General features: G+C 37.5%; 3 protein-coding genes across 4 annotated transcripts; 2 read left to right on the top strand and 1 right to left on the bottom strand.

The window, feature by feature from the left end:
* Window positions 1-13,497: 13,497 nt before the first annotated feature.
* LOC138897320 (uncharacterized) lies at window positions 13,498-14,235 on the bottom strand. Its single transcript, XM_070183284.1, has 2 exons — window positions 13,768-14,235; window positions 13,498-13,626 (listed from the first exon to the last, which is right to left on the bottom strand). The coding sequence occupies exons 1-2, from the start codon at window positions 14,233-14,235 to the stop codon at window positions 13,498-13,500; spliced, it is 597 nt and encodes a 198-aa protein (XP_070039385.1).
* A 12,466-nt stretch (window positions 14,236-26,701) lies between these two features.
* LOC104084728 (very-long-chain aldehyde decarbonylase CER1-like) lies at window positions 26,702-33,770 on the top strand. 2 transcript variants are annotated; one of them, XM_009588667.4, is made up of 10 exons: window positions 26,702-26,851; window positions 27,666-27,889; window positions 28,354-28,586; window positions 28,670-28,889; window positions 29,435-29,810; window positions 29,901-30,008; window positions 30,306-30,506; window positions 32,501-32,593; window positions 32,762-32,935; window positions 33,472-33,770. In XM_009588667.4, exons 1-10 carry the CDS (start codon window positions 26,792-26,794, stop codon window positions 33,634-33,636), a joined length of 1,854 nt encoding a protein of 617 aa, XP_009586962.1. In that variant the 5' UTR covers window positions 26,702-26,791; the 3' UTR covers window positions 33,637-33,770. The 2 variants fall into 2 exon arrangements, with proteins under 2 accessions (XP_009586962.1, XP_033508943.1); XM_033653052.2 differs by lacking the exon at window positions 32,762-32,935.
* A 7,893-nt stretch (window positions 33,771-41,663) lies between these two features.
* LOC138897319 (uncharacterized) lies at window positions 41,664-43,074 on the top strand. The gene is made up of 3 exons (XM_070183283.1): window positions 41,664-42,556; window positions 42,643-42,745; window positions 42,955-43,074. Exons 1-3 carry the CDS (start codon window positions 41,664-41,666, stop codon window positions 43,072-43,074), a joined length of 1,116 nt encoding a protein of 371 aa, XP_070039384.1.
* The last annotated feature ends 29,015 nt before the right edge of the window (window positions 43,075-72,089 follow it).

The following is a 72,089-nucleotide window of genomic DNA, read 5'->3' as shown; positions in this document are numbered from 1 at the left end:
AAGCCTTCAACAATGGAACTAAGTATTCCAATTCACTACCAAACCTCCCCGGAACCAAACCAACCATCCCCTCAAGTCATAAAATAATGAACAAGCGTACAATATATTTATATTAAAATAGGGAAACATGGCTCAAATACACAAAACAACCTGCCGGATCGTTACAATTTGGGGCTATACCCTTCCCTAGTGTAAGGTGGTTAATTTTACTTAATTGATCCAAGTTCGAATCCTATCATCCTATGATCTAGAATTTAAATTTATAGATTTTGAATTCTCGGACAGGCCAGTTTACTAGGAGTATAATAGATAATTTATATATATTAAGTGAATTATTGAATACAAATACGAGGTATAACTCAAAGCTATTGAACTGTAACTTGTACTGTAGATCCCCTACCTATAGTGAATGACTACAACTGCACAAGACTAATTTAAAGCAATACCATTTGTGACCTTTTAGATAAGTACACAATTCAGTCCCAAGAAAAGATAGGTCTTTACCATTAATAATCCAACTTGAGTACTTAAAAAAAAATCATGTCTTCGTTAGCTCTATTTTATTAGCTGTAGCACGGAATGCAGGCATGCATGTCGACCAAATTGGCCACAGTTGCACAAGAACAAACCCTTACTGCTCTTGCATGTGGACCACTACCACTAAGGCGGATGTAGCCGCAGTGTATCCATTTATCTATAAAAACCAACTAAAATCTTAATACATATTAGGTTTGAATTTATAATATTAACAGTACAATAAATTTAATATACAATTGATCCCATTAAATAATTTAAATCTTAGATTCACCTCTGCATTCAGTCCTATCAACAGAGATGAGACTTTCCCTTTTATTTGACATTTATTCTTATAGTTTCTTAAAGTGCAAAATAACTTTTATAATCAATATATTTTATAATAAAAAATATTCAAATAATTTAGTTGTTCATCCTACGTAACATTTTAAAGAATTTTAGTTTTGGAAAAAGAAAATCAACTGAGACAGCAAACTGCTAGAATTATTCCATAAGAAACTAAATATTTTAAAAAAGTATTAAGACTTTTTACATGATTAATTATGCCAATTAGTGTATTATATGTTACTCGTATAATGTTTCTTAGCACTTTTAATTCCGAAATTTAGTTGAACCATTAATATTATAGTGACTTTTATGCTTTAAGAAATAATTAAAGTTAAAATAGTATATTTTTTTAATTTTGATAATTTATAGTAATCTAATTAGTTTTAAAATGTCTATAAAGGCACTCAAAGAATTGAAGAAAAGATGGGAAATCCTCGCAAAATGCCCATTTGGGCCAAACTAATTACCCATTCGAAACTTTTTACATAGTACACCCATGCAGTCAAAAATATTTGCCCCGACTTTTCCCCGACCTTCCCTTTTTCCTATTAATTATGCTCTGCTGTGTGTCTTTTTTCCTATTTATCCTAATTTTTCCCCGACTTTTCCTTTCTGCTATTAATTACTTTCTATCTTTTGTGTTTTTCCCCTCCTGTTATTTTTTCTACATTGCACGTTATTCATCTCTTAATCATATGTGCTTTTGTTTGAAGGTTTCAAGAGCTTCTTTGTACTTTTTTCCTGCATGCATAAATCAAGATCTCCCGATCCAAAGCGTCTCGTTAATGAACTCCATGGATAAATTAACTCTTTAACCAAATATAGAGGTAGATCCACAATTCAAATTTAATTGATTTACCTTTTAAGATTTTAGCATTGAACTCATTATACTATTAAAATTATGGGTTCAAATCTAATACTTGTTGAGATTTTTATAGGTTTTTACATATAAATCCATACTCTATGTCGAAAGTTATGGGTTCAGTTGAACTCATATCTGAAAGGCTACATTCGCCCCTGACCACATACTGCGATTAACTAACTCTAAGGATTATTATTACTAGGACTTATTGCATGATACACAACTAATGATAAAGAAAAAATAAAATTATTTTTTTTTAAAAAAAAAAGAGCTAACAAAACGATATATTGTAATAATATGCAATGTTTCAGCTGAAATTTGAATAAAAACACATTTACCCAATAATATATCGTTACTGTATCAAAATATATTAAAAGAGTATACCGTTATACTGCAACAACAGTATATTATACTAGTATACATATATACCAAAATGATACTCTATAATAATATGCAAATTTTCAGCAGAAATTTAAATTAAAACACAGTTACCCAGTAATATACCGTTATTATATCACAATATACTGTAAGAGTATACTATAATAAAGTATATAGTTATATTGCAATAATATATTATAATAGTGTACATATATACCGAAACATTATAAGTAGGATCGCATAATTATTTTTTATGGGTAGAATCAGGGTAATTATTTTAGTTTATATGGGTAACCCTGTGTATATCCCAGAAAGATCCTACAAAGCCAAAAATCAAGAAAAGTAGGCCTAAACAGGAGCCCAATGTACAATCCTTACCGAATAGTTGGAATAAAACCTAATAGTTGATAACCGAAAAGTTGACTTAGAATAATTAATGACACCTTCAGAGTCTAGATTTTCTTATAGGTAGGAAAATAAGGCCACGATTCATCCTTATAAATGAATGTCTAAGAAGTGACGATGCTGATAACCTTAAAGTAAACGAAATATAGTTGATTTTCAAACCTGTTATGTCTGTTACGTGCTAAAACAATTCTCTCTTTTAATTTATATAACATTAGCTCATTACAAAAAACAATGACACATCTTTATATATAAAATGATTAACTTTAAATATTCCATTTTATCTTAATGAGAAAAAGATTTTATAGCCATACAAATATTATGAAATATTTAAGACCATGAGTTATAAATATCTTATAACCACACAAATTCTGTGTCGAGGTAAACTACGTTACATAAATTATACAAATTTATGTAACCAAGGACATTCGTTTCAAAAAACATTCGTATTTTTAAATTATATGTCGAGGTAAACTACATTACATAAATTAAAACAGTGGGAATAATACCCTACTCTTGAGAATTATGTCTCATATAGCAGATAGAGAAGAAGCAAGTGTCAAATTGTGGGGTTTTCTTCTATATACTCCACTAAGATATCATCTTGCAAAACTCCTAAGCGAGATTCTCAACAGCCAAACATATAAATATAAATTTAAGGACTTCTACATAAATATAAAAGGAATGAAGCTTTGTGGAACCAAAGGGTATCTCGACCGGCAACTGTATGTGCTTGTATACAGTCAAAACCAGTTAGTCCTTCGTACGAACTGATCGAGATAGAAATATAGTGGATCGAAGAGCGTCTTTATAATATCAGGAAGAGGTCCGAAGTAAGGTCATTGAGCTTCGAGTTCTAGGAACCGATCAAAGTCGAGCTCGAATCCAAATCGAACTATGATGCGAAGCGCAGTTATCGAGCTTATGAGCTAGAGACCGATCAAAGTCGATCTCGAATCCAAATCGAACTATGATGCGAAGCGCAATTATCGAGCTTATGAGTTAGAGACCGACCAACACCGACCCCGAATCAATACCAGGCTCCGAGTCAAACTCGAGCTCGAATCAATATCGAGACCTCGAGTCAATATCGAGCTCATAGAGAAGAGCCGTTGCAACAGCACTAGGGGAGAGAATCCCGACGGGAATTAGGAAAAAACTGATTTATCATGGGTTTTTCACTATGTATTTTTAATTATATCTAAAGTAGGACCCCTCCACTATAAGAGGGATGATTATTGTTTCAGTAGGGGGAATCCATCAATACATTCATACATTGTAACAAAAATACTATTGACACATTCTCATATTGAAAGATTAACCTTTTGAGCTTCATTACTTCATCTTGTTTACTTATAAATTATCCTCCTTTCAACTGTGTTTATCTTTTAATTTTTACAGTCAAGATTTGATATTTCTATTTCCCTTTACGATTTGTATCAAGTTATACCACATACCCTTAGAACTATATACAAATTCAACTCTATCCATTTTTTTCGGGTAAACAGTTTGGCGACCACTGTGGGGCTAAGGATAACAGTAGTTATTTGATATGAATCTGCAACACACACCATTTTACGCTTGTTTTTTGAAAGTGTCTTTGATTTCGGATTAGCAACGATAAACTCTCAATTAATGGCCTTACCTATCGACAACGAAGTTGGCCTTTAAAGTAAGAACAATAACTACCCAGGTCCGAAAGGCCGCTTGTCGATGCCGTTGAAGCTCGAGTTGAAGTACCACTAGACGTTAATTCGCATGAGGCCATTGAGGCAAACCAACGTTCTGAACCTGAAAATAGAATTCATGGTGGTACTCGATCTGCAGTTCGAGACACCCATATCGTTGAGGAAAACAGAGTCAGCTTGCGTATGATTTTCGAAATGTTGCAAGCTCAACAGGTAGCGATAGCTCAGTTGCAGAGCCAAACCCAGGTACCAAGCAGGCCTGAGCCCAGTCCACCCCGAGAAATTACCCACAGAACAGAGCCAGCTATAGTTAGCTCAAATGAGCAAGAATCGGGGACTAATCACGAAATTGCTAAGATACTCGAGGAACTCACAAAACGGATCAAAGCAAACGATAAAAAGTTGAAACATATAACTCCAGGGTCTATCAGATCCCGGGAGCACCACCAATGTTAAAAGGGTTGGATTCCAAAAAATTCATGCAAAAGCCTTTTCCCTCGAGTGCAGCTCCAAAACCGATCCCTAAGAAATTCCGTATGCCCGAGATTCCCAAATATAATGGAACGACTGACCCCAACTGTAACACCCCGGAAAATTTCAAAGTACTTAAATATAAGGCCTCGTGAAATTTGCAAAGAAAATAATGTTTTATAGTGCCGGACTAGGCTTACGTATTTGAGGGTTATAGAAATTCTTCGCGGCGAGCTTGCGAGCCACGACTCAGACCTTTTGTATTGAACAATGCACGAGAATAAAAAGGAAAATTTTTGGCAGAAAAATATAATTCTGCGGTCCATTATGCGACCGCAGAATCACTTTGTGGGCCGCATAATGGCCGCAGAAGTGAGCAGGAGAAGGGCCAGTCCGGGGAAATTATGCGGTCAATTATGAGACTGCATAACTATTTTGCGGTGCATTATGCGATCGCATAACAGTTATGCGGACCGCATAGTGACCGCATACACAGACAGATTTTGGCCAATTTTGGACACCAATATGAGACCGATATGTGGTTGCATATGCGACCGCAGAACCTGTTCCGGAACTTCATTTTTGGGTTTTTAAAACCCGACCCTCCTTCATTAAATACACGTTTTGAGCCATTTTTGAGAGATAATCTGACATTTTAGAGTAAGAGAGGGTGCCCTAGAGTGAGAAGGTGTTTTCCAATAATTGATCTTTAATTCTTGCCCAAGTTTTGGAAGATTGAGAAGAGAAACTCACTAGGTCTTCACCCTAAAGGTAAGATTCTACACCCTAACCCTCAATTTCGAATTTTGTGTAGAAATGGATAATAAGTAAGATAATTTCTGGGCAAGAGGGTTGGTTATTGTACATGCATGTGTTATCAAGGGGTGTAGAAAGATTGTTGAGCTAAAAATGATAAAGGTTAGGTTGTGGGATGATGGAATCCTCCATAAAAGGATATTGAAAACTTAATGCACATCTAGTGTTTGATAAAATGCTCAAATGAGCTAGAACCATGATCATCTTCCTAATTTTGGTTTAATTTATTATATTTCTAAAATAGATTGAAGTTACTAAGAATTTCGTAACATTTAGAGTGTAAGGAAGCTCAAGTGAGATATGTTGGCTAAACTCTTTTTTAAGAGTTGGAATTCTCATTATCCTTGTGAGTTCCGAGATGTTGATTATAAATCGAGTATTCCGATCAGCTTTGTGATGAAGATATATGTTCAATTCGTATTTCAAATGCTCTTATCATATCGCATTATAAATTAAGGATGTGTCCCAAACTATGGATTACTTATCCACATGTTATAATTTCTAGTCGTGATTTATGTGAAAGGTATTATACCAAGTTGTGTAGAGATTGTGATTGTGATACACCTCCACCCGCATACATTGGGGTGAGGCGGCATGACCGCTTTGTATGGGAATTATGGTAGAGAGATCGTGATTGTGATACACCTCCACCCGCATATATATTGGGGTGAGGCGGCATGACCGCTTTGTGTAGGAATTATGATATTGTGGGACTGCACCTCCACCCGCTTACATTGGGGTGAGGTGGTACGACCGCTTTGTGAATAGTTTAGGTATTATTGTGGCGCCAACCCCCACATACATTGGGGTGAGGCGGTATAGCCGCTTTGTGTAAGTTCTTAGTACCGTGGTTATATATCCACCCGCATAGATTGGGGTGAGGCGGCAGGGCCACTTAATTAGAGTTGTGGTATTGTACGTACACCTCCACCTGCATACATCGGGTGAGGCGGCGGGGCCGCTTGGTGTGAAGATGGTTATATATGATCTCATCTTAAATCCTATAAATGTTGTTGATAGCTTTTAATAAGCTTGCTATGGTTGAGATAGTTATCTATATTATTCTATTTCCGCAATGGTTCATCATAATTATCTTGTATTTCTTAATTCTTAAATTGTTGTTTAGTTTTCATATTAGTACTATTCGAAGGTTCGAACGTCCATTTTGCCGGGGGCGCTGCATCTTTAAATGGATGCAGGTGGTTCCACAGCAGGAGATATTGATCGGTGATAGCAGTACACCTTCTTCCCAGCTGACTTGGTGAGTCCCACTTCATCCCGGGGTCATGTATCTTTTGATCTTTATGTATTATGGTTGAGGTATAGCCAGGGCCTTATTACCGGCATTATCATTGTACTCTTCTTTATCCATAGAGGCTCTGTAGACATAGTGTGGGTTGTGTATTGGTGTTGGGGAAAGACAAACTATGTTATATTGTGGTTGTATTACTTGTCCATTTAAGACTTTAAAAATGATGAAACTATTGGTAAGAAATTGGTAATTGCAGATATGACCACTTTATTATTTAATTAAGGAAAACATATATTCTCTTTATTCATGAATGAATTTGGGTAGAAGGAATCTAATAGGCTTGCTCGGCCGGGTTCACTCGGTTGAGCGCCGGTCGCGCTTCTCGGTTTTGGGGCATGACACCAACGAACATGTCACCTCTTACACATGTGCCATCAAGGGTAACAATTTAGAAGATGATGAAATTGAATCTGTGTTGTTGAACAAATTCGGAGAGATCCTCTCGAAGGGAGCGATGATTTGGTATCACAACCTGCCACCAAATTCCATCGCCTCATTTTCCATGTTAGCAAATTCTTTCTTAAAGGCACACGCCGGGCCATAAAAGTCGCAACGAGGAAATCGGACCTTTTCAAGGTAAGACAAAGGGATAATGAAATGCTGAGGGAGTTCGTGTCCCCATTTCAAATGGAACGCATGGAGTTGCCACCGGTCACAAATGATTGGGCCGTTAAAGCTTTCACCCAAGGGTTGAACGAGCAGAGTTCAATAGCATCACGTCAGTTGAAATAAAAATTGATCGAGTATCCAGCTGTAACTTGGGCAGATGTGCACAATCGATATCAATCAAAGATCAGGGTCGAGGACGACCAATTAGGAGCCCCTTCCGGTTCAGTACATCCAAACAGGTCAGCAGTTAAAAACCAGAGGCACATCGACAGAGAGTGAAGGTCGAACAGAGACCGATATCAACCATACACCGCAGATCGTAGGAACAATGGTTCAGGACATTATTTCGCCCGGAACATTCGAAGAAGTGATCAAGGACAGAATTCTCGGGGACTTTTGAGCAAAAGTGGTTTTGATAAATATGTTGATCCTATAGAGGCACCTTGGTTATCGGAATATAACTTTAGCATCGATGCATCGGGCATTGTATCAAAAATCAGAAGGATCAAAGATACTAGGTGGCCTAGACCCATACAAAGCGATCCTTCCCAAAGAAACCCAAATTCAATGTGCAAATATCATGGCACGCATGGTCACAAGACCGAGGATTGCAGACAATTAAGGGAGGGGGTATCCCGTCTATTCAATGAGGGCCACCTTCGAGAGTTCCTCAGCGATCGTGCCAAGAATTATTTCAGAGAAAGGGACGCCAATAAGAAAAAATGAACAGGAGGAACCCCAACATGTCATTCATATAATCGTCAGTGGGTCGACATTCCATAAGGACCCATACTCAAATACACTAAGGTACCAATCACTAGGGAAAAATGAACCCAAGATAATGTGCCCGAAGGCACTTTATCATTCAACAACGAAGAAGCAGAAGGCATTTCTCAGCCCCACAATGACAGTCTGGTAATTTCTATCTTATTAAATAAAGTTCAAGTTAAGCGTGTTTTAGTAGATCCAGGTAGCTCTGCGAATATCATCCGATCGAGGGTCGTGGAGCAGCTCGGCCTGCAAAATAAAATCATGCCCGCAGCTCGGGTCTTAAACGGCTTCAATATGGCCAGTGAAATGACTAAATGGGAGATTATTCTACCAGTAAACATAGCTGGAACCATTCAAGATACCAAGTTCCACGTAATAGAGGGCGACATGAGGTATAATTCCCTACTCGGAAGGCCTTGGATCCACAATATGAGGGCAGTCCCTTCGACTCTCCACCAAGTGATGAAATTCCCGACGTCGGACAGTGTAAAAATAGTATACGGGGAGAAACATGTTGCGAAGGAAATGTTTGCGGTCGATGAGGTAACACCGATATCGACACTATCAACCTCGGAAAGGTCGAGCATCAAAGGTAAACGGGAAGTCAAATAGCAATCACAGCCACCAATCTCGACCAAATCGGGGAAGCAGGAGATAGAAGAAGAGGAGGAGGATTTTCTGACCCCTCGAACATTTATTGTTCCCGAAGATTTTGACGCCACCAAATCAATATTCGAAGAGCTAGAACAGGTTATATTGATCGAGTATCTACCCGGGAGAAAGGTATACCTGGGAACGGGATTTTTTTTTTATTTTTGAGCAAATCCACTAGGTAGAGCCTAGGGCTAGTGTTTTTATATATATAGAAAAATTTAAAATAAATTGTCACGAAATCCTAAGAAGTGAAAGACATAAAACTTGCAAACTACATAAAGCCTATTATCAAAGTTGAGTAGAATGCTCAACAATGATAGCACATGAGATCTAATGTAGCTTATAAAACTTAAAACTAACCCTTGAGGTCCATTACATTTATAGTCCAGTTGAGAATTTTGCCTCTTGTAAAAATAGACTCGCATGTAGGTAGCCACTATCCAGCTCCATTTGTTGCCCGCATAGCCAACTCGATTGCACTCATAACCATGTTGCATTTGCTCAAAACTGATCACATTCCATAATCCTTGATGTTGTACCAAATTATCAATGATCCTCAATGTATCATTCCATTTGATCATGCCTAAATATCCTTTAAGGTCTCTCATAAGCTTGAAGAAAATTGCACTGCCCGAACAAATTGCAAATGCATTGTTTTTGCCATCATATTTGCATGAGCTCATTTGATTATGGATTGACTTCAATGCATGAATTCCTTCTTGAAATGTCCTACTATCTTGTCGCATCCCGATTTTAGTCCATTTTGTGTCCAAAGTGTTCCAAGTATATTGCCAAATAAACCATTGAATGTATGTTGCCCAGCATTTTGAAGCACAATGATATTGCCAAAGTCCGTGCATCTCCATGCTCTTAGCAAGAAGGATGCCTCGCGTTGCCTGGTTAATCGCGTAGGGATGATTATGCGTCGCCATATTAAAGGCGAGACGTAGTTGGCGTTTACCCTCACGTCGCCAGGTATATAGCGACACCCTTGCGTCGCCTGGTTTTTGTCTCGTTACAGGTCTAGTTAGGCGAGGTCCAAAGCTAGCTGGGAAGCTCACTAAGCCTGTTGCTGCTGCTCTCCATCCTATGCGTGTCAATCTTGCATTGTTATGTGGTATCCTTTGCTTGTAATGAAAATGCATGAGAATGTAAGCAATACTAGGAGAGTGAGGTCCCAACATATGGCTTAGAATAGCCAAGATTATTCTAATCCATAGTATGCTCAAATGCCATCTTGGTTCTATGCTTGTGCTTACCAGTGATATTCCTTCCTGGGAATGAGCACATAGTGCTAATACCACCCATGGAGGTTCAAAACATGATGAGGCATGGATACAGTAACGTTCCCTGCCCAAAACAGAAATTCTGGGCTGGAAATTACTCCTCCTTGATTTTGTGCTTTTGTCTATCTTTAACTTCCTCCCATTGGACTGAGTGCATTGCACTAATACCACCAATTGAAAGTCTATTAAATAATAGAACATAGATGTAGTCACTTCACCTGCAAAAAAGAACACTATGTTAGCAAAAATAAGTCTCATCATACTCTCCTCCACATGGATTTGAGCATAATGATCAGATGTGTATTCTCGTGAGAACTCCTTCTCCTTTAGCTGATCCCCCCCTGCCATTCCTAGTTCCTTTAAACTTTTACACGTATGTATGGACATTGCATCTTATCCTCATTCACCAATCTTCTGCTTTGTGAATCTAGCTGCCAAAAGTCATGGCATTCGATTGTCCCAACTTCAAGAGCATAATTAGCAAGATGATATGCCAATTTGTTCCCCTATCTATATATGTGAGTGACCTTGAATATAAACCCCTCCATCAGCTACAAAATTTCCTCAACTTGATCATCTATGCACCTTGGTGGCTTCCATACACCTTCAATTATATTCTTTAATAATAATGAATCTGTCTCCAGCCATATATGAGTGTAGTTCTGCCACCTGCAGTATTTCAGTGACTCCACAATTGCTATTGCTTCTTCTTCTGTGTTTGTGCCTTCAGCTATCTCCCTACCCACTGCATATATGATCTCCCCTTCTTCATCTCTCACACAGAATCCAATTGCACTTCTCCTAGGATTTCCTTTCGATGCACCATTAGTATTTACCTTAAGCCAGCCCTCCATTGGCTATTCCCATATCACTTTTTGATACTTCAGCCTTGGAGTGTAGTTTTCCATCATAGCTAAGAGGTCCTGACACTTGTGAGGAACCTTTAAACTAGATTTTCTAGTTTGAACAAGGAATTTCGAAGCAGTGAAAACCTGATATATCACCCTGCTTACTGATACTGAATCTCCATATTTTAAACTATTCCTTCTCTTCCACAGTTCTCATACAATGCAAGAAGGCAAAGCTTGCATGATTGGTTTAAGTCGAGGGATTACTTGCGCAGTCCAACAGTTGGTAATGGCTTGATGCATGGACAGGCCACTCAAAGTTATACCAGCCCTCAATAGAAAATATTTTCACACTGTAGTAGGAGCAGTAGATATGAAGAAGAGATGTACCAGTGATTCTTCTTTATGTTCTGCACAACACCAGCACTTTGATGGCATGCAATATCCCATCCTTCATAAAAAATCATCAAGAGGTAGCTTAGCTTTCCACACCTTCCACATAAAGAATGCTATTTTAAATGGCAATCCTTTTACCCAAATCATTTTGTAAGCTACTTTAGGTTCATCCCTCCTTCGAACATACTCCCAAGCTGATTTGACAGAAAATTGGCCACGAGCTTCTAGCATCCAATAAGGTACATCAATGACATCCTCCTTAACTGGAGGTCTAATTTGCTCCACAATATGAATTGCATACTCTTCAGGTAAAAACTCCATCAGTCTATTTATATTCCAATCACCATCTTCCAAAATATCATAAACATTATGAATGGATTCATCTATCCCAAACTCAGGTGGAACAAGAAAGTACAAAGCACCTAATCCTGTCCAATTATCAAACCAAAAGAGGGAGGATCCCATTTTTGGATGCCATTTAATCTGGTGCTCTATGATGTCTCTACATTCTAATATCTTCCTCCAAATATGTGATCCTTTCCTCCATGGAACAATTATTGCATTAAGTTTTTTGTAATACTTCTGGCTCATAAATGAACTCCAAAGGCTTGGTTTTGTTCGAAAATTCCTCCACAACTTGCAGAAAAGTGCTTTAGTTACATCATGCAACGATCTAAAGCCTATTCCACTTTCCTCACATGGCATACAAAGAGCATTCCATGATGACCAATGCCTAATGCTGCCTCCAATAGAGCTACTCCAAATGAATTGAGCAAATAACTTATGAAGTTTGTTTATTACATAACCTGGAGGGCTCACAACAGACAATAGGTGTATTGGCATACTCTAAAGTACATGCGCGATCAAAACTGCCCTGCCACCTATCGAGAGTAGTTTGCCTTTCCATGACTGTAACTTATCAAGAACCTTAGTGATTAGTCCTTGATAATAATCCATTTTTCTTCTTGAATAAAATATTGGACATCCATGGTATGTAAAAGGGAATTCTTGCCTCATAATGCCAGTGATCCTCTCGACCTTCCTAACCACTTCCACATTAGTAGAATGGTGCATATACACAGTTGATTTGACTTTGTTTACCTTCTACCCAAATGCAACTTCATATGCATACAGGACCTCCATCACCAACTGCAGGGATGTAGCATCAAAAGAAGAGAAAATGATTGTGTCGTCTGCGTATGCTAAATGATTAATTTTTGGACTCCACTTTGGCAGACCAAATCGACAAAAATATAGATTCAAATGCAAGGCATTCAAAACCCTTGACATTGCCTCTGCAACTAAAATAAACAGTGTGGGTGAGAGAGGATCTCCTTGTTTTACCCCCTTGAAGATTTGAAGAATCCATGAGGTTGTCCATTTACGAGCACAAAATACCAGTTATTACCCACAATATCATAAATCAATCCAATGAATCTTTCACAAAATCCCAGTTTCCTCAAGATCTTAGTCAAGAATAACCATGAAGTCTATCATATGCTTTCGTCATATCAAGTTTAATCACTACATTTGGTCCAGCTCTTGTTCTTAAGCTGATATCTGTGATTATTTCTTGAGTTAATAACACATTTTCGACAATACTTCTCCCTTTCACAAACCCTGCTTGTTCTTCAGAGATCAAGTTAGGAAGTAACTCCACCAACCTGTCGTGAATTACTCTTGAGAATATTTTATTGACGAAGTTACTTAAACTTATAGGCCCCATATCAGAAAAACTTACTATCTCCTTTTTCTTTGGTAAGAGTACCAGATTGGTATGTGTAACACATTTTGGAAGTTGCCTACCACGGAAGAATGCAGTAACCATATAAAATATATCCCCTCCAATGATGTCCCAGTATGAATGGTAAAATGCATCTATAAAACCATCTGGACCACCTGCAGATTCCCCATTAAGGCCTAAAACAACATGCTTAATTTCTTCTCTTATAGGCATACTGATTAACTTTGCATTCTGCTCTCCATCTATCAACCAAGGCACATGGTCAATGATGCCAAATTCAGTGGGAACCTCAGTTTCACAGAATTGATCCTTAAAAAAGTTGACAGCTTCTTCTGCTATTTGATCTTCCTCATCTATCCAGTTTCCCATGTTGTTTTGTATCCTCTTAAGCTACAATCATTTTCTTCGACCATTCACTTGAGCATAAAAGAACTTAGTGTTTCTGTTACCCTCTTTGAACCATGCCATCCCAGATTTTTGCTTCCAAAATTCTTCCTCAATTGCAAGATATCTAATGAGTTGTGCCTACACCAATTGCAACCTTCCCCTATTCTGTTGAGTTGGCCTTGCTTCAAATTACCTTTCATGAACCATAACAACCTTCTCCTAGCTTGCAATCCTTTGAAATATATCCCTATAGGTTGCTTTACTCCAAATAGACAGTACCTTCTTCAGTTTCTTTAATTTATAGTTGAATAAAATGAATGGATCTGTCATGAAGTCTACATGCCAATTAGCTTTCACCACAGACTTAAAAGTCTCATTTTTTACCCAGAAGTTGAGAAACCTAAAAGGTTTCTTAATTGGATTAGCTTCAATATCACACTTCAAAAGCATAGGACAGTGATCTGAACCTATCTTAGATAAATGAGTGACTTCCAACCCTGGGAATATCTGTTGTAATTCCATATTAGCAAGACATCGATCGAGCCCCTTGAAAATAAAATCCTCTTCTGCCCTGCCATTCCACCATATAAAGATGCTGCCTTTAAAGCCAAGATCTGTTAAGTTACACGTATTGATGCAATGCCTAAGATCATCGACTTCATTTAATGAAACTGGTAGGCCTCCAAAAGTTTCTTCTTCATCCCATATGACATTAAAATCTCCCCCCACAATCCATGGAACTGTCATATCTCAAACCATAACATACAAAGAGTCCCACAGTTCTATTCTTTTAATCGCATCACATTTTGCATAAACTAATGTGAGCATGAGTTCCACATGTGTTTTTGTGTGAAATAACCTCAGTGTTAATTGTTGTACCATGTTATATGAAAATTTAACCTCATATACTTCATCGATGACAGCCCAAATTTTGTTGAAAACATTCACCACTGTTGTAGCCAAACCAATCCTCCTTTTGTATCTTTTCATTTTTCTAGCTTGTTGCATTGGTTCTAGAATTCCTATAAATTCAAAGTGGTGCCTCATATGCATTGTGATGAGCCTCTCAAACGCTTGCATCATCTTTACTGATCTTACATTCCATATAATTGCATCCATTATTGATTGTTGGATTTAGTCAGTGTTCTTCTAATTTGAACCCCAGTTGATAGAAGACTAGGGGTGTCCTTTGGTATCTTCTTCCTTCCTTTAGTTGATGATTTGGCCTTCTCCATGTGTCTTGGAGAAAGATCTCCTTGTCTGGCAACATTACAAAACATCTGGACTATTGATTCTTCATCAAAATCATTGCATGTTCTTTCTATATGCTCCTCTGCACCATGATCAACAACAACTACTGCTGCCTGGTTATTGGACTTCTTTTGTTTAGGAATCAAAGCTTGATCCCCAGGTTTCTTTTATTGCTTTATCAGAGTATTTTCCAATGGAACGATACTCCTAATCCCAGCTTCTGTTTGAACATTAGCCAATTGTTTGTTCCCTGAAGCTGTACTTTCCCTAACATCCCCATGAACTGAAATAATCTTCCCAGTTCCATTTGGATTACCCATATTCACATTAGTATCTTTAGGATTAACAGTAGGTACATTAGGATCTCCTGCATATACTTGGATATCCTTGGTATTTTCATTAATATTTTGTGCGCCATCATCATTGCTTAAGTTCTCCTCCTCATTGTTCTTGGTAATAATTGCATCTCCATTTACACTTTGTTCTTCTTCTATTTCAATATCAGAATCCCTCTCAGCTTGCATTCCATCTGGAATTACCCCTTCATCTGGATCTTCTTCAATTTGATTAGCCCAAAGCCTTCCTCCAGACCACTGAATTCTCTCATTGCTCTCAAAATCATCATTCCTTGTCAAAGCAGCATCAACATTCACTTTTTCTGAATTTTTTGCCAATTATCCTTCTACTCTAGTATCTTGGGATAAGATATCTTGACATGAAGTGTTAGTACCTACAACATTACCTGCAAATGTTCTCTATACCCATTCAGCTGTTGATTTAATATTTCTAACTTCTTCATTCCTTATCCTGTTTGGACTAGAGGTTGCACCCTCATTTACTTGATTTCCTCCATTAATAAGAGAAGCCTTATCCAGCTGACTAACTTCCTGCACTTCATCAATGATTGCTAATTGTTTATCCTGCACAGTCTTTTGAGCCACACCATCATTGGCTTGAGTCTGTTTTTGCACCACATTCACAGCGTCATTCGTAACTTCTTGAACTTCCAATAGTGCAAATTTATTTCCTACTTGCACCTGTTGCCTTTCACCTTGATTGACTGGAACTAATTCTTTCCAGTAGTTGCTTGCACTACATTCTCATAACCTTCTTAGCACGATTATCCCTAACCTCTTTCCATTGTTCCTTACCCTTACCAGCCATATTACCTATAACCTTTCCACTCGACAAAATCATTAAAGGTCCCTGTTGATTCAAATTTGCTGAAACAGTAGCATGCTCAACTTGTTTCCCAGCCTCATTACCAGCCTGTTGCTCGGTAGATTTATTCTCCATTAATTCTGGATGAAGCCTCCAGCATTCCATCATAATGTGTCCCTGTAATTTTCACTCCTTACAATACTTGGGCAAAATATCATACTTAATATTCACCCATTCAGTTCTCACTTCTCCTGTTGATTCATTCTCAATATCCATACGCACCTTCTTAGGTAGGTCGGCTAAAAGATCAACTAACACATTCACACACGCACAACTAGGCCTAGTTTTATTAACTGTTGCCATGTCGAGATAAAGTGGTTTTCCAACTGCTGAGGCCAGTGAGAATAAATACTCTTTGACAAAAAATGTTGGCAACAAGTTAGGAAAAGAAATCCATGCCATTACCTTTGGTGTTTCTTCTCCAACATTGAATTTGTGATCATAAATCAAAGTTCTCAATTGATATTCATATCCCGCTTTGTCCTTGACATAATAAACACTTTTCGACGTAAAATCAATAAAGTCTTGCCATAATGTCAATCTTATTAAAACATGCCTGTCGCGAAGGTATCCAATGTTACACTCGCCTTTAATTCCACATTGAATGGGGACAATTCGACGTAGTTCATTAAGCTCAGGCCATCCGTATGAAAATTTGCAAACTACTGCATATTGCAAACCTTCAATAATATTCATTCGCGCGACCTCCGCTTCAGTAAACCTAACGATAGGTTGTCCATTAAGAATATTGGCTCGACGCAATGGAATTGGTTCGACAGTATTTGCTCGTTCTTGTGTAGCAGAGTTCAAAGTTGCTGGTTTGAGAATTTTTGAGTAATCTAAAGGCTGGGATTGTTGGGGCGATGGAGGGAGAAGGCTGACCAACCGGTAAAGGTGGCTGGCCGCCGACCAAATTGGTCATGGAAGTTGTAGTGGTGAAAATCGCCTCGTGTTTGTTTCTTAGAAATTGTTCATGCCAAATTTGTACATAAACAGTGTCGAAGTTACTGTTCACGACACTGTAGCATTACTATTAAATCTTAAATCGCCAATTTTCCACGATGAATAGTAGCGTTATGTTACTATTCACGATACTGTTCCAAACACTGTAGCAGGCCGCTCTTTGAGAGAAAAATTCTAGATTTACCCTCATTTCATGGGAAAGGGATTGACCCCCGAACTCAGAAAAAAGCTTATTCAATTTCTTATTGATAACATAGATTATTTTTCTTGGTCCCATTTAGACATGACAGGGATCCCACCGTCGATAACATCACATCGGCTAAGCTTGGACCCTAGGTTCAAACCGGTGAAGCAAAAAAGAAGACCCCACTCCGAGGTAAAGCACACATTCATAAAGGACGAGGTAACTAAACTTCTCAAAATAGGCTTGATTTGGGAGGTGAAATATCCTGAATGGTTAGCCAATGTAGTTGTAGTCCCTAAAAAGGGGAACAAACTTAGAATGTGTGTAGATTATAAGGATTTGAACAAGGCGTGCCCCAAAGATTCTTTTCCACTACCTAACATCGATCGCATGATTGATGCAAGGGCTGGCCACGAGATCCTTAATTTTCTCGATGCCTATTCCGGGTACAATCAAATCCAAATGAACCCAGAGGACCGAGAAAAGACTTCATTTATCACAAAGTCTGGAACATATTGTTATAATGTAATGCCCGTCGGGATAAAAAATGCAGGAGCAACTTACCAACGCCTAGTAAATAAAATGTTCGAAGAACAAATAGGTAAGTCAATGGAAGTTTATATTGATGACATGCTAGTTAAGTCCTTGCGCGCAGAGGACCATTTGACTCATTTGTAGGAGACGTTCGAGATTTTAAGGAAATACAACATGAAGCTCAACTCCGAGAAATGTGCTTTCGGGGTCGGTTCAGGCAAGTTCCTTGACTTCATGGTATCGAATTGGGGGATCGAGATCAACCCCGATAAAATCAAGGCCATCAAAGACATCACCATCGTGGACAGTGTAAAATTCATGTAGAAGCTAACTGGACGGATAGCTGCCTTAGGCTGATTTATTTCGAGGTCGTCGGATCAAAGCCACATATTTTTCTCTCTACTCAAAAAGAAGAACGATTTCACCTGGACCCCGGAATGCCAACAGGCATTAGAAGAATTGAAGCGATACCTATCGAGCCCACCATTGCTTCACACTCTGAAGGCAGATGAGAAACTTTACTTGTACTTGGCAGTATCAGAAATCGCAGTAAGTGGTGTCCTAGTTCTAGAAGAGAAAGGTACGCAATTTTTCGTTTATTATGTAAGTCGAACCTTAGGAGAAGCATAAACTAGATATCCATACTTAGGTAAATTGGCACTTGCACTAATAAATGCCTCTAGAAAGTTAAGACCATACTTTCAATGTCACCCCATAGGCGTATTAACCACTTACCCACTTCGTAATGTTTTGCATAAGCCCGAACTATAGGGTCGATTGGCCAAATGGGTTGTAGAACTCAGTGGGTACAATATCGAATATCAACCCCGTACGGCCATCAAGTCTCAAATTTTAGCAGACTTCGTGACCGATTTCACGCCAACCCTCATACCCGAAGTTGAAAAAGAACTCTTGTTAAAATCGAGTACATCATCGAGGGTTTGGACCCTCTTCACAGATGGTGCTTTGAATGTGAAGGGGTCCGGGCTAGGCATCATTTAGAAACCGCCCACGGGTAATACTATTAGGCAATCTATCAAAACCTCTAGGTTGACTAATAATGAGGCCGAGTACGAGGCCATGATTGCAGGTCTCGAGCTAGCTAAAAGCTTGGGAGCAGAAGTCATTGAAGCCAAGTGTGACTCTTTACTAGTGGTGAACCAAGTAAATAAAACCTTCGAAGTTCGAGAGGATAGAATGCAAAAGTATTTGGACAAACTACAGGTAACTTTGCACCGTTTCAAGGAATGGACTTTACAGCATGTGCCTTGAGAACAAAACAGTGAGGCCGATGCACTCGCAAATTTGGGGTCATCGGTCGAGGAAGATGAGATCGGCTCGGGGACTGTTGTTCAAATCTTGGGATCCGTAATCGAGGAGGGTCATGCCGAGATAAATTCTATAAACTTAACCTAGGATTGGAGGAATAAGTATATTGAATACTTGAAGAACGAAAAGCTTCTATCGGACCCTAAAGAGTCGAGGGCCCTACAATCCAAAGTTGCTTGATTCACATTGGCTGAAGATGGAACATTATACAGAAGGACATTCAATGGACCATTGGCAGTATGTTTAGGACCAGGAGACACCGATTATGTTTTACGAGAGGTCCATGAAGGCACTTGTGGGAACCACTCCAGCGCAGAATCACTTATTCACAAAATCATTAGAGCAGGATACTACTGGAATAGCATAGAAAAAGACATTAAGGAGTTTGTTCGAAAATGTGATAAATGTAAAAGGTTTGCACCAATGATCCATTAGCCCAGAGAAAAACTTCATTCAGTCCTATCCCCATGGCCATTCATAAAATGGGGGATGGATATCGTCGGCCCTCTGCCATCGGCCCCAGGTAAAGCTAAGTTCATTTTATTTATGACTGGCTATTTCTTTAAATAGGTTGAAGCACAGGCGTTCGAGAAAGTGAGAGATAAAGAGGTTATAGACTTTATTTGGGATCACATCATATGTCGATTTGGGATACCCGCCGAAATAGTGTGTGACAATGGAAAATAATTTATCGGCAGCAAAGTGACGAAATTCCTTGAAGATCACAAAATAAAAAGGATATTATCAACACTATATTACCCTAGTGGGAACGTACATACCGAGTCGACGAACAAGACTATCATTCAAAACCTAAAGAAAAGGTTGAACGACACTAAGGGAAAATGGATAGAAATTCTACCCGAAGTCCTTTAGGCATATCGAACAACATCAAAGTCCAGTACGGGGACAACCCCGTTCTCCTTAGTATATGGCTCTGAAGCCTTAATTCCAGTCGAAGTTGGGGAACCCAGTGCCAGGCTTTGACATACAAAAGAAGAGTCAAATCACGAGGCTAAGAATACTAGCCTCGAATTATTGGATGAAAAACGAGAAGTCGCTCTTGTCCGATTGGCCGCCCAAAAATAGCAGATCGAAAGATACTATAATCGGAGAACCAATCTTCGCCATTTTAAAATCTGGGACTTAGTGCTAAGGAAAGTCACTATCAACACGCGAAATCCAAATGAAGGAAAACTGGGTCCGAACTGGGAAGGACCATATAAGGTACTCAAAATCGTCGGTAAAGGATCCTACAAGCTTAGTATCATAAACAGTGAACAACTACAAAGCAATTGGAATGTGGCGCACCTAAAATGATACTACTGCTAAGGTACGACCCTCATATGCTCGTTTATATTTTGAAACTAACCATTGCAGAAGTACGACCAGGACCAGAGATGGATTATTCAAACCGAAGCCTTAGGTCTGAAAGCACGCGTTGCACTCTTTTTCCCTTAGACCGGTTTTTGTCCCAAATGGGTTTTTCGGTAAGGTTTTTAATGAGGCAACCATTGATCATGCTAACTTAGTACAATTCAACAGTATCTGACGCCTCTTTACAATCAACCTCGAATACTGGGGGGCATTACCATCGAATAAATCAAGTTCGATATAAGAAAGTTACTTCATATCAAATTTTAAACAGGGTCTCGATAGGGAAACGTGTAAGGGCCAAATGGTCAAAACGAACCATGCCCACATAGTTTTGCTCGAACCCTGGCGCAAAATACGAGCACATGTATAATGACTTATAAAGAGAAACTTCTTCTTTACCGATATCTCATATTTTGAAAAGTTTGTTCTACCTCACGTTTGAAACAGGCTTAAGGGCCGACCACGACCGAAGAAGTTTTGAAAAACTTACCCTATAAAGCCTAAGGGCTACCTTACTTTGAGTTCGAGGAAATCACTCACTCGACTATAAAGCCTAAGGGCTATCTTACTTCTAGTTCAAGTAAATCACTCACTCGACCATGAAGCCTACAGGCTACATTACTTCGAGTTCGAGCAAATAATTCACTCGAAAATAAGGCCCAAGGGCTACATTACTTCAAGTTCGAGCAAATCACTCACTCGACCATAAAATGTAAGGGCTACATTACTTCGAGTTCGAGAAATCACTCACTCGACTATAAGGCCTAAGGGCTGCCTTGCTTTGAGTTCGAGCAAATCACTCACTCGACTATAAAGCCTACGGGCTACAATACTTCGAGTTTGAAAAATCACTCACTCAACTATTAAGCCTATGGGCTACTTTACTTTGAGTTCGAGCAATCACTCACTCGAACATAAGGCCTAAGGGCTACATTACTTTGAGTTCGAGCAAATCACTCACTCGACCATAAAGCCTATAAGTATAAATACTTCAAGTTAGAGCAATCACCCACTCGACGACTACTTTACTTTGAGTTCAAGCAATCACTCACTCGACTATAAAGCCTAAGGTCCACTCGTACTTCGAGTTCAAGCAAGCACTCACTCAGTTATAAAGACTACAAAAGTCCGAGTTCGATCAAAATTTCCTAAAGCCTCAAACTTATGAACATTTTCATAAGGCACGAATGAAACAAAATCTTCACAAGGCAGAAAATAAAACAGAGACAAGTTGGGAAAGGAAAAGGCCTTTATATAATGATAATATTTACAACGTCCAATCAGGACCCTACACGAAAGATCAAAATGGGAAAAAACCCTAATTATCTCCGGGGGCAGTCTCTTCTCCACCGGTCTCCTCCCCACTCTCAGACCCGCTCTTGCTACCATCATCATCATCGTTATCATCATCATCGAAGGCCAAGGCTCCAGCAATGGCTTCAAGCTATTTAGCCTTTTTTATATCTTCAGTAAGATCGAAGCCTCAAGCATAGATCTCCTCGAGGGTTTCCCTTCGAGATTGGCATTTGGCGAGTTCAGCAATCCAATGTGCTCGAGTTTGAGTGGTCTCAGCTGCCTCTCTCACGTGTACCTGAGTGGCTTCAGCATCGGCCCGATAAACGGCCACAAATGCATCTGCATCGGCCTTTGCTTTTTAGGCCTTGGCAAGTTCAAAAGTCAACCGAGCCTCGCCCAAATCGGTCAATAATATCAGAATCGAGCTCCTCTATTTTTCTTGCTTGAAATGAGCTTTTCTTCTTCAGACCTTGAAGTTGACCTTCGGCCGATGATAATTGGGCTCGAGCAGCCTCTTTCTCTACAGCAAGGCGGTCCATACTTTCTTTCTACTCCAAGGACTCTGCCTTTATCACATTGACCTCCTCACGGAGCTTTCCAATCATCTAAAGCTTTTGCTGCAGCTGTGAGACCTAAATATTAGCCACTGTTCCAGTATCGAGCCCATAGGTTTTTAATATTATCATTACCTGCTCGATCTGATCTTGGTGAGACTTGGCCAACTCAACTCGGAGGTCCTTGATTTCCTCTCCCCTTTGCCCTAAGAGGAGATTAAGGGTGTTCCTCTCTTCTGTGACCCGTTAGAGTTCGGCCTCGTATCGACGCAGCTCGGCTCGAGACCGAGAACATGCTTCTCGATCAACCGCTGCGGCCTACGAAGAAAGAAGAAATGAAGTTAGAAACAAACATGAAGATAATACAAATGAAGTAAGTTAAGTCTTACCCGATTCAAAGCATGCTGCACTCCGTGGAAAAGAGCTGATGCATCACTAGTGCCGGAAACATCCTCGACACCGGTAAATAGATCACGAAAATGGTCCTCTCTCTCATGAGACCCGTTTACCTCAAGGGCCCCCAAAACTTGGGCTTCCCGAATCGCCCCTTCGTAAAAAGCAGGGAAAGTGGGTGAGTCTTCGATTACTACTGCCCCAAGTGAGTCACTTGGGGCGTTCTCTTCGGTTCGAAGAGATTCAGGGATGGCCCCTTCAGACATATCCATCATCTGTTGACTTCAGAGGGAGGCATCCTCGGTCTCCAACGACTCGGGGACTTTGCCTGAATCTTTCTCCGATATACCCTCAGTTCGAGGCGGAGCCTTATAAACCACCATCGATTTAGCTGCCTGTGGGGCATCGATAGTTTTCTTCACTCGGGCCACCAGTACGGACCCGTCATCTTCTTCTTCTTCTTCCTCGTCTTCATCCCTTAGACACCAAACTGATTCTTCTGTCAAAAGGATGGTATTCTTCATTGGCTTACGGGCCGACCTCGTCTTCGGTTTTGGATCTTCGGAAGTAGAGGCCATGTTTCTCTTATTGTCCTTCGCCGGTTTAGAAACCGGGGCCGAAGCTTCTTCCTCGCCAGACAGGGGCCTCAAAACCGCATCTCTGCCCAGGCCTACATACAAGAAAATTGGTTAAGTATATGGAAGACATTTCGTTTGAATTATCAAAGACATGAAAAAGAAACTTACCATGATTTCTGGCCTCCCATCGGCCCTTTGCCAAATCACGCCACGAACGTTCGGCGTATGTAGAGGTAGAAGCCAGGTCCCGTACCCAGCTCTTAAGGTCAGGAACTGCACCGGGCATCCAAAGAACCGCTGCATCGCAAAAAAGGGATACCAGCGAGAAAGAAACGAAGAGGCAAATAATAAGAGATAACAACATAATTACACTTACGCTTCATGTTCCATTCTTCGGGGAATGGCATCTTTTCGGCTGGGATTAGGTCTGAAGTCTTCACTCGAACGAATTTGCTCATCCATCCTCGATCCTTGTCCTCGTCTATGCTTGAGAATATCACTTTGGTGGCCCGACGCTGAAGTTTTATTAACCCGCCTCGAAAGAGGCTGGGGCTATACAATCTAATGAGATGGTCGAGGGTGAAAGGAATCCCCTCGATTTTGTTCACAAAGAAACGGATCAGAATAACAATCCGCCAAAAAGAAGGATGGATCTGTCCTAGGGTTATTTGGTATTGACGGTAAAAATCGATGATAACAGGGTCGAAAGGGCCTAACATAAAAGGGTAAGTATACACACTTAAGAACCCTTCCACGTGAGTAGTAATATCTTCGTCGGGAGCTGGGATTATCACTTCTTTTGTTTCCCAATCGCAATCTTTCTCTATCTATTTGAGGTGCCCCTTGGTTATCGAGAACATATACCTTGATGCCGGGAACCAACAAGCCTTTGTCGATCTTAAAATTGGAGGTAAGAATACACGCCCCGGGAACACACTCCTCAGGCCGTGGCTCCACCGGTGTTTTGTCGACGGCATGCTGTGAAGAAGAATTTTTTCTTTTTGAGGGACGATTTTTGATGTTTTCACCATTTTTGGATTTAAAGGAGGAAATAACAAAGATGTGGTGTTTTAAAGAAAGATTTTGCAGTAAAAATCGCCGAAGGAAAATTTTGCAGACTCACAGATGAATTCAGATGGTGCGAGAACGATCTTAGAAAATTTGGATATTGGAGATGTAAAAGTGATTAATGGTGAAAATGAGCTATTTATAGGCTGAGCAATGGCGGGTTCAATATCGATAATGGCCGACCATCGTCTGACGTGCATTAAATGCCTCGGTAAACTAAACTGACAAGACAGCTATCGCGTATGTCATGATCGGGCTCGATGCAAACGTCAGTATATATCTAATCGTACTGTTGGAAAATCATGTCATTTCTCGCTACATCCTTCTCGAGAAACGAGGGGACTATCTATATACGGTCAAAATCGGTTAGTCCTTCGTACGAACTGGTCGAGATGAAAAATAGTGGATCGAAGAGCGTCTTCATAATATCAAGATGAGGTCCGAAGTCAGGTCATCGAGCTTCGAGTTCTAGGGACTGATCAATGTCGAGCTCGAAGTCATTATCGAGCTCGAATCCAAATCGAACTATGATGCGAAGCGAAGTTATCGAGCTTATGAGTCAGAGACCGACCAACGCTGACCCCTAATCAATACCAGGCTCTGATTCAAATTCGAGCTCGAGTTAATATCGAGTGCTCGAGTCAATATCGATCTCATAGACAAGAGTCGTTGCAACCGCACTAGGGGAGAGAATCCCGATGAGAATTAGAAAAAAATTGATTTATCATGAGTTTTCCACTATATATTTTTAATTATATCTAAAATAGGATCCCTCCACTATAAGAGAGATGATTATTGTTTCTGTAAGGGGCATCCATCAAGACATTCATACATTGTAACAAAAATACTATTGACACATTCTCATATTGAAAGATTAACCTTTTGAGTTTCATTACTTCATCTTGTTTACTCATAAATTATCCTCCTTTCAACTATGTTTATCTTTCATTATTTACAGTCAAGATTTGATATTTCTATTTCCCTTTATGATTTGTGTCAAGTTATACCACATACCCTTAGAACTACATAAAAATTCAACTCTATCTGTTTTTTCGGGTAAACAGTGCTCAAATCAAACAGGAAGGGAAATGGCCTGGATTGGAGGATTGTATAGTTAGAGAAACATATTTTATATAATGGATTTTTTTTTGGATGATACACTATATTAGGGAGGGATAAATAGTTATTAGCGTTGTATTTGACACTGGTGATCAATAATAAAATTTCTTTCACCAAAAAAAGAAAGATTTATATCATTTCGAGAAAGCCATTTTTTTTTTTTTTTTGTTGGTGAGCTTAATTAGAAACTATTCAAAGCTGTTGATTGTGAGATAATCAACTTATTAGATTTCTACGTTATTTCCTTTAATTATTTTTGTGAATAGTTTGAGTACGTTCATCACTCTTGAAAATTGATGTAAAGTAGTGCATGCATTCTTGTTAGGTGGATGAACATAGTATCTCTTAAATAATTTGGTAGAAAGGTTATTTTTTTAAAAATAACTTTTCATTGAAAAAAATAATTTGGTATATTTCATTAAAAAAATAATGATCCCTAATATTTGGCCACGGTTAGTATACCAATACTCACTAATAATCTCTCTCTCCCTCTCTCTCTCACACACACACAATGAAGGGTTAAATATCTCTGTGATAACGTTGGTAACCTATAATTAGTAACAAGGGATTATTTTATGATTTAAGCAAACGGGGTGCTATATCTTTGGAGTTTGATGCATATATATATATATATATATATATATATATATATATATATCTCACTTGGTTTTGATAAGAAAATTTATAGTTGATCAACCATAAGATAAGCGCTCGTATTCTTGCATTTTGGTAAGCTCCCAATTTTGGACATAAAAGCATTACGTGCATCAATAACCAAATCTAGAAATGGTCGCAGTACTGTTTTAATATAAACGTCGAGTAATTGTTTCTAATGTAACAATATCCGCATGTGATGTGTAATTGATTGCATTAATTATTGTTGAAAATATAATTAAATAAATAAAAATATATTATCTTTAGCAACTTGAATTTTTAGAAGTGTTGATCACACAATTCAACGTGGTATCATAAAACATTAGCACGTTAGTAACTACTAACATAATATTCCTTTTTTCCCCTCTTGGTTTGTAATAAGTAACGTTTTCCATGTTTTGTAGCGTTCATCAATAAGCGACTAACAAGTTCGATGAAAAAAGGAATTTTAAATATATTTCAATATGCACATAAGATGTTATTAAATATGGTGTTAATATATATATATATATATATATATATATATATATATATATATATATATATATATATATATATATATAAATTTGGTAAGAATTAAGAAGTTTCACAAGACAGGTTAAATTGAGAACAATGTTGAGAAGAAAGATTTCCTTTCCTTTTCTTCTATTAGTCAAAGTTTGTGGAAAAGCTGACACCTAGTATACCAAATAGTTTTGTCCTTTTAATTTTAAGCGTCTATATATTTGCCCATTTTGCATTAAGCTAACCATTTCAGTCACAAGGAGTTGCAAGCCAGAGAAAATATGGCTACTACTCCTGGATTTCTCACTGATTGGCCTTGGAAGCACCTCGGAAGCTTTAAGGTACCAATCATTCATGAATTTCTTTCACTTGTTCTGCTATTGTACTTCGTTTGTGCTAAACTGATTCAAATACACTGTAACTTTATTAATTCGATCAAATTCGTACATTTTTCCAAAAGGCCTGATATCATTAAAAGTATCTAACACTTTATAAATTGTTATTTTAAAAAAAAATTATGTAAGAATTTGTTCACACATATCCAACATACTCCTTCAAATGGTATATATTGAATTTTACGCAAATAGTATCCACCTATTATCTCAATTCGACTAGTAAAATTTGGGTCTTGGAATCGTGGAGTCTTAACACTTTACTTCCTCTTTTAAATTGATTTTTCTTTTTCATTATTTTCAAGTGATATCTGCTTAGTGTATATATTCATTTTTTTTTTTTTTACAAAAGTGGTGTCTCCGCTACTGCGCCAGGCATTACAACACCAACATATCTTGCTAGTTTTCTGTTACTTCGTTATGGTTTTCCAAATCTGTTGATTTGGCTCCACTGTGGGCTCAAAGGGTGATTAGGCAATGGATTCATTTTATATGCATTAGTAGTACAAAAACTGCCATGCTATCAATTTATTGTATTTTAATATATTGTAACAGGTAATTTATCTTGTTTTTAAGTTATTAGTTTCAGTTTTTATAGATAGTTATCTGTTTTAGATGAGTTGATAGTGTAGAAAAGAAGTTAAACTCTTAAACAATTGGAGTATAACTTTTTATTATTACAATATCATATATATTCTCATTAATTTATTTGAATATTAACATGTATAATTTCTTCTTTGTTTGTGATGGGGGGTGATTAAAGTACGTGATTTTGGCTCCATGGATAGCTCACAGCGTTTATTGTTTAGCAACCAAAGAGCAACATGAGACAGACTCCACCAATTTGCTCATACTTCCTTTTCTACTCTCAAGGATGCTTCACAACCAGCTCTGGATTAGCTTTTCTCGTTATCGAACAGCCAAAGGCAACAACCGCATTGTTGATAAAGGCATCGAGTTTGATCAAGTCGACAGAGAAAGCAACTGGTCGTTCCATTTTATCTAACACTTTTTTTAGTCCATTATTAAATCATTTCTATATCTAAAATTCTTCAATTTTTAAATTCTCTTTTTACGTTAATGACATACTTTTATAACAATTTTCTTTAAAGCATTTATTAATGATTAAAATTAGTATGAGTAAATTGGATAGTTTTTGATGAAATTTCTAAATATTAAGGAATGGTAATAATATCCAAGTATTAGTTAAATCAATGATTTGGAGTTAAGAGTTGAAATCATTCGGAAGGAAAATGACTTCCGCCCAATTTCCCTTTTGGTCTTGAGAATATTTTCCGAAAAATACTTTCCATCATACTCGGCACGCCCTTAAGATTACAAATTCTAAGGCTACTTTTGGATAAGAAAAAATTACTTAATCTCATACGGAATAGATGTTAATTGAATGATTTGTATAATACTAACGTGGAAAACTAATGATTTTCTGGCAGGGACGATCAGATAATATTGAACGGGATTTTGCTTTATGTGTTTAATACGATGAGTTCAGCAGCTTCAAACTTGCCATTGTGGAGATCAGACGGTGTAATCATGTCAATATTTCTTCATGCGGGACCTGTTGAATTTCTCTATTATTGGCTCCACAGATCTTTGCACCATCATTATCTCTACTCTCGTTATCATTCTCATCATCACTCTTCTATTGCAACTGAGCCCATCACATGTAAGAAAATGACTTATTTTGTGAAAATGGGATTTTAATTTCATGTTAATTTTTTTGTATATTTTCTTGTTTGATGTTTTCAGCTGTGATTCATCCGTTTGCTGAGCATATAGCATATTTCCTGCTATTTGGTATTCCAACATTATCAACAGTGTTCACGGGGGCTGCTTCGCTGGCTTCTCTCTTTGGCTACATTACCTATATTGATCTCATGAATAACATGGGGCACTGCAACTTTGAGTTCATTCCCAAGTGGATTTTCTCCATCTTTCCCCCTCTCAAATACTTTATGTATACGCCCTCGTAAGTCGTTTTTCATTCAACCCGGATATTATTCCACAATTTCCATAAATTTTGTTATGCCACGAGCACAACCGGAAGCCGACAGAGCTTATATGTTATTAATTGGTTCAATTGAATTCAGTATTTTTCACGAAATGTATATATATATGTGTGTCTGTTAAAATTTATTAAAATTTCATCAAATATTATATTCTAAACTTGTAGTTCTAAAAATACATAAACCTTTGACTGTAAATTCCGAATTCGCCCTTTGAGTGTATGGTCAAGTCTAGTGCCACATGAACATTCTTGTGAAAACTTGTTTTAAAAGATCTCTATGCAAAACTAAGGTCTCTATGAAAACTAGTTTTGATTGAAATTATTTGCTAACTATGTCGCTTGGTCGATCCTCAAACATATTATTGCATCCATGTCAAATCCTCCATTATAATATATTTTTAAAAGATCCAACATTAGTGAGGATCAGAGCAACATAGTTTGCTAGCTAGTACATTATCTAGTCCATCTTATGATTGACAATTACATTGTTGACATTGATTTATCAGGTTTCACTCCCTGCACCATACTCAATTCCGAACAAATTATTCGCTCTTTATGCCAATCTATGACTACATCTATGGGACCCTGGACAAGTCTACTGATTCAATATATGAAAAATCACTAAAAAGGCAAGAAGATTCACCAGATGTGGTACATTTGACACATTTGACAACCCCAGAATCCATTTACCATCTCAGGCTAGGATTTTCCTCATTGGCCTCAATGCCTCAAAACAAAAAATGGTACATTTGGTTCATGTGGCCACTCACTTTGTGGACTATGATCACCAACTGTATCTATGGACGCACTTTCATTTTGGAGAGAAATAACTTGGAAAAGTTTCAATTTCAATCTTGGTCCATACCAAGATACAATTTACAGGTTATAATACATAATAGAATAATTTTCAATATCAGATTATAGTTTTTTTTTTATTTCTTCTAAGACAGTGCTAATTTTTTTAATGGGCAGTACTTGTTGAATTGGCAATCACAAGCTATTAACAACTTGATAGAGGATGCTATATTACAAGCAGAAGAAAAAGGTGCCAAGGTCTTAAGTCTTGGCCTTCTAAACCAGGCAAGTCAAAGTTTACCTAGTTTTTCTCTTAAAGAGGTATTGCTTGACCAGTTGATTTCATGAATGAATTTAACTTATATGCAAGGTAAATAATTTTTATATTATTTGAGTACTTTAATTTATTATAACAGGTACCTTACCTTATTTTTCAAGATTGCTGATCCTTTAGACGGTTACTTATTATTGTGTTTTAAGTGACATGATAGTGCAAAAACTCTTTTAGTGTATAGAAGTTAATCTCTGATTGAATTTGTTATGCTAGTTTTTTTGCTTAATAAGTATGATCTTAATTTACAGGGTGAGGAACTTAATAGAAATGGAGAAATTTACATAGAGAGGCACCCCAAAATCAAGATCAAGGTGGTGGATGGAAGTAGCTTGGCAGTTGCTGTTGCGCTAAACAGCATCCCCAAAGGAACAACACAAGTGTTTCTCAGAGGAAACCTCACTAAAATTGCCTTTTCTATTGCTTCTTCTCTGTGTCAAAGGGGCATCCAGGTATTCTTATCCTTTTCACTATTTGCTCTTTGCTTTCTTCATTAAAATCTTAATATTATATCAAGGAAAGAAAAGTTTACCTTATATACATTGCTAGTATCAGAGGCGGATCCAGGATTTGATAACTACATGTGCCATTATTTTTAATAAAATCTACCATTAGTGAAGGAGATTGAATTAAGGTGTACATTTAATCGGTTCGATCCGTGAATTAATTCGGGTCGGGTTAGTTCGATCCATTTGAATTAATTCGAGATTCGATTTACATAATTTTTGGTATATAAATAAATATGTGATCACCAAACCATATTAGTTTTATTCATTTCGATGTAGTTCTTTCTATCCAAATCCTAGTGAATAATATGATTAAAAGACATAAAATAAAATTTTAAATTAGCAAAGACACCCCTTCAATCTACATGTAGCTAGATTAATTTTATGTTTATTGATGCCATCATTCTAAAAGAAATTGAAAATTAAAAAAATAGATGAATAAAGAAGAGAAAATTATTAAAATCACCTTCATACGAATTTTTGAAGGTCTATAAAAAAGAAAAATTAAAGGAAGCAAATATATAATTTAAATAAGTAATAAAAATGGATTGGACAAAGAGAGAGAAGGTATCAAGAATAGGAAATAAAATTAATTAAGAAAAGGAGCCGAAAGAAATGAAATACAACAACAACCCAGTATAATCCTACTAGGAGTGTAGTGTGTACGCAGACCTTACCCCTACCCTGGAATAAGACTGAGGAAGCAAGTAGGGACAAGGAGCAAGTCTTGATCCCGGATCTGGGGCTTTGAATTTTGACATTTTAACCATGGCACCAAACAGTTATTTTATTACTGAGTGCCACCTTTTAATAATATCAACTTTTTTGTGTGAAATACCAATAAATATATAAAATTTTATCCGAGGGTCCAGTACTGCCCCTAATGCCCTGCATAGATCCTCCCTTTGTTTAATACATATAAAAGAATGTATACACTATTATTGTATTTTAAATTGTTTTTTATTGTCAGCAGGTAAACTGCCTTACTTTAATTTTATTTAATCCAACTTCTTACGAACGATAGCTGGATTATGGTTCAAGTGATTTGATCATTTTTTATACTATCAATGTATAAAAGAAAACTCAAAAAGGAAATTTCTTTTGTTTTTGGTAATAGAGATATTTATTAAGAAACATGTATAAAGAGTCATTATAAATTGAGACTACTGTAGGACACACAGTTCCTAGCTTGTCCTTTCAAAAGTAAAAACAACAAAAATAGGACGTGGAGCAAGATACCGTGTTAGGCTCCCAAAAACATCTAAATTATATCCATATTTAGCTAAATGGTTCGCCACTTCATTCTGCTTCATTTAATAAGAACATGCAGTCATCAATCAAATTTGATTGAAGGATAACATTGTTAAATGTGGTTTGCCTATTCTTTGTAATTCTACTATATATCCTCAAAATGATATAGTTTTCATTAGTAATAACTAGTCTTTAAATTGGCTGGCCCCACTCACTTAAACGCTCATGAATTGGCTAAACAATTCTTGATTGAAGAAGTTTTATATTAATGATTACCTAACTTTCTCATGTATAGTCATTCTTCAAACTGGCTGTGCCAACTCACTTAAGCTCTCGTTCAACTGGTCATGCCATGTGGTAAAAACTTTCTGTATTCTATGATCTATAAAATGTTAATCAATTCTTGCTTGACGAATTTATTTGATATTACCTCATTCATGAATTGGATAACCTAATTCTTGGTTGGTTAGGAAATAAAATCCCGATTACATTAGTGCGGCCAAATTTTATTTATATAATATTGATGATCACCAACTATAATCGGTCATACACGCACCATATTTAAAGAGTGGAGAGATGATAGGCTGCCATTTTAGTTGATTGTTTAAGTTGTACAGTTCTTCCAATTAAATTATCATGTTCTTCGGCTTTTTTCTTTTCTTAATCGATCTTACTATTCTTAATATCAGGTGGCTACTTTGTACGAAAGTGACTACGAGAAACTTAAACTTGCTACTAGTTGTCAGGGTAATTTCGTGCTGTCAAAGACATTTGATCAGAAGGTAAAATTTCCCTCTGCATCTCTTTTCAAAGTTCTTGTTTCCTTTTCTTCTTCTTTTTAAGTATGAAAAGTAATTAATTTTTGCGTGGGAAAAAAACGACTAGTACGAATATTTTACTTTAATATTTTCCGATTTACATATTAAGGGTCGTTATCTTGTTGTTAATAGATATGGGTAGTTGGAGATGGATTAACAGAGGAAGAACAAATGAAGGCAGCAAAAGGGACACTTTTCTTCCCATTCTCGCAGCTGCCTCCTAAAAAAGCTCGCCACGACTGTTTCTATCACCACCCTCCTGCAATGCTAGCTCCCCCTTCTCTACAAAATTTGCATGCTTGTGAGGTTTGTGAAGATTAATTTTTGTGTTCTTTCTATTTGGAGTTTATAAATAAATTTAAGTTATATACACTGTCAATTTAAAAACAAATTATATTATGGATGTACTTTTACTTATTGTAGCAAATAACCAACTTATCTTTCAGGTTATTAGTTCCAATCATTATAGAAAGATTATCTGTAGTTAATCTAATATTGTAAGCATTATTTTACTCAATATATAAAGTTGAAGTCTCTAAAATAAGAAATGTTACTTGTTATAACATATTAAAATATACTAACACTATAAGAATTTAAAATGAGCCAGGTTACTTACGATAACAAATTAAAATGAATTGATAATTATTAAGTAAAATTTTTAATGTCAATGTATATTACTTAGACCCTTCTTTTTATATATTTCTTCTTCTATATCATCCTCAAAAGCTTTACAGACTTGCTTTCTCTCTTTCTCTCTCTCTCTCTCTTTTTTTTTTTTTTTTTTTTGTTTGTTTCTTTTAATAAAAAAAGCGTTTGACATTTTGATGTATGGGAACTAGCAGAATTGGCTACCAAGAAGAGCAATGAGTGCGCCAAGAGTGGCTGGAATTGTGCATGCCTTAGAAGGATGGGATGTACATGAGTGTGGAGACAATATGATTGACATTGACAAGATTTGGGAAGCCAGCCTAAAGCATGGATTCAAACCTTTGGCCTTTGCTGAATGAGATAAAACAAGAAATTTGTCATCTTTAACTATAAATTAAATAATCTAAAACTGCGAGCGAGCTTATGCCTTATCTATTTCTTGTACTGTATATGGTTTTTAGTCAACTAAACAATACAAATGAAAGTTACTTTTTGGCCCTCGTTTTTTGTTACAACTGCATTATCAAGTTTTAATTAAGTTCCATATGGACGATAACTTCTTTGTTTTCCCCTCATTTCATTGGTGTTACGTTAACGCATCTAATAACTAGACAGGCAATATTTGAACTCTTGGGGCAAAAAAGTTGTGGTTTATCGTTTACCATTAATGCGGGTAATGTTCTCAGGTCAAAGGTTAAAGGCTGAATACACACGCGGCCCCTTAAACTTGCCTTTGTTTTTTGAACACCTGAACTAAGGGATTTACCAATTGAACACCTAAACTCAAAAGGAAATGTGTCTATTAGACACAAAACTAACAATCTCTCAAAATAAAATGTGTGACTCTCACATGCCATGTTGTAGCAAATATAACAAATCGATACACGACACATAGGAAGTATAAAATATATCTTTTGCAATTCTTTTTCCAGATCACCTCCTTCTCTCCTATTATTCACTGCCCACTTCCTCGTCGCCCGATCCCCCCAGACCTGGTCTTTCTTTTCTCCAATTCAATTTTTTGATCTTTGTAAAATTTTGGGCAGTCATTCTTGTTGAGAAGATCAGGTTTCTTATGCAATTCGACAGTCTAGGTATTTTCTCCAAAGGTCATGTCTACCCCGTCAAACCTCGATGAAAGATAGTGAAGACCTCCTTTAAATTTTTGAAGAGGTGATGAATAGAGTCATACGAAGCCAAAGACCTGTAACATTTTTCAGTAATAAGTACTGATATATACAACAAAGAAAAGAAGGAATCCGGTTGAGACCACTTTGAAGACATGGCTTCCACCGCAAGAAGGCTCTAATGGCAATCAAATTAGTGTCTATTTCTTTTTATTTCAATGGAAAATGGCCAAATGTACCCTTGTACTATGAGAAAAGGTTTAAATATAACTCTCGTTATACTTTCAGTCCAAATATACCCTGTTGTAATACTATTGGTTCGAATATACCCCCTTCCATTAAGTTTGTCCAAGTTGAACATCCAATCTCACATGACACTGACATTTGATAAGGGGGATGTCACATGGCATGCCACCTCAATGCTCCTAACCCATTTTATCCTCCTTTCTATTTATTTTTTTTCAACACTAAAATTCCCTTCCCCTCCCCCACCATTGCCACTATTACTACCACCATTCGAATTTACGACTTTAAATTAAGAGTGAAGAGATTCCAAAAATTCCATCACATTTATGTTAGCTGCGTGTTAATATGATTCAAAATCATCAAAAAATTTGGCGGATTCAAGATTTCAATCTGGTGGTCATCGTACGATGAGACCTATTACTATTTAGTAATTACGTTGCTACTTATTGCGTACAATAACGATCAATAAATTGAGTGAAAGTCACGAAAAATTAAAACTTACAATTTAACAGGGGAAAAAACTATAGGTAATCTATTCTTCTTTTTCCAAATCTTAATAGGTGACCGCTATCTGATACAATGCTAGCTTGGCGGAGTCTGGTGGAATAATCGATCCAAATTTTGCTCTCTTTATGCACATGAATCCTGAATCCTGAACTCCTTATTAGTGTGGCTTAAAGAGGAAAAGAAGAAAAAAAGAAAAAGAAAAATAATTATGCAGTGTTCATATTTCTGGATTAGAAAACTTTGTGGTGATTATTCCGCAAGTAAAATGATACATTGTGTAAGGTCCCGTTATAATTTTCTAATGATTTAAGATTTTACAGTGCGCCAACGGTATTTGGGAATAACATGTTCGAGTATTAAAGGAGACCCATGGGATAGAACTATATTTTTTTGAAATAAAAAATATATGATTAGGTGTATTGGAACATACTAAGGAGTTTTATGAATGACAAGAATTTGTGTGGAACAAGTTGGATACATTAAGTAGAAAGAATGTCTCAATTCGCATAAGATCCTATTTCAAACGCATGCTGTTACCAAACTACTATAACTTGGGAGGTGATCTACCTATCACATTAAAGCCCTTTGAGTCTAGTTTCTAACGCTTCAAACCGTTCGTCATTTGGATACTCCTACAAGAAGTTACGACCAAATTACCAAAAACTGGCAGAAGGTGATACTACCGCGCCACCCCATGCGACGTGCCTGTTGGGATTTCCAGAACACTTCGAAAAATGCTTTTTGGGCACATTTTTCACTTCCGCGCGGCGCCCCATGCGGCGCGGCTGTGCAATTTTAATTTTTTTTATAACCCGATCCAATTTCGTTATATAGGTGTTGTGGACCATTTGTCTTGCAAAATCTGATATTTTTGAGAGTGAGAGAGCGCCCTTGAGAGAGGGAGAGTTCCTCAATAATTGGTTTTTCTATTCTTGCGCGAATCCTTGGAGATTAATAAGGAAAAATCACTAGATCTTCATCATAGAGGTAAGATTCTACACCCTAACCCTCAATTTCGGAATTGAACTAGAAATGGGTAATTAGTAGGGTAATTCTTGGGTGTGGGAGGTACTCTTTATGCATGTATGTACCAACAAAGATCATGGAAATGCCATTGAACTAGTATGGGTGAATTCTTGGTGTTGAATTGGTTGTAGGGTGAAGGAAATCTTGTAGAAGAACCTTATAGTTAAATTTGAACACCTAGTGTTTGATAAAATACTCAAGTGAGCTAAAACCATGAATATCTTCCTAATTTATTTTCAATTTTTTATGTCTCAAAATAGATTGAAGTTGCTAAAATTTTCGGAACATCGTAGTAATTAAAGGAATGCTCAAGAAAGGTAAGTTGGCTAAACTTCTCTCCTAGAATTGAATCACATGATGTTCTTGTAAGTTTCGAGTTATTCATTATAAATTAACTATTCCGAATAAGCTTTGTGTTGAAAGGTATATGTTCAAAATGTATTCCGGATGCTCTTATCATAGGATGTAATCCTTCGGAAATGTGTTCAAAGCATGAGTTGGGTATTAAAATGTTATGACTTCAAGTCGTGTTTCAAGTGAAGGCTATTATGCCAAATTGTGTAAGAAATCTCAATGTGCTTAAGACTCTTAATTGCTCATATGTGTATTAAGTGTCGTGATTAGAGATTCATTGTTGTCGATAATCTATAAAGATTCTTAAAAGTGAAAGTAGTGAGTAGTGGATATAAAGTGTGGACAGCGTACCAATAATGAAAGTTATACTTATGGCCAATAGCACCAATGAAATGAAATGATGTGTGAAAGATTATGAAATGAGCTTTGGTTCAACTATTCCAAATTGACTCCGAAAATAAAATTGTCCAAAATCTTATGTACTCAAGTCATGTCCAAATGTGGTTGTTTTAACTAATGCTATGCTTCGTAGGTATTTCCAATATGTTGTGAGTTCTTACATATTCATGAGTTGAAATTATGTATTACCCGTTTTGGGAAGAGATTTTTCAAGAGTATTCTATAGGATGATATTTATGATGATAATCTTTGAAAGAAAAGAAATGAATGTGTGGAATATGATATGCGGCCACAGTGCCATGAATGAGTAATAATATGTGTGGCCAAGGGTGCCAATGAAATAATGATGTGTAAGTAGTTAAAAATACTAATGAAGTGATATATGGTGTGAAAAGGTTATGAGATGAACGTATTCGTATTTGTGTTTCCAATGTGCTATAAGCTCCTACGCTCTCATGAGGAGAGGCTAAGGTGTTCCTAAATATTTTAAATGTTCCTGATGTCCTGTGATCAGCCATGGCAAGTACAAGTAGGTGATAGTATGAACATGAAATGTGGCCGTTTGCCAAAATGAGAATTATGAGGTGTTGTATGTCCCAATGGCTTCAATCATAGTATGTATGCTTCTAAAATAATTGATGTAAATGACTTCGATGTTACGTCCCCAAGAAGCATGAACATAGCTAAAGACCTTAAGATGACAAGGGAGTATATAATGAAGTGGAAGAGGGACGTCCTATGCTAAGTGACAAAAAATGTTATGGAAAACGTATTTGGGCCATGTGCCATTGAAATTGACTTATTGATTTACCATACATGTGCTAATTTAATGAGGTGTATTTCTCCATGATGAGCATGAATATGAACATGAAGTATTCCAATGATCCGGGAACTTACGACCTCAAAAGTAGCGCTAGTCTTGTCGCTTTGGGTATATATATATGGTCATGTGCATAATCATTCTCTATTTTTACTCAATTATGTTATACCTCCCTTGGGGAGAAAGTTTTGTACGGCTTCAATATGATCAGATTCTAATTCACATATGACGAAATCTTATGAACTTATATTCTTGTTAAGAGCAAAGGTGCCAAAGGGTATGATTTGAAAGGAAATCTTTTGTACTAACTATTATCATTTGAGAATCCAAATTGTGGTATTGTGTTTATACCTCCACCTATATATATTGGGGTGCGGTGGTAGAGCCACTTTGTGTAGGGATTGTGGTATTGTGGTTACACCTCCACCCGCATATATTGGGGTGAGGCGGCAGAGCCGCTTTGTGTAGGGATTGTAGTATTATGGTTACACCTCCACCCGCATATATTGGGGTGAGGCGGCAGAGCTGCTTTGTGTAGGGATTGTAGTATTGTGGTTACACCTCAACCTGCATATACTGCGTGAGGCGGTAGGGCCACTTTGTGTAGAGATTATGGTATTGTGATATACTTCCACCCGCATATATTGGGGTGAGGTGGCAGGGTCGCTTTGTGTAGAGATTGTGGTATCGTGATATACCTTCACCCACATATGTTGGGGTGAGGCGGCAGGGCTGCTTTGTGTGAAGGTGGTTATAGAGGATCCCCGACTTAATATCTATTAATTTTAATGGAAGCTCTTAATAAATTTTCATGTCGTTAACGGCTATCTAATCCCTTTTACTGTTACCATGATTCATCATATTCATATTGTATTTCCAATCCCTTGAATAGGTGTATTTGTATTGTGTAAGTTAACACTGTGAATGGTCTATGCAACACACAGGTGTATTGTATAGGTGATACTGTGAACAATCTATGAAACACACAGGTGTATTATATAGGTGATACTGTGAACGGTCTATGAGTCGCATAGGTGTATAATATGATATGTGAACACTAAGGACGGTCTATGAAATATATTTGTGTAAAATAAGGGATGAAGGTGCCGCTTTCATTGGCCTTGTTTGTACATGTTGTTACAATTACATTATATTATGTATTCCATGTATAGTTCATATGGCTCAGTTGATCCTAAAAGAAGTTTAGAATGATGCAAGTATAATAAGACTTGAAATGTGATTCTATGGGATGTTTCGTAGTTTCTTGATGTACTTTATTTGTCTATTATTTGAGTTACCGTATTTTCATATGTTGTTTTGACTGCCTTACATACGCGTACTATTCCACATGTACTCACGTCCCTTTTGTCGGGGGCGCTGCATCTTTTAATAGATGCAGGTATACTTCTACAGGATGATATGGATCTTTGATAGGGATCTTCTTCACTACTCAGTTTATGGTGATCCCACTACAGTTCTAGTAGGTGTTTGGGTCTAGTTCATTTTATGTATTTAGGTATCTATCATCATAGAAGCTCCATGTACACTGTGGGTCATGTAATTAAAGATTTAAGTTTTGTCATGTATTTATGTTCACAATATTTACAGCTATTTATAAAGTTGTGTAACCATCATGAGAAAGAAATTATGGGCCATTGAGCCAAATGTATTCAATATGAAAGTCAAGATCTAATTATGTTATGGTAAATCAGCATGAGTAATGATGAGAGGTTAATATAAATTAGGCTTGCTCGACTGGGTTTACTCGGTTGAGCGCCGGTCGCGCTCCCTGTGTTCGGGACGTGACATGTTGCCATTGACCTCTACTATTATATAGTAATGAATTTTTAAATAGGAATAATTTATCTTGACAATATTTTTGTTTTTGTGGAAGTAGTTTATTCATCAACTTTGGCGTATATAGAGGTTCGTTTAATGGTTTATCTTTCATAAATCAAAGGAACACGACAATAGTGGCAGTTATGATGGCAATAGTGGTGGGGGGAAAGAAAATTTTAATAGTGGAAAAATAAATAAAGGGAGGGCTAAAATGGGTTAGGGGAGCTGATGTGGCATGACATATGTCATCCACCTCATCAAATATTAGTGACAAGTAGGATTGGATGTCCACCTTGGACAAACTTAACAGAAGAGGGGTATATTTGAACCAATAGTATTATAACATGGATATATTTGGACCAAAAGTATACCGAAGGGTATATGTAAACCTTTTCTCATAGTACAGGGGTATATTTGGCCCTTTGCCATTATTTCAATTAACTACTCAGGTTTTGTGGCTCCGACGACTCATACCAAGTCGAACCCACCTCAATATTGTTCACGTTAGACAGATTTTGTACCACAAGTTCAAGTCTATTGGGTCCATATGCATACGCAAGTATACGCGATCGACAAGTACTAGAGTGATGAAAAAGTATCGTTCACACGAGAATTTATGATCAACTATTATCCAATCTAAACTATTTATAAATTTATTGATCAAGTGATAGTGAAGAAAACGATGGTGATTTTTGTTAACTAAATTACTACGAAACTAATAAGCAAACAGGAAAATAAGATCGCAAGTAGAGCAAACAAACACTTAGCAAGAATTCAATAAGATGTGAATAGTCCCATGTTACGGGATTAATGTCTGTCCTATTGCATTCTTCTGGTTGATTTACTCACTTGATTTATCTAATTTATTGATTAGCAGGGTTTATTATGCCCGTGAAGTTGTTTCGACGCTTCACTCGCTTATTCAAGCTAACCTAATATTATATGTCTATAGAATTAGAATTAACAAGAATTCATGTTGTTGCCCTAAGTAAGTTGTTTTGATGATTTACAAAGAAACTCAAGCATGAACCAGGTCCATACACAGTATACACAGACACGGAAAGATTCAAGCACAAGGTATGCACGTGAAGGAGATAAGCTTAAGTGGTTATATCTGGTATCTCCTGAACGAAAATATTGCATAATTGATAAAGAGGAGGACTCTTTACTCTAAGAGAACTCTATCCTAGATAAGGGAAGAGTTAGAAGTTGAAGATAACTATAACTCTTCCACTAAGGAAGAGTAAAGCATTAGACTTCTAGTTATTTCCTATTCTACTAACTTTATATATTTTAGGATGTTCTCATTTTACAGACATACACATACAGAAGTGAAAGCACGAATTAAGAGCAAAATAGCAAGGCATTTTGTAAGCAATTCTTGTGAGATTCAAGAGTGTGATTTTGAAGCTACACGAACCAGATTGAAGAACCAATTCCATAAAGAGTTTTATGAATCTTTCTTTATTTCTTGTTCAAATTGTAGTAGACATTTTGAGTTGTACCTTTAAGCTGTCTTAGAAGAAAATTGTACTAGGTACCTGAGTTGTATTATTCAAGCTAGAGTTAACTTGAAATAGTCGCTACAACCTGTGGCGTGTTGCTACAAGGGTTAGAGTTAATCCTTAGGTTTGCAAGAGGTTGTAAACTCTAGTTATATTGTTCAAGTTAGAGTTAACTTGAAGCAGTCGCAACAGCCTGTGGCTGATTACTAAAAGGATTAGAGGTAATCCTTAGGTTTACAAGAGTTTTGTAAATATTGTTTTTGGCTCAATGATTTAGTGAAGTGTTGGGAAAAATCCTACTGGGTAGTAGTTCGTGATTTTTTCACCTTTTGAGCCTGGTATTTTTCACGTAAAAATACTTGTGTTCTTTACTTTCTACATTTACTATTCCACAATAATAGTACAAGGAACACATAGAATAACCATGTCCTTCTATAATTTGTGCACGTGAAAAATTGGACACCACACAAATCGCCCCCCTCTTGTGTGGTATTAAAGTATACATCAATTGGTATCAAAGCAGGTTATCCTTGAAGAGGCTAACACCTTAGGAGAAGATCAAGATGAGTGCACTACCAGAAAATTGGGAAGGGGAATCCACTGCTAGGCCACCACTCTTTAATGGCCAGTACTACTCTTGGTGGAGGAACAGAATGAGAGATCACATTCAAGGAGAAGACTATGAGTTGCGGGACATTGTCACTGATGGTCAATCGGCAACCTTGAAAAAAAATGCTGAAGGAGTACATGTGCCAAAATCAAGAGTGGATTGCAATGCTGAGGACTTGAAGAAGTGGGAGAAGAATGCTAAAGCCAAGAAATGTCTTGTTTGTGGGCTTGGTCCAGCTGAGTATATCAGAATTCAAGGTTGCTCCACTGCTATGCAAATTTGGGACACATTGCAAGTGGCCCATGAAAGAACAACTCGGGTAAAAAGATCCAGTGGAACTCTATTGTATTCACCGTATGGGAATTTTATTATGAAGGATGGGGAAACCATTCAGGAGATGTACACAAGGTTCATTACATTGACAAATGAACTAAAATCTCTTGGGAGGATTATCCCTGAAGAAGAAAGAGTTGAGAAAATTCTTGCATGGATCTTGCCAATCACTTGGGAAAGCAAGATCACTGCCATCCAGGAATCAAAGAACATTGCCACTCTCCTACTAGATGAATTGATTGGGAATCTCACTGCCTATGAACTTAGGAGACAAACCATGAAAATGGATGCACATAAGAAGGAAATAAGCGTGGCTCTCAGAATCACTGACGGTTCTGATCTAGAAGATGATGAAATGGATATGATCACCAAAGACTTCAAGAAGTACCTGAGAAGAGGAAAGGGTTCTTCAAGAAGTGGAAGCTACAACAAGGCAAAAGCTCATGAGAAGCAAACCAATGATGGCTGCTACAAGTGTGGAAAGACTAATCACCACATCAAAAACTGTCCTTTGTGGGAAATTGAATGAAAGAAGGAAAGAGCTGAACGAAGAAACATGAAGAAGGAACAGGTTCAACCTAAGAAAATTAACAACAAAGGATCAACCAAGGCACTACTTGGGGAGAAAGCTCAGATGATGATGATGATGATGATGATGAACGAGCACTTATAGACATTGGAGAATCTGATGAAGAAACTGAGGTAAGTGTCTTTCATCTCAAAGACAAGATTAAATTTTTGTCTAAAGAAAGGTTATATGAGTTACTACTAGAGCTAATTGATGAATCTGAGGATGTGAATAATGAAAAGGAACAATTGTCAAAGAATGTGTGATTTTGAGAGCCAAGTGCAAAAACCTAAAACTTAGGGCTTGTGAAACTGAAAGTGAAAATACTATATTCATGAACCAGGTTCATGCACTTGACACAACTGTCCTAGAACTTAGATCTGAAAATCTAAAATTGAAATTAGGAACAGGCAAAAAGACAGTTGATCACACACTTACTTTAGAAGAAAATGAAGGAAAATGAAAGATGAGTTGTATAAGAGGGATGAACAGGTAAGAGTCCTAAAGGAGGATCTGAACAAGGTCAAGCATGAGCTAGACAGAGCTTGTAATTGGAACAGATCCTATGATGCACTTTCATGACTACAAGAACATCATAGTAGCAACAGAAGAGGACTTGGCTTTGGGAACTCTGCACCTAAGTGGGATCCCAAAAGCAAGTACCTCACACTCCCTGAGAACAAGATTTGAACACACTCTGGTAACGCTGGTCACTATAAGAGTGAATGCACTGCAAAAGAGAAGGCAAGTCAAGAGAAAAAAAATTTGTTCTAGGAAAAAATAGGTTGCCAAGTTGGGATAACAATAATTTTATTTATCCTTTTGCCTATAGAAAAGGACCCAAACTAGTTTGGGTTCCTAAGACTAACCCTTGATTTCTTTTTGCAAGTCCAAGTCAAGGGAAGAAGACAAATATGCTACATGGATAGTGGTTTCTCAAAGCATATGACAGGAAGCAAGAACCAGTTCCTTTCACTTGAAGACCTTAAAAGAGGTAATGTCTCCTTTAGAAATGGAAAGAAAGGTGAGATCATTGGGGTTGTAAAGGTAGGTAAGACTGATTCTCACTCTATTGAGAATGTCTACTTGATAGATGGACTGAAGTAAAGTCTAATAAGTGTATCACAATTGTGTGATAGAGGTAACATGGTAGCATTCACCTCTATAAAATGCTTTGTGATTAATCTTACCACTGACAAGATAGTTTTGCAGGGAAAAAGAGTGAACAATATATATGTTGTGGATCTGTCCACACTTTCAGATAATGAACTCACTTGCTTAAGTGTATTGGATAATGATCCACTCCTTTGGCACAAGAGACTTGGACATGCCAGTCTAAGCCAACTCAACAAACTAGTCCCCAAGGACTTGGTGATAGGGCTGCCTAACATTAAGTTAAAGGAAGATAAAGTTTGTGAGGCTTGTGCAAAGGGAAAGGAGGTAAGATCCACTTTCAAAGGAAAGAAAATGGTAAGCACTATCAGGACGATGGAGCTGGTCCATATGTATCTTTGTGGACCAATGGGAACATTGAGTAGAGGTAGTAAGAGATATGTTATGGTGCTTGTTGATGATTACTCTAGTTTACTTGGACATTATTTTTAACATCTAAAGATAAAGCATTTGACATGTTCACTTCTTTTGTTAGAAAAACTCAGAAATAAGTAGGTAATCAACTTGCATCAATTAGGTCTGATCATGGTACTGAATTTGAGAATGCTAAATTTGCTGAATTTTGTGATGAGCATGGCATAAACTATTATTTTTCTGCTCCTAGGACTCCACAACAAAATGGAGTAGTTGAAAGAAAGAATAGGACATTGGAAGAAATAGACTATGCTTCTTTCTAGTAAACTACCCTATAGCTTTTGGGCAGAAGCTGTGAACACTGCTTGCTACATCATAAATAGGTGCATGACTAGACCTCTTGTTGAGAAGACTCCCTATGAGTTACTTAAAGGGAGAAAGCAAAAAATATCCCATCTTAGGGCATTTGGATGCAAGTGCTTTGTGCACAATAATGGTAAACATTCCCTAGGTAAGTTTGATCCCAAAAATGATGAGGGAGTATTCTTCACATAGTAAAACTTATAAGATTTATAACAAAAGAACTATGTGTGTAGAAGAGAGTATACATGTGATTTTTGATGAAACTAACATTCTTTCTGAGAGGCAGGAATAGGATGATGAAGCAATTAGGCTGGTAAGAAACTCAAATGGGACCACAACCCAGACTGAAGTTGCATCAGAGGAAGGAACATGTGATGGAATAGGTCCTTCCACCAAGGGCAACCTGACAGGGGGAACTGAACAAAGAGGAGCTGATTCTTAAACCTCGAGGGAACCTGTCCATGAACCTGTTCCTCAGCAACTAAACATTGAAGGAACATTGATGGGAAACTAGCTGGTTGTGAAATCTTACAAGTATCAAAGTTCTCATTACATTGAGAACATAATCACCGATCTAACCTTTGGAATCAAAATCAGATCTTCTTTGAAGAATCTTTGTGCTTTTGAAGCTTTTTTTATTTCTTATTGAACCTAAAATTGTTGTTGAGGCTTTGCAAGATACAGACTAGGTGAATGCAATGCAAGATGAACTCAACCAATTTGAGAGAAGTTAAGTTTGGCATCTGGTACAAAGACCCAAGGACAGATCAGCAATTGGCACAAAATGGGTCTTCAAAAACAAACTTGACAAAAATGGAACAGTTACAAGGAACAAGGTAAGATTGGTGGTTCAAGGATATAGTCAAGAGGAGGGCATAGACTATGATGAGACTTTTTCTCCAGTTGCAAGATTGGAAGCAATTAGACTCCTTATAGCCTTTGCTGCTTACATGGAATTCACTCTCCATCAAATGGATGTCAAGAGTGCCTTCCTCAATGGCTATCTAAAGGAGAAAGTGTTTGTCAAACAACCTCCAGGCTTTGAAAGCAAGAAATGTCCTGATCATGTGTACAAGCTTGACAAGGCACTTTATTGGCTCAAGCAGGCTCCAAGAGCATGGTATGAAAGACTGTCAAAATTCTTGCTTGAGCATCGCTACAAGAGAGGTAAAATTGACAATACTTTATTCTTAAACGAAAAATGTAAATATCTCTTGGTAGTTCAGATATATGTTAATGATATAATCTTTGAAGAAACTACTGATAAGTTAAGTAAAGAATTTTCTAAATTAATGAGTGAATTTGAAATGAGTATGATATGTGAGCTTAATTTCTTTTTAGGCTTAAAAATTAAATAAAATTCAAATGGAACTATGATCCATCAGTAGAAGTATGTGAAAGAGTTGCTTAAAAGGTTTAAAATGGAAGACTCCAAAGAAATTGACACTCCTATAGCAACAACCACAAAATTGGATATAGATGAACCCGGTTTATCTGTTGATCAGAAGTTCTATAGGGGAACGATTGGTTCTTTGTTATATCTCACTGCTAGTAGACCTAACATTGTTTTCAGTGTAGGCTTTTGTGCTAGATTTCAGGCAAATCCAAGGGAGTCTTACTTGACTGCAGTCAAGAGGATCTTAAGATACCTAAAAGACACCACTGACCTTTGTTAGTATCCAAAAGGTAGTAATTTCAAGTTAGTGGGATATATTGATGTTGATTATGCAAGTTTTCTTGTGGATAGAAAGAGCACTTCAAGTATGACACACTTTCTTGGCTCATGTCTTGTGTCTAGGGCCACCAAAAAGCAAATTTTTGTGGCCTTGTCTATCGCTGAAGTTGAGTATGTGGCTGCTGCCTCATGTTGTGCTCAATTGTTGTGGATCAAAAAATAATTAATGAACTTTGGAGTTGATGTAGGTTGTATCCCCATCTTTTGTGACTACACCAGTGCAATTAGTATGACCAAGAACCCGGTTCATCACAAAAGAACTAAGCACATAGATGTTAGGCATCACTTTTTGAGGGACAACTATGAAATGGGTTTGATCACTGTGGAATTTTATGCTACTGACAAACAAATAGCTGATATCTTTATAAAAGCTCTAAGTAGAGTTCACTTTGAAAGGAACATGTTAGAATTAGGGATGATTAAGATCACCTAAAACGAAACAGTTCTAATTCAAATTGGTTATATAATTTGTGAGTGTTTTACATAATTTGATTAGATTTTTCTCAGTCTCATACTTTCACTAGTATACTCTTATGCCATGTGCTAAAATGTCTCATTAATCTCTAATGATATTATTTTTATTTTCTTGGAAAATTTAGACTTACACAAGAGAATTCTCAGTGAAGAACCTGGTTAATCAAGATTACATGGTATGTATTCTCCATTTAGCATATTTTGAAATAATTGTATTTGGATCATGATAAAAAGGAGAGTCTCATTTAATCCTAACCTCCCTAGAGCTTATCCATTACAAAAAGAACCAGTTTCACCCAAAGAGAGTCCCAGCACCATAATTGCCTAGATTCTAGGGAAGTCTCCAACGTCTTTTCAAACTAACTCCCAGTTTGATTAGACTCCTAAGCTTCTGAAAAGCTGTCGTTACCCAGTTAAACTCCCCCTCTTTAAATTGAATTGGCCTTACCCATATCATCACTTCTAAACTCTCCTGCCATCAAACAACTCTCTCCATCTTCTCTCATCTCTTCTACACACACATCCAAACACATCAGTGGCTAACCTTTCTGAAAATCCTTCATCACTACCCAAAGAATCCACACCCACTCCTTCAACCACACCCTCAACCACACCTATCACAAAAAAAGGAAGGTTCAAGAGGCTTGCTCGCAAGATCTTCGCTGACAGTGAACAAATCAAGAAAATAAATGAACAATTGAAAGCAAGCCGGCCAGAGAAACCCAAAAAATTTTAAAAATCCTTTAAGTCTTCAACTGAGTGGGAAGAAATTGTTTCATCTTAAATGAAGAAGGTAACATCTAGTCCTAAGATTATATCTGAAGTAATTTCTAGGGTTGCTGAGAATTTGGAGAACATATTTGTTATGGTTGGAACTATTGCTGGGGTTGAAATCACTGAATCTAAAAATATTAGTGGTAAAGATTAAAAAAAAAAGAAAAAGAATGAGGGTGCTCCAGGTGATGTGAGGGGAAGGGAAAAGAAGGAGTGATTGAATCTTCACCTACTCTTGCTGAGTTGACCGAGGAGATATGGGCTATGGTGTTGTGGAGTGAGGATTCCGTTGAGGAGGAAGGAAATTTGAGAGAAGAAGGTGGTAGTAGGTCTGGAGATGCAAGTGTAGCTGAGGGGCTGGTTAGGTTGAGGAAAAAGGTTCCAAGAACATGTTCCATCTTTGTAGAAACCCCTCGAAGACCTACTGAAATGAGTTGTTTAACAGTAACAACCCAAAAAGGAAGAAAAGTTCAGTAGACTCCTCCTACAAGAGGAAGAACTATAAGGAATCAGAAGAAGCAAAGTGAGGCTGAACTGGAAAAAGCCCTAGAAGAGAGTAAAAGAAAATCTACTGCAAAGGGAAAGAAGAAAGTGAGTGAGCCTGTTTAGGCAGTTGATATTAAGGATATGGGCCTGTTTATTCGTGATGAAGACAAGGCAGAGGAGGTGGAGGCTATGACTCCAAAGGCAAAGAAAAGAAAGACTTCCAAAAAGAAGTCACCTTCAAAGCCTGCTGATGCAGAGCCTTCTACCTTTGCAAAAAAACCCAGGTCTACCAGAAATCTAAGAAAAATGCAAGTATTGGAGGAAAAGGAAAGTGAAGAATAAGAGGAATCTGATGAAGAGCAGGACAAGATGGTTAAGTTTGGGAAAAGAACCATCTTGAAGGGTAGACTCCTCAAGAACTTGGAGGAGGAAGGCATGGTGATGCTGCTGGAAAAACTACAACTGCAGGGTTGGAAGGACACGGTCCTTCTGATGGATAGAAGGCTTGCCAGAAATGAGATTATGGATTTAATGGAAAATTGTGAGATAAAAAATGGGAGAGTTACCAGTGTGGTGAAGGGGGTGACTATGAGCTTTGACGACAAGGAATTGGGAGAAATTCTGGGAGTACTTGCTGAAGGGTACAATGATTACAAAAGGCTAAAATGGCCAAGCCTAGAAAACCTTCCCATCTCACTTGCCATTATAAGGAAGTTTGCTGACAATAAAGAAGAGCTTCAGTCCAAGGTTGTGTACAAAAGTGAGATGAAGACTGCCCACAAAGTGTTGTTTGAATTTTTCAACAAGGTCGTGTTGCCATGTAGGAAAAAGGCACATTGCCACCTTTATGGACCTGGTCCTTAAGAAATATCTAGATAGTGGGAGGTAGATCAATTGGCATGGATTTATCATCCAGCTTCTTGATAGGGTTCTAATTTGCACCAAAACTCATGCCATACCCTATGGTTTCATTCTCACGATTGTACTTGCTTACTTCAAGGTGCCCCTCAAGAAATGGGATGTTAGTACAAGAAAAGATCACTTTAAGGCCAACACCTTGACTACATGTGTCTATGAAGTCCACACTGCTCCCAAAGAACCTGGTTCATCCAAGAAGGTGCCCGTGAACAGCAAAGTAAGAGTCTTGGTACAGGAGAGCGGGGCTAAGGATACTGAGATTGAGAGGCTAAAGAAGAGGCTGGTTGAAGTAGAAACTGAGAGGGATGCTCTCAAGGCTGAGCTTGCAAAGGAGAAGAAGAAGAATAAAGGCATTCTTCATGATATGTTAAAGCTACTTCAGGCCAGAAACCAAGAACCTGGTCCTTCCCAGCCTTGAAACCTTCCTAGCCTAGTTAGACAAACCAGTGACTCGGATAATTGTTTTTTTCTTTTTGCTAACGATGCGATACCTTTATTTTCTTCTATGCTTTGTGGATAACTAGTATCAATGATAATCAACTATTTTTGTGCTCTAACTGTTTGTTGATGCTTCTTAGATAGCTAATCGCGAATCTATTCTTCGATGCCCGGATTCCATAACTTACTCTATTCAATCTTTTATGCAATCTATAGTTTTCACTTTCGAGCTCAACTATAAATTCGTAGATAGTACTCTATTGTTAGCTACACAATAGAATAATTAAGTGTTGATGGTAGGCTATAAACCCGTATTTTAGTCGTAGTATTGCACTCTAATTATTGCATTTTACGTGTGTTTGAGCTTAAATGATAGTAGATTACACATTTACACTCATTACGTATTTTACGCCTTGCAGAAAATGATTCCAAGCTATTAAGGTAACTTGAAACTAAATCGAACAAGTTGGTCCTTTGAAGTATGAGTAGAAGCCCAAGAGGTTAAGCCGGGATCACATTCAGGGGTCAAGGACCAAGTCCGGATGTCAAAAAGTGGATGAAACAATTTACTCTGAGAAAACATCACTGTCACCGCATGGGGTGCCACATGGCATGACGCGACTGTATAAAAGTTGATGCCTGGCAGAATTCACCTCTCTGAACTTCCTCACAAGCGCATCGCATGGCGCGACGCGGGTGTAAAAATTGGTCATAGTTGTTTCCTGTTTCGGCTAAGGAAAGTGTAGTTTCGTCCGGGCCCATTCCTACAGGGTATAATTACACCAATAATATATTTTTGAAGGGACTTTGGACCTACAAAAGATTTGAGAAGCAACCAAGGCAAAAGACACAAGAATTCATCAAGATTTCAACCAACAATCGGTGCAATACGGGAGTTTGTATCGAATAATTAGCATTGATGTTTTCTTTGTTTTTAAACCTAATTGAGATGACATTTTTCATTGCTATGGAGTAATTTCCAGTAGGGTGTTGACAGATACGGTGTTTTGATAACTTGATTAGGGATTCGATTCTTGATAATAGTTGGAATTAATTGATGGAGTTTTAATTCGTATTGTGGAGTTATTTATTATTTTGCTTAATCGAAAGAGAAGCTTGATAGTGAATTTCTTTACATCTTATGCTCTAGTTTAAATTAGTAATTCAAGTAGGTAATCGAAAGAGCCTCTTGAATTATTAATCTAACTAGAAAATAGGAAAATATTCGCGAGAAGTTACCCTTTAGATCATAACCACCATTTTATTATTGCAATTGTTTACCGTACTCCAATTGGATTACTTACTTAATTTAACATTTAAGCGAAAGAGGAACTTTAACTTCAAGTGTAATCTGATTATCTATTGAATTCATGAGAATCAACAGTATTATAGAGTGAACTAACTCAAGAATTTGATCCCGAGTCAATTATCTTGCACATGTCTAGTCAATTACCCTTATTTCTCTTATTGATATTTCTTCATTGCTCATCTGATGTCCTTTATGGTCAATTATTAATTGCTTAATTTTTAGTAGTTAATCATAGTAATAGTCATCAAATCAAGTGTTAATTTTTCTAGATAGTAATCAACTGAAGATTATTCGAACACTATTTAAATTCATTCCCTGTGAAGACGATAATTAAACTATACTATCTTTGACTAGCGAGCAATAATTTTGTGTTGTGTTTTGCGCTCATCAGTGCAAGATTGAATAATAGTAAATTAATATGATAAATCAAGCAAAACAATCAACCGTCAAACTACAATAGTCAATAACGACCTATAACCCCAGAATAACGAGGTTCTTAGACACTCATGGTATAGTTAGACAATTTCATAAGTGTTAAATAGTTGAAAACACTAAGAAAGATGACAAAAACCTGAGAATCCTTTCTCCATAGTGTTCTGTGCTTATGTTTTCCTCTCAAAGTACCCCCCCCTCCCCCCCAAAAAAAAAGAACAAAATAGGTTTATACTTCTTTTTTTATGAATTGGGGGTGTGTTGGGCCCAAAAACCTTGTCCCGAGCAAAGTAGGAGAGTTTTCTATCACCCAGTGTCCAGGGTAGCGCGTCGCGCTAGTCCTGGCACTACCCAGTGCGCTACATTGGCCATTTTTTTTATTTTGTTCCCTTTTTTGCTTCAATCGTGCCCTTTTATCCCACATTACTCCCGGGTGACTCCTACACATAAAAACACTGCGAAATCATTACATTACATAGCCGAAATCCACGAAATTTGAGTAAAATGCAAGGCAATATGCATATAAATATACATACTTTAAGCCAAATATCAACACCCCACACTTAAACGTTGCTCGTCCTTGAGTCAAACAACAATTCACATTATTCTTGAGTACTTTATATTTACACATTTGAAGCACACTACACCAATGACCATGGTTGATAGCAACAATTAAATTGTAGCATACACAATCACTTAAACTTCCCTTTACTTATGCCATTCTTCAAAAATATTCACAACAAATCCAACGTGCTCATAACAATCCTCACCTCAAAAACTGACTCAATGTCACAATGCACTCATGGCTTGAACATCCAACATCATAGAAAAATCTAATAACGTTACCTATCTCTCATGAAATCATGTGCACTCACAACAAGAACAAGAGAATAAGTTGAATCCACACATTCAAATCAAATGCTCAAATATATTTTAAGAACTCACATATATATAAAAAAATCGCTCACTCTCCCAAAAGAAATCACATGCATGCAATTGGTACCATAGGCTTGCCCTTAATATAAATCTCTACTAATGTAAGCTCTCTCGATCTAAAATCAATTAGGGCTTTTCTGTGGTTGTAATGTGGGCTAAGGGACGCGTAGGATATATTTAGGAATAGAGGCTCACCCACCTAAGAACTTTAACACATCACATAATCAACTTTAAGCGCATATTTTCTCAATCCAACTTCAACTTCACAAACAATATCACCCACAAAAAATATTCCCTTTTTCTTTAGGCACTATCTTAATTTACACCCCACTAGCAAAAATAAGATATTTATTCATCTAATTTTTTTTTTCAACTATTGTTTTCTTTTGTGATTTCCACTAGTGGCGTATTCTTTTACAAATAAAGTGCACATTTATTCCTTTCATTAGTTCCTCTCAAAAGTCACCTCACACTTAGTCCCTTATTACTTCATTTAGTGCTCATTTTACAATTAAAGTGCATTAAGAGGTAAAAGGATAAAAAATATCAATTAAAAATAAAAGGGTATAAGCTCGTAATGTGGGTGCCAAATAAAATTTTATATGCTCAAAAAGAGTTAACTAGGGATAAATTTTATTTATGGTAAGCAATAAAGCTCAAAAAGATCAAAGAAAGCCTAAAATTATTTTTCAAACCGACCATCACCTAAAATTTTTCTTCGACTCATATACCGAGCAAGTTCTAGACACAAGTACAATACATGGACAATACAAAAATCTCACTACACATGTCACATGATTCACTAAGGACGGTCCCATTCCGACTCTAAACTAATACAAATATTCACAAAGCCACGAGATATTAAGCACTAAGCACAAGGTGAACAATAGTCAAGAGAATGAGACATAGGCGTCAATAACATGCTATCCAAATAAACAAGGCATCATGGACAATTTTAAAACATAGGGAAGATACTACACATGCCAAAGCTTACATATGTTACTATCAAATAAGTCAAAGGCCCCTAGGTCCATCTCATCTTTCTTCCTCCATTTTATTTCCTAAATTCTAATCCACTCAAAACAAACTACTCGGTTCAAAATACATCTCATGAAAAAGATCCGAGGCACAAAGAAAAACCACGGAGGATTATTGCTACCTAAGGAAAACTAAATGACATATTTTTTTTGTGTTCTTCTATTTTTTTAATTTTTTTGTTTAGACTTTAATCCCTCAAGAAAACTGTCTAGGTGATCCATCGTCGGGAAAAGTCTATTTTTTAAAAAAATTTCTATTTTTTTAATTTTTTTTAAATTAAGCTATTAAAATTACTACTACTATACTACACCATTAATTCTACTAACTATGCGTTTAAAAAACAAAGCTAGCTAACAATAAAAGGATAAAAAACTAACAATATTCTAATATAATATTATACAAACCATAAAGAATCTTTCACCCCACACTTAAAAGAGTGCAGTGTCCCCAATGTACAAATACAACAAAAATAGCAAGAGTGGACAAGAAACTCCCTGAAAGGCCAAAAGCAGAAGCAATATCAGCTTATGGGGTGCTCAGACTTCTCCCAAGGATAGTCCTTTGTGCGGGTACATCACACTAATTCCAACCATCGGGCTCGCTTTTTCACACTTCCAGTGGCTTTTCTTCTATGCTCATAATCCTACAAAATAAAAATAAATACTACAAAAATGATATAATAAAAATAAAATAAACCAAAAATAGACAAAAATGAAAGAAAGAAGTTAAGTTGGGTTGACTCCCAACAAGCGCCTAATTTAACATCGCGGCACGACGTGAACCATGTTTTCCTCCACCTTGAACTTATAAATTGTACATCTAACATGGCATCAAGTTTGTGGCTATGCTCCAGTAGTGGGGCTACAAAGATAACCATGCCAAGTAATAGATTTTTCACTCTACACTTTTCGGCCTTTAGATGAGGAATGTAATTTTTGCTTTTTGGTATAACAAATTCAATAATATAGGCACTCTCATTCTCACTCTTTGACTCCCACATAAGTTTAGATGGCTCGATTACTATCTTACTATCTAAACACAATGTGGAAAAATGATTGGAATGAGGTCTAAGGCGCCCTAACTCATGAATTGTACTACTATTTACATCCCCATATATACACACACTTAAGTCTCCAAAAGTAATGTTATATACTCTCTCACATGATTTTGGAGCACTCTTCTCAACATTGGCATTATCAAGAAAAACATGGTCTAATGATTGGTATTCTGGTTGTAACTCCTCAATTTGGTCTAGAAGATATTTTCCAGCTTCACACAACTCATCATTAAATTGTTGGACGTTACATGCATCAACCTTTGCACTCAAATCTGCATCCAACTTATGCACAGCCAAGCCAAAACTATCAAATTCATGTGCAAGATAAACTCTCTCCTTAGACCAATCATTCACCAATGTCATTAAAAGACAGAGCCGTTCCGCATTGTAAAGAACCAACCAGTTGTTTTGAGCATTTGCATTCCGTTTAGCTGATTGAAGTCTTGCGTATCTTCATATGATGTATTATGACTTGTGTGAATCATCGGTTTGGTTTTTTAGGTGATTCGGAATTGATTTGGAAGAATGATTCTCAACTAGGAAGCTTTAAGTTATAAGAGTTGACGAGGTTTTACTTTTAAATAGGTGACCTCGGATCGGAGTTTTGATAATTTCGTTAGATTTGTATAGTGATTTTGGACTTAGGCGTATGCCCGAATTTGCATTTGGCTTTTTTTAGAAGGTTTCGGCACTATTTGGCGAAAGTTGGAGATTTGAAGGTTTGGAAAGTTCATAGGTTTGACTGGGAGTTGAATTTGATGATACTAGGTTCGGATTGTGGTTCCGAGAATTGGAATAGCTTTGTTATGTCATTTGGTACTTGTGTGAAAAATTTGAGGTCATTCAGGATTGATTTGATATGGTTCGGCACGGATTTTGGAAGTTGAAAGTTCTAAAAATCATAAAGTTTGATTTGAAGTGCGATTCATGATTTTAATGTTGTTATGCGTGATTTGAGACCTCAAGTAGGTCTGTGTTATATTATGAAACTTATTCGTATGTACGTACGGGGTCCCAAGGGGCTCAGCTAGGCTCGTGATCGCGTAGAGGAATTCTGGAGCTGGGTATCTTTCTTCTCCGCATTCGCGATAGGTCGACTATGTTCGCATAGAGTTGGGGCTAGTCTTCTTTGAATTCGCGAATGTGGAATCGCGGTCGCGTATTGTGAGCTGGGAGCTAAAGCTAGAGCTGGAGGCCTTCTTCATTGCATTCACGTAGATCGAGCCGTGTTCGCAAAGTTCTATGTGAGTTGTAAGCCGCGTTCGTGTGGAATGTGTCGCGAACGCGAAATGTAACTTCAGGGCAGAGTGGAGTTTGTGCTTTGCGATCGCGAAGTTGGCTCCACGATCACGTAGTGTTCACTTGGGCAGTGTTTATAAGGTACTTTATTTGAAGGTTTTGGTTTTATCATATTTTAAGTTATGGAGCTCGGATTTGGGCGATTTTGGAGACAATATTTACCACTCGGATTGGGTTAGTAAGTATATTTGACTCATTTTTTTATTATATTCCATGATTCCATCTTCGATTTTGGCATTTTATTGATGATTTCAAATGAGAAATTAGGGATTTTAGTGTAAACATTCCAAAAGTGATTATTTGAGTTTTGAACATCGATTCGGAGTCGGATTTGAGTGAAATTAATATAGTTGGACTTGTATTCGAATGGGTTGTCGGAATTTGTGAGTTTTTCCGGGTTCCGAGGTGCGAGCTCGGGTTTGACTTTTTAGTTGACTTTGCGTCTTCGATTAAAGATTCAACCTTTATCATTTGAGTTTTCTTCCTATGGCATTATTTGATGTTTTCGAGTTTTTTTGGCTAGTTTTGAGCCGTTCGGAAGTCGATTTGAGAGGGATGGTATCTATTTGGCTTGTTTGAGGTAAGTATCTTGCCTATCTTTATAGGGTAAGTTTTCCTACTAATTGATATTGTTTACTATATGCGGGGGTGATGTATATATGAGGTGAGGTGCGTATATGCATGTGCCAGGGTTAATCATGTATGGGGGTAGATTATACGATTATTTGTGCCTGGTTTAAGTATGTGACCTTCTTGCTTCATATTTTACTTGACTTCTATATTAATATGAATATGGAGTTAAATGATAGAAACCATGATTTAGCTTACTATAACTTGAATAAAATTTGACGGATTTATTGTGAAACTATTGAACTGCTAAATTCGTTCATCACTATTCTTAATCACAAATACATCACTTCGACCATTATTCTTGAGATATTGGATTCTATACTTGAATTGAAGATCACTTTTGAGATTTGATGATATACTTGAACAAAAAGGTTCTTAAGGTTTATTAAGTTGTTATTGGCTTGAAAGCTATGATTGATGTTCATTGGGAATATTCGCTTAATCACACTCCTTGATGTTATCCATGCCTCATACCTTGCTTGTTATTAATATACATGTGCTTGGTGAGGAAGAGTGCAAAGCATGAAGAGTGATGTCGTGCCATTGCATATACATTATCATGTGAGGCAGAGTGTAAAGCACGAAGGGTGGTGCCGTGCAATTTCATATATATTATCATGTGAGGATGAGAGTAACATCACGGAGGATGATGTTACTGGCACGAAGTGTGTTTCCATGCAGGCGAGGAGAGGAGACATGTATTATATTGTGATATCTATTCCTTGTGTATACATTCATGTACTTATCTTGAGTTGTTACTATTGTACCTATATTTTCTATATGACTTGTCATAGTTGTTATGTGCTTGTCCTCTACATCAATTGTTGTTGTATTATTCATGCCTTCTATCTGTTTAACTTGTAAATATCATGCTTTCCTTCTTGTTTGTCATACCTACATCTATGTTGTTTCTCAATTGTTGCACTTTTTGTATGAGCCTTCTACTATGTTAGTTATCCATGCCTTCTGTTTTTTTAGCGTATAAAGATCATGCTTTCCCTTATGTTTGTTATATATACATCTAAGCCTTCTACCATGTTAGTTAGTGAAATTTATGTTCTTATATCTTAATTGCTATCATTACTTCTATGTCTCCTATCTAGTTTGTTATCACTGTCCATTTGCACTACCTTGTTCGTTATTGCTACCTGTGTACTTTCCACTTTGTCGTTAATGTCGTTGGCATTTCTTTTACCTAGTTAGTACTATTATGCGTATATTTGGTGAGGATTAAATAAATGCACGAAATGTGTTGCTGTGCCATTTGATTTGAAATACATTGATATATTTGGTGAGGAAGAGATAAATGCACGAAGGGTGTTGCCGTGCCATTTGATTTGATATCTTGAGTACATTTCTCACACTATGAAAGTTCTGGATTTACTACCGTAGTTGATGGTTATCTCTTTAAGGAAAGGATTGGTTGTGATATTGAGAAATATTCACCGTAATTTCTTCTAGTAATCAGTTACTACTTCGCATATTTGTTCTTGTTCTCTTCTCTGTTATGTTCTAGTATCGTTTCTATTGTAATTCTACTGCACAAGTTATATAAGTGAGTATCTTTTAACTAAAAAGCCTCACTGCTTCGCGAGGTTTGTCAAGATACTTACTGGGTACATAGGATCGGTTGTACTCATACTATACCTCTGCACCTTGCGTGCAGATCTTAGAGTTGAGTTGTAGTGGATAACGGGAGTTGAAACTAAAGATGTACCTGCCTTCCGGATTTAGCTACCACTTGTCCCTGGGTAGTTTTAGAGTAGAATTCTATTTTTACACATTTCAAACAGAAGTTGTATTTACTTCACACTAGTTCTTACAAGAATCTAGTCTTAGTAACTCATGACTTGTACTACCAGTCCTTGGGGATAGTGTATGGAATTCATTTATATTATTTGTTAATCATTTTTGTTTCATTAGAACTGTGTTAACTATTAATTGGTTCACCTTGCGAGTTGGGTTAGGTTCCATCATGACTAGTGGATTTTGGGTCGTGACAAGTTGGTATCAGAGCACTAGGTTTGTAGGTTCTATGAGTCATGAGCAAGTGTCTAGTAGAGTCTTGTGGATCGTTATGATGACGTCCATACCTATCTTCGAAAGGCTACGGGGCATTTAGGAAAGTTTCCCTTCTTTCTTTCCTTATCGTGCAGCCTTGTTTCAGCTTGAAATCTACGATTTTGATTCTTCCTATTCGTTCATATGCGATGTTGCACGCTCGGTATTAGTTATGCACTGATGATTTTTTATGCTGAGGATGGATTACGAGCGGCTATAGATGCTTGATTATCATCGCGATGTGTTGTTTAGTCATGGGAGCAGATGCAATGATAGATCTTTCAGATGTTCATTTGTGGTACAAAGTAGATTCTTGTATCTATTTGGTAAGCAAGGACTTGGGAAGTTTGGCGGGTGGCCTAGTTGTTGTGATTATGGTAGGGTCATGGTAAGGTGTTGATTTGCGTACAGCAAGGGGGTATCTCCTGCATGATGAGTTTGGATCGCGTGATGAGTTTGGATCGTGTGCTTCGGAGGTTTCCATTTGGTGGAATGCATATATTATCACTTCAGAGCATTTGGGAAGGTTTGCTTGACTATTGCAAGAATGGGTATGCGTTTGGAAGACTCTTCAGAGTGTTGTATGACCAGTGGTGCATGAGTTTTTGAAGTATTCAGCTGAATAGCAGTGCGGGATCAGGACAACTATGAAGATATGGTACTATGGATTACCGACGATGTGTTCTATGGCTTCGAGCTAAGTGGGGAAGTCTTCTATCGACGATCGGATTGCAGGATCATGCGTTGTATCAGTTTTTGGGTTGAGGGATTGCTTGGTTGTTTCTTTCAATAGTCATGTACTGGTGAAGCGTGGGTTGCTCGGTGCATATTAGTTGTGTATTGAAGATCAGAGTAAGGTGAGTGGTTATCGCGAAGGTTCTAATGAGTTCTAGATCATATGTGGAATTTAAGGGCTCATGAATTTGTGAATGAATAGGACTTGAGATTGATAGTGAATGCTGATCGGATCTGTGATATTTCTATGTAAAGAATTATTTCTACATGGCAATATTAGAGAGAAGCAAGAAATGACTTCGAATTCGCAGAAGGCTTCTTCAGATGGAGTATATCGGATTGAGTTACTTTTGGGTTGGCAGTCTGCGTGACTTGGTTGAGTTAGAGGAGATCAGTTCTGTTGAATTCATTATGTGTTAATGAGTTTCGTAGAATTCACCATGGTTATGGCCATGGCCCAAAGTTGATGTTTTCTACAGCTATAGAAGATATATTGTGTGTGGTGATGTCCTCTTGGATTGGCTTAAATGAAAGGTTCTCGGTCGATGAGGTATTCTACTTGCTTGTGGTTTAGAGTTGATTATGAGATTTTCGTGATGATAGCGCCGTGTGGGATTGAAAGTTGCGAGTTCAAGGTTGCGGTTTAGTTTGGAAGGGAAGGATATGAGTTCTTGATGACACGGACGATTTCAGATGTTTAAGAGAATGCTGGCACTATTTGATGTCGCTGGAGGAGAGTGTGCATGTTGGTAGGTGCATTGTGTTTTGACTTGTGGGTATTTTTTGTAAGATGATGGAGTATGAGTGAGATATCATCCATGTTAGTAGTGTTGTTGAGATTGGATATGGAGATTCTGGTATTCATGAGGTTCAGAGACTAGATGTTCTCGTAGGCAGACTATTCCTTAATTGCGGGTTGTGAAGAAATGATGAGGATTGGATAATTGACGGTATGTGTTATGGATAGCTTTCCATGAACTTTTGAAAGGTTATTTACCTATTTGGGAATGATCAATATTGCTTAGGGGATATTTGTTGGCCTAATGAGAATGTGTATTCTATATCAGATCGGATTTGCTTGCTCTTACGCAACTACTACCACAGGTCATCAGGCGGAATGGATGTTATTCGCGCCTTTGTCTATATTATGTGTTTCTTTCTTATGCTGTGATGGGTTGTGAGGATTACATGATTATTCGCACGCATACTGTAATTTCATTTTGTCCTTATGTCGTTATGGACGAGATGATCCTCGTGATGTTGGTTTGATTATTGCACCATAGTTGTGCTTGTCTTTCTCAATATTGTTTTATGCCTAATCATCTTCCTACAGTTATATTTGTGCACTCTATCGTGCTTGATCTTGACGCACAAGTGATTAGTGATCCCGATCATTATGGCACGATGGGCACCCCTATGTGGATTGATAATATTGGATCAAATTTCATGCCGCAATGGTACAATGATGAGATGTAATTCCTTATGCTTATTGTGTGTGTTTTGCTTTTACTTTGTGGAAAATAGTTCATAGGAAGATGTTAACATTACCCCGCCTAATAACTTTCTTGGTAGCCTTCTTATTTAACCTTCTTACTATTATCTGTCATATCTGAATTATTACTTGTTTGGTGTACGGACCACATAGTGTGGGACTCCATATGGCTCTTGGTGTGACCTATCGGTTGGGCCGCTTGTATTAGCTGAGATAAGGTTTCTGGACCTGAGATTTTCAGTATCGTATTAGGATAGGGAATGTTTGGAATAATGATGTCGTATTTCTGCTCGGAATTGGGCAATGGTCCTTGTAGGACGAGAGAGCTTCTTGACTTATTGATGTCATAGGTGGTTACAAGTTTCTGCATTTTTCCTTTATCACTAGCAGCATTGTGAAGGACCAGAATGAGGTTTTATTTGATATGAAATGTATTACCGATATCGAGATTATTATCGGGCAGTTATGGTGGTCGGAAGTTATTGCTATAGGGTATCTGAGTTATGTGGAGTATCATGTGATCACACCTTGGGTTAAGGTTGTGGCTTGATGCGGCTTGCTCAGGTTTGTACAGAGTATTGATACGCGATTCGGGTCTTATGATGAGTTTTAGATGTTGAGAATTGGGTTCTAAGGTTTATGATTTAAGGATGAAGATAGATCTTCAGTTAAGTTGTGTTATCAGGCTTACATGGATTGAGGTGACGTGGGATCACCCACGGGTATGTGTATGGTGAGCTCATGCAGTTATTTGGTGTCTTTGGAACGACTCTTGGCACATTCGAAGATGAACATATTTTTAAGTGGGGTAGAATGTAACGACCCGACCACTCATTTTGAGCATTTTCATTTCGTTTAGCTATTTCAAGTCTTGAGTAGCTTCATATGATGTATTATGACTTGTGTGAATCGTCGATTTTGGTTTTTAGGTAATTCGGGATTGATTTGGAAGAGTGATTCTCAGCTAGGAAGCTTTAAGTTGGAAGAGTTGACAATGTTTGACTTTTGTATAGTTGACCTTGGATCAGAGTTTTGTTGGTTCCTTAGGTTCGGATAGTGATTTTGGACTTGGGCGTATGCGCAAATTTGCATTTGAATATTTGTAGAAGGTTTCGGCACTTTTGGTGAAAGTTGGAGATTTGAAGGTTTGGAAAGTTCATAGGTTTGACTGGGAGTTGACTTTGATGATATCGGGTTCAGATTGTGGTTCCGGGAATTAGAATAGCTTCGTTATGTCATTTGGGACTTGTGTGCAAAATTTGAGGTCATTCCGTGTTGATTTGATATGGTTCGTCATAAGTTTTAGAAGTTGAAAGTTCAAAAATTCATAAAGATTTATTTTAGGTGTGATTCGTGATTTTGATGTTGTTATGCATGATTTGAGGCCTCGAGTAGGTCCGTTTTATGTTTTGGAACTTGTTGGTATGTTCGGACGGGGTCCCGAGGGACTCGGATGAGTTTCAGACGTGGTTCGGATAATTTCAGATGGTTTTTGTTTTACTGATTGCTGGTGTTTCTGCAGAGAATCGCGATCGCGTTGAGGAATTCTAGAGCTGGGTATTTTTCTTCTTTGCGTTCGCGACAGGTCGACTGAATTTGCGTAGAGTTGGGGTATTCTTTTTCGCATTCGCGAATATGGAATCGCGGTCGCGTAAAGCGAGCTGGGAGTTAGAGCTGGAGGCCTTCTTCATTGCGTTCGCATAGAGCGAGCTGCGTTCGCGAAGTTCTGTGTCAACTGTGAGTTGCGTACGCGTGGAATGTGCCGCGAACGCAAAGAGTAATTTGAGGGCAGCGGAGTTTGTGCTTTACGATCGCGAAGCTGGTTCCGCGATCGCGTAGAGTTCACTTGGGCTGTGTTTATAAGGTACTCTATTTCGAAGGTTTTAGTTATTTTATCATATTTGAGTTATGGAGCCCGGATTTGGGCGATTTTGGAGGCGATTTTCACCACACGGATTGGGTTAAGTAACTTTGACTCGATTTTGATTATATTCTATGATTCCATCTTCGATTTGGACATTTTATTGATGATTTCAAAAGAGAAATTGGGGGGTTTTGTCTAAACTTTCCTAAATTGATTATTTGTGTTTGGAACATCGATTCAGAATTGGATTTGAGTGAAATTAGTATGGTTGAACTCGTATTCGAATGGGTTATCTGAATTTGTGAATTTTGTCAGGTTCTGAGGTGCGGTTCCAGATTTGACCTTTTGGTTGAATTGGAGTGTTTTATTAAAGATTCAACCTTTATCGTTAGGGTTTGCTTGCTATGGCATTATTTGATGATTTGGAGTTGCTTTTGGCTAGTTTTGAGCCGTTCGGAGGTCGATTTGAGCGGGATCACGCTTCTATGTATCGATTTGGCTTGTTTAAGGTAAGTATTTTGCCTAACTTTGTTTGGAGAATTTTTCCTACTAAATTATATTGTTTGCTACATGCGGAGATGATGCATATATGAGGTGACGAGCGTATATGCATGTGATAGGGTTAATCATGCTTGGGGGTGTACTATATGATTATTTGTGCCTTGTTGGAGTATGTGACCTTCTTGCTTCGTGTTTTACTTGACTTCTAGTTTAATACGATATGAAGTTAAATGCTAGAAACCATGACTTAGCTTATTATAACTTGACTAAAATTTACCGGATTTATTGTGAAACTATTTATGTGCTAAATTCGGTGTCACTATACTTAATCACAAATACATCGCTATGACCGTTATTCTTGAGATATTGGATTCTATAATTGAATTGAAGATCGATTTTGAGATTTGATGAGCTACTTGAACAATAAGGTTCTTGAGGTTTATTGAGGTGTTATTGTATTGAAAGTTATGATTGGTTTTCATTTGGAATATTCGCTTACTCACGCTCCTTGATGTTATTCATGCCTCCTATCTAGCTTGTTATTGATATACATGTGCTTGGTGAGGAAGAGTGTCAAGCACGAAGGGTGATATTGTGCCATTGCATATACATTATCATATGAGAAAGAGTGTAAAGCACGAAGGGTGATGCCATGCAATTTCATATATATTATCGTGTGAGGAGGAGAGTAAAGCACAAAGGATGATGCCGTGCCATTCCATTTACATTATCATGTGAGAATGAGAGTAAAAGCACGAAGGGCGATACCGTGCCATTATTTTTATATTATCATGTGTTCATGGAACGAAGGGTGTTTCCGTGCAGGCGAGGACAAGATACATGCATTATATTGTGATATATTTTCCTTGTATATACATTCATGTCCTTATCTTGAGTTGTTATTGTTGCAACTATGTTTTCAATGTGACTTGTCGTTGTTGTTCTTTCCTTGTTCTCTATATCAATTGTTGTTGTATTATCCATGCCTTCTATCTGTTTAACTTGTAAATATCATGCTTTCCTTCTTGTTTGTTATACTACATCTATGCCGTTTCTCAATTGTTGCACTTTTCGTATAAGCTTTCCACCATGTTAGTTATCCATGCCTTCTATTTGTGTAGCGTATAAATATCATGCTTTCCCTTATGTTTGTTATATCTACAACTAAGCCTTCTATCATGTTAGTTAGTGAAATTTATGGTCTTCTATATTAATTGATATCATTACTTCTATACCTCCTACCTAGTTTGTTACCATTATCCATTTGCACTGCCTTGTTCGTTATTGCTACCTGTGTACTTCCCACTTTGTCGTTGACGTCATTGGCATTTCTTTTACCTAGTTAGTACTATTATACATATATTTGGTGAGGATGAAATAAATGCACGAAATGTGTTGCTGTGCCATTTGATTTGAAATACATTGATATATTTGGTGAGGAAGAGATAAATGCACGAAGGGTGTTGCTGTGCCATTTGATTTGATATCTTGAGTACATTTCTCACACTATGAAGGTTCTGGATTTACTACCGTAGTTGATGGTTATCGCTTTAAGGAAAGGATTGGTTGTGATATTGAGAAATATTGACCGTAATTTCTTCTAGTAATCATTTACTGCTTCATATTTGTTCTTGTTCTCTTCTATGTTATGTTCTACTATCGTTTCTATTGTAATTCTATTGCACATGTTATATCAGCGAGTATCTTTTAACTAAAAAGTCTGGTCACTTACTTCACCGAGGTTAGTCAAGATACTTACTGGGTATATGGGGTCGGTTGTACTCATACTACACCTTTGCACCTTGAGTGCAGATCTTGGTGCTGAGCTACGGTGGATGATAGGAGTTTGCAAGGAAGATGTACATGCCTTCCGGATTTAGCTACCACTTGTCCCTGGGTACTTTCAGAGTTGAATTCTGCCTATGTACATTTGTAATAGAAGTTGTATTTACTTCACACCAGCTTTTGCAAGAATCTAGTCTTAGTAGCTCATGACTTGTACTACCAGTCCTTGGGATATTGTGTGGAATTTAATTCTATTATTTATTGATCATTTTTATTTTATTAGAAATGTGTTAATTGTTAATTAGCTCATCTAACGGGTTGGGTTAGGTGACATCACGACTAGTAAAATTTGGGTCGTGACACGCATATTCCCTTAATCGAGAATATTAGTCACAATATCAACCCTTACTCCCATATTCAAATTCAGACTTCTAAGAGGTCAGGTCATGAAAAACTCGAAAATAAGGGCCATAAAAGTTTTCCATCAACGAAGCGTCTTCATCAATAACCTTGGTTCCGTATATTTCATCCACCTATGCCATGTTCAGAGTCTAGAAACACACTAAAAGAAAAATCAAATAGTTAAAGAAAAAAAATATTTACAAAAAAAAAACTTGTAAAGATAAGAGTTAAAGTCTAATCTAAAACCCCGCGCCTTTGAGAGCTTTGGCGATTGGCAATTTGCGACGAAACACTGTTGAAGCTCGAGTAGGCCTTTCATGGTGTCTCCGGCCACTGGCCAGCCTCCTCTTAAGGCTATTCAGTCGTCCCTTCCATCCCCACATCCCCAAATTACAAATTCCATCCCTATTCCAATCCAGAACTACGCTAAATTACTACAACCATCAACACTAAATGCTCCCATGCAAACCCTAATCGAACCAGTCGAGATTTTACATGGTGACCCTATAATCAAGTGGAAGAAGCAAGAAGTTAAACAATATATCATTCAACAAGGTCTATAATTGGTAGTTCTGGGGAAGTTTTCTTATGGGAAGCCTGTTATTAATGAATTACGTAAAGTTATTCCCATCCAATGCGAGCTTAAAGGAGCATGTTCAATAGGTTTAATCGAGGACAATCATATGATGATTAGGCTGTTATTAATGGAGGATTATGTTCATCTTCTATCTAAGCCTACATTCTACTTGAAAGCTCAAGGGGAGATATGCCAGACCAGGTCCACAAAGTGGAATCCATGGGGGAAGCCTGAGGAGGAAACACCCATTGCAGTAGCTTGGATCAGTTTTCTTGAGTTGCCTCTCAATTTATTTTGGTAAGGAATTTGTCTTCCCCTTGTCAAGGTCAGTAGGTAATCCATTACATGTTGATCTTGCAACTCAAAATGGCATTATACCTAGTTATGCAAAGGTGAACGCTGAGGTTAATTTGTTAGCTAAGTTTCCTCAACGAATTAAAATTGTAGAAGGGGAAGATCATTCTGGGCCTGAGGAATCTAAGTGGATCAAAAATTAAATATGACTACATGCCTAAATATTGCAAGACTTGAAAGAAGCAAAGACATAATGAATTGGTGTTCTGGGTAATTCATCCTGGATTACATAAGAAGTTTGATGAAGTTGAGGAATGTAGCAAAGGCAAAGAGTTGGTGGGTACTGCAGCTCACACCGCCAAGGTGCTCACAAATGGAAAAGTTCTTGGGAAACCTCTTTCTAATCCTGCAAAGCAATAATGGATGCTATGAAGGCAGAATAAATATCAAAGAGATAAGAGTGGTCATATTATTGATAATACAAAGGAGAAGGAGGGTGGAAAATTGAAAGGAAAGACCATTGAAGATGCAGTAGCAACTAAGAATAAATTTGATGCTTTAGAAGTTGAAGAAATTGATCAACCAATATTGAGGATCACTAATGGAAAAGGAGATGGTAATGTCAAGGATAAGGAGAACAAATAACTGGACAATGAGCCCAAGAAAGCACATGAAAAGAAGCAGTTGAAGAATGCTGAAAACTCTAGCTCCAATCCAAAGGAAGTTGGGATTATTGTAGCGGCTAAGGATGGTAATCTTAATCCTACTAGAGAAGGGATTCAAAATGCGGTAGTTGTCTCAAGCCCTAATCCTAATGGTACTAGGAATGGGGTGGATATAAATAAGTAAAGGATGGTCGATTGGGTTGTTAGAAGGTCTGGGACTGCTAATGAAGCTATAAATGTTACCACGAATCATTCATGCCAAGAAATACCTTCATAAACTGTAGATGATAGTTCAAGGAGAATGGGAGCTTCTGAGGCTACAAGTAATCGAAGAGCATCATGGGGGGAGGAAGTAGAGGATCTAGATATCAATAATGACGCTAATAAGAGTGCCAACAATAATGCTCTAACTGGCAGTCAACATGCAAAGAAACCAGGCAGCATTGAAGCCCTAGCTACAGTAAACCCTAATGTGCAGGAAACTAGGATTGAGGATCTACAAAGATCCATAATGCAGCACACAGTAGGGTTAGTTGGAGTAGGTAATGGGTCACCTAAAGAAGCTAGAACCACTGAGGGTGTAGGTGGAGAAGCTTCAAGGAAGGAGAAATGCAATGGAACAGTAAACCCTAGGAAAACTGGGCAGGTTTCTTCTACAACTGCAACTCAATGATGGATGAAGAAGGGGTAGGACCTGTTCACAATGCTCTTACAAGGGTCTTATATGATACAGTGAGGTTAGTGCACAAAGCAGTTGCTGATAAGGCTGTTGATCTTAATGGAACAGTAAATTCTGCACTTGGTGCTACAATGAACCCTAGTCTAGGGTCTGTTTGTGAGCTTCAATTTAGGGCTATTTAGGAGGCTGTTGGTGATAAGGAGCATAATAAGCAAGTGTTAGAGGAAACAAATAATGATCAAATAGGGCAAGCAATTGTACCAAAGACAGCAGGAGGCATTGAGCCAATGCCAATGGCTTGTGCCTCAAGAGCTAGGCAGCCTTTGCAAATTCAGCTTAACATACCACTGAAGAATCCAATTCAGATATTACATGACATTGTCACATACAATGTCACACCATTGGAGATGCAGAATGCAATGATGGATCATATGCAAGTTGAGGAAAAAGGTGATGATGAATCCACTGCAGGAAATGTTAAGGCAATAGCTAGGGAGGCTGATTTATCACCTAGAGGTCAAGCTAAGATTGGTAAAAAGGCAAAAAACAACAGAATAAAGATGCACTGCAATCTACATGCATCTTGCCCAAGAGGTAAGTCTCACAAACTAAATGATGATCAAGGCATTGATATGGAATATAAGGTCTATAAATACATAGCAGGCCTTTCAGAGGGTGATCAACATGCAAATGGAACATGGCTTCTTTGCCATTTCTCTAATGGAACCTTTTCAAAACTCAAGGCACATTCAGATGTATAGGAGAAGACTCAATATGGAAGTTGCATTGTCAAACATCAATGGGAAGATTTGGTTATTTATTGATGCTTTAGTGGTGTGGGAACTAGTAATGGGGACTAAGCAGCAGGTGGCTATCAAGATGTATCATCAGGACATTGGCTAACACATCATGTGTACATTTGTGTATGCTAAATGTTCTGCTCTGGAAAGACTAGAATTGTGGGATAACATATACTACTTAGCAAGTGATATAGAGATGCCATGGCTGGCAGGTGGAGATTTCAATGTTGTATTGCATGAAGATGAGAAGATTTGTGGTCTTCCAATTCATCCACTTGAGTATGAAGATTTTGCATTTGTGTGAACTCAAGTGGACTGTTTGATCTAGCATATAAAGGCAGCCCATTCACTTGGTGGAATGGAAGGCCTAATGCTGAATGCATATTCAAAAGACCGGATAGGATCTTTGTAAACTTACCATTTCAAACTGTCTTTCCTACAATTGAAATGGAATATCTAATAAGAACAGGATCTGATCATGCTCTTTTGTTGCTGAGTTGTGGTAAACAAGCACCTCAATTTGTTAAGCCATTTAAGTTCTTGAATTTCTGGACTAAACATGAAACCTTTAAAGAGGTTGTGAGGCAGAACTGGTTGGCTGATTTCATAGGTGATCCTTTCATTATATTTAAGCAGAAATTGAATCGGGTGAAGATTGCTCTATCAAAATGGAGCAAGGAGACATATGGAGACATTTTTAAGCAGCTTGCAATTAGGGAAGATATAGTAAGGGTTAAGGAGATGATTTTTGAAGAGGAGCCAACTATGAAGAATAGAATTGTCTACAAAGGACTTAAGCTCAATTGAAAAAGTAATTAAGCATTGAAGAGCAATATTGGAAGCAGAAGGTGGGAATGACATGGTTTACTGAAGGATACAGGAACACTAGATTCTTTCACAATCATGTGAATGGAAAGAGGCAAAATAAACAATTGAAAAGGATACAAAATGTTGATGGTGACTCGATTGAAAATCATGAAGATATGGCTAAGGCTACTATTGAGTTTTATGAGAAACAATTCACACAGGAGGAAGAACCTACTGACTTCTCTTTTCTTTTAAATGTTCCAGCGATGGTGACAATGGAGCAGAATCTGGAATTGTGTAGATATCCTACCCTAGAAGAAGTTAAGCATTCTGTTTTTTCACTTAGTGGGGATAGTGCTAGTGGTCCTGATGGATTTATTGGGGAGCAGATTTTCCTAAGTCCATCACACACACTAACTTGGTACTACTGCCAAAGAAGCAAATGGTTCAAACCTTTTCAGATTTGAGGCCAATAAGCTTGAGCAATTCATCAACAAGGTGATGTCTAGAGTACTTCATGATAGACTGGAGCAAATCTTACCTTCATTGATATCCTCCAATCAATCAGGCTTTGTGAAAGGTAGAAGTATCTTTGAAAACATCCTCCTAACACAGTGCGTTATTACTGATATTAGATTGAGGGCTAAACTTGCTAATGTGGTTATTAAACTGGACATAACTAAGGCACATGCTAGGGTTTCCTGGAAGTATTTTCTACATGTGTTGAGGAAGATGGGATTTGCTGAGCATTTTATCACCATGATCTGGACTCTATTATCAAACAACTGGTATTCAGTCTTGGTAAATGGGCAGTCTTTTGGATTTTTCAAGTCTAGTAGAGCGGTGACACAAGGAGATCCACTGTCTCCTGCCTTATTCATTCTTTCATCTGAGGTTTTATCTAGGTCATTGAACAAACTGTTTGATGACAAATCTTTTGTAGGTTTTGGGATGCCAGAGTGGACTAACCCCTTGAATCACCTTGCATATGCTGATGATACTATCATATTTGCATCAGCTCATTAAGAGTCATTGAAGAAGATTATGGCAGTGTTAAGTGATTATGAGAAGATTTTAGGGCAGCTGATCAACAAGGCTAAGAGTTCATACTATATGCATGCTAGGTTGTCCAATGGCTTGTTTCAATCAGTTGAGGACATCACATGCTTCTCCAGAGGTATCCTTTTACATACTTAGGGTGTCCAATATTCTATACTAGAAGAAGAAAGGATTATTATGATGATCTTATTAAGAAGGTGAAGGACAAGTTGCACTCATGGAAAGGGAAATTACTATCTTATGGTGGCAAGGCAACATTGATCAGTAATGTCCTTCAAAGTATGCCAATTCACATGCTATCAGTAGTTGATCCACCTAAAACATTATAGAACATTTGCGTAAGCTATTTGCAAGGTTCTTTTGGAGTAAAAAGGAGGAATGGAGAAGCAAACATTGGTCTTCATGGTAAAAGTTGTGTCTCACAAAAGAGGAAGGAGGGCTAGGTTTCAGATCCTTCTTTGATGTCTCCAAAGCACTATTTGCAAAGCTGTGCTGGAGATTTAGAACCACAAATTCTTTGTGGTCAAATTTCATGTGGAATAAATAGTGCAAGAAGAAGTTGCTTACAGTTGTACAATTTAGGGAAGAATCACATATTTGGAGACAAATGCTAAATGCTAGATAAGAAATGGAACATGAGATTTAGTGGGAGATAAAGACTGGTACCACTAATATTTGGCATGAAAATTGAACAGGATTAGTGGCATTGTATCACCTAGTTCCTCCTAATTTTCACATCAATGAGGAGCTGTAAGAAATGGTAGAACTGAGGCAAAGAGATGAATAGAATGAGATGCAACTTGATCAATCCTTTCCAGAAGACATTGTTGATCATATTAAGCAGCAGGTGTAGTTTGAAAGTAGTGATGGATACTGGGATAAACCTTGGTGGAAACCTACATCTTCAAGCAAGTTTACTGTGAGTAGTGCTTGGCATCTAGTGAGGCATAGGGCAAACCCTAATCCAGAATTCAAGCACATGTGGATTAAGGGCTTGCCGTTCAAGATTTCATTCTTCCTTTGGAGGCTATGGAGGTTCAAATTATCTATTGATGACATGTGGAAAAGATAAGGATGTATATATATGTCCAAATGTTTGTGCTATCAATCTCCACTAAAGGAATCCATTGATCACCTTTTCTTGATAGGAACTACAGCTACTAGGGTGTGGAGGACTTTTTTGAATGCTGTTGGGATCAATGTGCAATTGGTGCAGGTATATCAGGTGATTAGGGCATGGTGGAATGCAGCTTGTTGTCCAAAATTGAAGCCCTTGTATCAGGCAGTAGCAGCAATTATTACTTGGGAGTTATGGAAGATGAGAAATACAAACAGTAACGGGGGATCAATATCAATTAATAGAGACATTCATGAGATCAACAAAACACTACATTTCCTGGCAATGGCAAAGTATAGTTGGCTGTCTTATATACCTTATCTTTGGCCAGACATGATCAAGTTCTTTGAGGAGTACAAGCTAGTTATTGTAACAAAAAGAGCAGCTTGGCAATTCCCACATACTGAATTGTATAAATGCAATACATATAGAGCGTCAAGAGGCAATCCAGGACCTAGTTCTATAGGCTTTTGTGTGAGGGATAGTGAAGGTGATTTAGTGTAAGCTAGATCACAACTACTAGAAGAAACATCAAATATTATAGCTGAAGCTAGGGCAATTAAGGATGGATTGTCATTCTGTGTGGATCATGATTTACATACTCTTATATTGGAGACAGATTCACTTGTGATGAAGAGGATCATTGATGGAGAATGGGATCCACCTTGGTGCATTGTGGCTGAGGGTAAAAGAATCAAAGAGATGAAGGAGCACTTTAATGTGATATCCAGCACGTGCTAAGGGAGGACAACACTATGGTAGACTTTTTAGCTAACCTTATGTTTCTTTTGCAGGTAGAATCCAATTTCACTCTTTCTTTGAACTGCCAAGTGCAGGAAGGAGACTAATCAGCCTTGACAAGTCTCAAACTCTTAACCTTATGGTTAAGGTTGCCAAAAGAAGAGCTTCGGATTGATGAGTAGGTATCTAATGTCAATGTCTGCTATTGTTAGTTGCTTTGTTATTCTTGTATGTTGTATATTGTTAGGTCACTTACCAGTAGTATTAGCATGGTTTCATTATGGTGGTGATCTAATGATATATGGATCTATTAAGGCAAACATGCAGTTGATGGCCATCTATCAAAGATCACAATGTATAGTTGATAAGTGTGGATTTTGACTACTTATTAGCACCTTTTTGCTTTTGTTTTAGTTCAAAAGTATGGATTTATGTTCCTAAAACTAATGAAAGTGTGCAAATTGTAGGAATGTTGGAAGTTTG

Source organism: Nicotiana tomentosiformis, chromosome 8 (assembly GCF_000390325.3).
Source record: "Nicotiana tomentosiformis chromosome 8, ASM39032v3, whole genome shotgun sequence".
NCBI lineage: Eukaryota > Viridiplantae > Streptophyta > Magnoliopsida > Solanales > Solanaceae > Nicotiana > Nicotiana tomentosiformis.
This window is presented reverse-complemented; position numbering and strand designations above follow the sequence as displayed.

What these genes read in the sequence shown, in the direction of transcription:
- LOC138897320 (XM_070183284.1), bottom strand. Translation starts at nt 14,235, where the DNA reads ATGACAGTTCCATGGATTGTGGGGGGAGATTTTAATGTCATATGGGAT. An exon ending in AATTAAAGAAACTGAAGAAG is followed by an intron (nt 13,627 to 13,767) that starts GTACTGTCTATT and finishes CAATTGGTGTAG; the next exon opens with GCACAACTCATTAGATATCT.
- LOC104084728 (XM_009588667.4), top strand. Translation starts at nt 26,792, where the DNA reads ATGGCTACTACTCCTGGATTTCTCACTGATTGGCCTTGGAAGCACCTC. An exon ending in AGCACCTCGGAAGCTTTAAG is followed by an intron (nt 26,852 to 27,665) that starts GTACCAATCATT and finishes GGGTGATTAAAG; the next exon opens with TACGTGATTTTGGCTCCATG. An exon ending in TACTTTATGTATACGCCCTC is followed by an intron (nt 28,890 to 29,434) that starts GTAAGTCGTTTT and finishes TTGATTTATCAG; the next exon opens with GTTTCACTCCCTGCACCATA.
- LOC138897319 (XM_070183283.1), top strand. Translation starts at nt 41,664, where the DNA reads ATGAGTGCACTACCAGAAAATTGGGAAGGGGAATCCACTGCTAGGCCA. An exon ending in CACATCAAAAACTGTCCTTT is followed by an intron (nt 42,557 to 42,642) that starts GTGGGAAATTGA and finishes TTAACAACAAAG; the next exon opens with GATCAACCAAGGCACTACTT. An exon ending in AATCTGATGAAGAAACTGAG is followed by an intron (nt 42,746 to 42,954) that starts GTAAGTGTCTTT and finishes TTCATGAACCAG; the next exon opens with GTTCATGCACTTGACACAAC.